Raw genomic sequence first — 72,089 nt, 5'->3', positions numbered from 1 at the left:
ACTCTCTCTACACACAGCCTCCTCCTATACTCACAGTACACACAGACGTACTCTCTCTACACACAGCCTCCTCCTATACTTACAGTACACACAGACCTACTCTCTCTACACACAGCCTCCTCCTATACTTACAGTACACACAGACCTACTCTCTATACACACAGCCTCCTCCTATACTCACAGTACACGCAGACGTACTCTCTCTACACACCACCTCCTCCTATACTTACAGTACACACAGACCTACTCTCTCTACACACAGCCTCCTCCTATACTTACAGTACACACAGACCTACTCTCTCTACACACAGCCTCCTCCTATACTTACAGTACACACAGACGTGCTCTCTCTACACACAGCCTCCTCCTATACTCACAGTACACACAGACCTACTCTCTCTACACACAGCCTCCTCCTATACTTACAGTACACACAGACGTACTCTCTCCACACACAGCCTCCTCCTATACTTACAGTACACGCAGACGTACTCTCTTTACACACCGCCTCCTCCTATACTTACAGTACACACAGACCTACTCTCTCTACACACAGCCTCCTCCTATACTCACAGTACACACAGACGTACTCTCTCTACACACAGCCTCCTCCTATACTCACAGTACACACAGACCTACTCTCGTTACACACAGCCTCCTCCTATACTTACAGTACACACAGACCTACTCTCTCTACACACAGCCTCCTCCTATACTCACAGTACACACAGACCTACTCTCTCTACACACAGCCTCCTCCTATACTCACAGTACACACAGACCTACTCTCGTTACACACAGCCTCCTCCTATACTCACAGTACACACAGACGTACTCTCTCTACACACAGCCTCCTCCTATACTTACAGTACACACAGACCTACTCTCTCTACACACAGCCTCCTCCTATACTCACAGTACACACAGACGTACTCTCTCTACACACAGCCTCCTCCTATACTTACAGTACACACAGACCTACTCTCTCTACACACAGCCTCCTCCTATACTCACAGTACACACAGACGTACTCTCTCTACACACAGCCTCCTCCTATACTCACAGTACACACAGACCTACTCTCGTTACACACAGCCTCCTCCTATACTCACAGTACACACAGACCTACTCTCTCTACACACAGCCTCCTCCTATACTCACAGTACACACAGACCTACTCTCTCTACACACCACCTCCTCCTATACTTACAGTACACACAGACCTACTCTCTCTACACACAGCCTCCTCCTATACTCACAGTACACACAGACGTACTCTCTCTACACACAGCCTCCTCCTATACTTACAGTACACACAGACCTACTCTCTCTACACACAGCCTCCTCCTATACTTACAGTACACACAGACCTACTCTCTATACACACAGCCTCCTCCTATACTCACAGTACACGCAGACGTACTCTCTCTACACACCACCTCCTCCTATACTTACAGTACACACAGACCTACTCTCTCTACACACAGCCTCCTCCTATACTTACAGTACACACAGACCTACTCTCTCTACACACAGCCTCCTCCTATAATTACAGTACACACAGACGTGCTCTCTCTACACACAGCCTCCTCCTATACTCACAGTACACACAGACCTACTCTCTCTACACACAGCCTCCTCCTATACTCACAGTACACACAGACGTACTCTCTCCACACACAGCCTCCTCCTATACTTACAGTACACGCAGACGTACTCTCTTTACACACCGCCTCCTCCTATACTTACAGTACACACAGACCTACTCTCTCTACACACAGCCTCCTCCTATACTCACAGTACACACAGACGTACTCTCTCTACACACCGCCTCCTCCTATACTTACAGTACACACAGGCCTACTCTCTTTACACACCACCTCCTCCTATACTTACAGTACACACAGACCTACTCTCTTTACACACCGCCTCCTCCTATACTTACAGTACACACAGACCTACTCTCTTTACACACAGCCTCCTCCTATACTTACAGTACACACAGACCTACTCTCTTTACACACAGCCTCCTCCTATACTCACAGTACACACAGACCTACTCTCGTTACACACAGCCTCCTCCTATACTTACAGTACACACAGACCTACTCTCGTTACACACAGCCTCCTCCTATACTTACAGTACACACAGCCGTGCTCTCTCTACACACAGCCTCCTCCTATACTCACAGTACACACAGACCTACTCTCGTTACACACAGCCTCCTCCTATACTTACAGTACACACAGACCTACTCTCTTTACACACAGCCTCCTCCTATACTCACAGTACACACAGACCTACTCTCGTTACACACAGCCTCCTCCTATACTTACAGTACACACAGACCTACTCTCGTTACACACAGCCTCCTCCTATACTTACAGTACACACAGACCTACTCTCGTTACACACAGCCTCCTCCTATACTTACAGTACACACAGACCTACTCTCTTTACACACAGCCTCCTCCTATACTCACAGTACACACAGACCTACTCTCTCTACACACAGCCTCCTCCTATACTCACAGTACACACAGACCTACTCTCTTTACACACAGCCTCCTCCTATACTTACAGTACACACAGACCTACTCTCTTTACACACAGCCTCCTCCTATACTCACAGTACACACAGACCTACTCTCTCTACACACAGCCTCCTCCTATACTCACAGTACACACAGACGTGCTCTCTCTACACACAGCCTCCTCCTATACTCACAGTAAACACAGGCCTACTCTCTTTACACACAGCCTCCTTTTATACTTACAGTACACACAGACGTACTCTCTCCACACACAGCCTCCTCCTATACTCACAGTACACACAGACGTGCTCTCTCTACACACAGCCTCCTCCTATACTCACAGTACACACAGACCTACTCTCTTTACACACAGCCTCCTCCTATACTTACAGTACACACAGACCTACTCTCTTTACACACAGCCTCCTCCTATACTCACAGTACACACAGACCTACTCTCGTTACACACAGCCTCCTCCTATACTTACAGTACACACAGACCTACTCTCTTTACACACAGCCTCCTCCTATACTCACAGTACACACAGACCTACTCTCTCTACACACAGCCTCCTCCTATACTCACAGTACACACAGACCTACTCTCTTTACACACAGCCTCCTCCTATACTTACAGTACACACAGACCTACTCTCTTTACACACAGCCTCCTCCTATACTCACAGTACACACAGACCTACTCTCTCTACACACAGCCTCCTCCTATACTCACAGTACACACAGACGTGCTCTCTCTACACACAGCCTCCTCCTATACTCACAGTAAACACAGGCCTACTCTCTTTACACACAGCCTCCTTTTATACTTACAGTACACACAGACGTACTCTCTCCACACACAGCCTCCTCCTATACTCACAGTACACACAGACGTGCTCTCTCTACACACAGCCTCCTCCTATACTCACAGTACACACAGACCTACTCTCTCTACACACAGCCTCCTCCTATACTTACAGTACACACAGACGTACTCTCTCTACACACAGCCTCCTCCTATACTTACAGTACACACAGACGTACTCTCTCTACACACAGCCTCCTCCTATACTTACAGTACACACAGACGTACTCTCTCCACACACAGCCTCCTCCTATACTCACAGTACACACAGACGTGCTCTCTCTACACACAGCCTCCTCCTATACTCACAGTACACACAGACCTACTCTTTCTACACACAGCCTCCTCCTATACTTACAGTACACACAGACGTACTCTCTCTACACACAGCCTCCTCCTATACTTACAGTACACACAGACGTACTCTCTCTACACACAGCCTCCTCCTATACTTACAGTACACGCAGGCCTACTCTCTCTACACACAGCCTCCTCCTATACTTACAGTACACGCAGGCCTACTCTCTTTACACACAGCCTCCTCCTATACTCACAGTACACACAGACCTACTCTTTCTACACACAGCCTCCTCCTATACTTACAGTACACACAGACGTACTCTCTCTACACACAGCCTCCTCCTATACTTACAGTACACACAGACGTACTCTCTCTACACACAGCCTCCTCCTATACTTACAGTACACACAGACGTACTCTCTCTACACACAGCCTCCTCCTATACTTACAGTACACGCAGGCCTACTCTCTCTACACACAGCCTCCTCCTATACTTACAGTACACGCAGGCCTACTCTCTTTACACACAGCCTCCTCCTATACTCACAGTACACACAGGCCTACTCTCTCTACACACAGCCTCCTCCTATACTTACAGTACACGCAGACGTGCTCTCTCTACACACAGCCTCCTCCTATACTCACAGTACACACAGACGTACTCTCTCTACACACAGCCTCCTCCTATACTCACACTACACAAATACCTTCCACTCTGTTTACTTTCATCTGTTACAGAGAATGTACAAAGGGTGATGGCCTGCCCGTGCTAATGCAAGCTTCAGCCTAAAGAGGTGTAGACATGTTCGTGGTAAAGTAAAAGGAGAGGCCAAAGCTGTTCACACTGTCAGAAGAGAGAGCAAGAATAGAGTGGGGCCCCGGGGAGAAGCAGGCACAGGTTATAGAGACAGAGACATGTAATTCGTAAACACAGCACAAGTGGAAAGTCCCAGGGTGCACCACGGGCAGCGGCGGAAGGACACGTCTCTGAGAAAACATGTAGATAAAAGTCGACACAGGAACAAGATAAGCAGGTGCTTCTGCAGAACAGTGGACGCGAAGGGAAGAGAGCATTGCCAGGCGTAAAGCAGGACACAGTCAAGGACACCGGAAGTGCAGGGAGTGTGAAAATGTATCAGTAACATGTGCACTTGAGGCGCATTCTGTAGCATATGAGAAGATTTTTTACAGAAACTATTGCTTCTTGCTGAAATCAGAAGAGATAACCATGTGCTTTAAAATTTAATATGCTAACGGCATGTGTGACACATTGGGGTTTGAGACTTTATAAGACACTGCCTGGTATGTTGTAGTTCGAGGTCAGTTTCCAGTTCAAGGGAGTTGGCTGACCTCCCAGCTGTGTTGCGTTGTCTCTTTCTTTCTCTGACAACACATGCCCCACTCCAGCTACACATACATGACACACAGACCTATTGGGTCTCATTTATGAGGCCGTGCGTCACTTTTGCGCCGCCGGTGCGTCACTTTTTGTGACGCACCAGCAGCGTAAAAAATGTGCCTCGTTGCACCATATTTACAAAGTGACGCATCTAGGTAGATGCGTCACTTTGTAAACCCCTGCGCTACATTATACCTGCGCCAGGTGTAATGTATGCAGGGGGGCGTTCTGACGCAAGAAAGGGTCATAGAAGTGACGCAGTGAAATCTATAAGATTTCACTGCGCCACTCCTAGGACACAAATGCGTCAATTTCTTATGCCTGCGTCACAGCAGGCGTAAGACTGACGCAGGCCCTTTCACATAGGGCTTGCCCCATGTGAAAGGACACATTGCTGGAATTGTGTCACTTTTGTGACACACTCCAGCAATGCGTCACTTTTGCGCCATACAGATACGTCAGAAATACTGACGTACCTGTAACTCCTTGCGCCATGATGCGTCATACTGTAAATATGACGCATCATTAGTATCGCAAGGAGGGCGCAGTGAAAAGTGACGCATCGCTGTTTTCACGCAGCGATGCGTCACTTTTCATAAATGAGGCCCATTGTCTTTACACACAGCCTCCTCTCATACTTACACTGCACACAGAGTTTCTGTATCCCTGCACTCAGCTTCCTCCTATATGTAAACTACACAAAGAGCTTCCACTCTCTTTACACACACCCTTCACTCCACCTATACATACACGACACACAGACCTATTGTCTCTACACACAGCCTCCTCTTATACTTACACTGCACACAGAGTTCCTGTATCTCTACACTCAGCTTCCTCCTACATGTAAACTACACAAAGGGCTTCCACTCTCTTTACACACCTCCTTCACTCCACCTATACATACACGACACACAGACCTACTGTCTCTACACACAGCCTCCTCTCATACTTACACTGCACACAGAGTTTCTGTATCTCTGCACTCAGCTTCCTCCTATATGTAAACTACACAAAGGGCTTCCACTCTCTTTACACACATCCTTCACTCCACCTATACATACACGACACACAGACCTATTGTCTCTACACACAGCCTCCTCTTATACTTACACTGCACACAGAGTTTCTGTATCTCTGCACTCAGCTTCCTCCTATATGTAAACTACACAAAGGGCTTCCACTCTCTTTACACACATCCTTCACTCCACCTATACATACACGACACACAGACCTATTGTCTTTACACACAGCCTTCTCTTATACTTACACTGCACACAGAGTTTCTGTATCTCTGCACTCAGCTTCCTCCTATATGTAACCTACACAAAGGGCTTCCACTCTCTGTACACCCATCCTTCACTCCACCTATACATACACGACACACAGACCTACTGTCTCTACACACAGCCTCCTCTTATATTTACACTGCACACAGAGTTTCTGTATCTCTACCCTCATCTTCCTCCTATATGTAAACTACACAAAGAGCTTCCACTCTCTTTACACACACCCTTCACTCCACCTATACATACATGACACACAGACCTATTGTCTCTACACACAGCCTCCTCTTATACTTACACTGCACACAGAGTTCCTGTATCTCTACACTCAGCTTCCTCCTACATGTAAACTACACAAAGGGCTTCCACTCTCTTTACACACCTCCTTCACTCCACCTATACATACACGACACACAGACCTACTGTCTCTACACACAGCCTCCTCTCATACTTACACTGCACACAGAGTTTCTGTATCTCTGCACTCAGCTTCCTCCTATATGTAAACTACACAAAGGGCTTCCACTCTCTTTACACACATCCTTCACTCCACCTATACATACACGACACACAGACCTATTGTCTCTACACACAGCCTCCTCTTATACTTACACTGCACACAGAGTTTCTGTATCTCTGCACTCAGCTTCCTCCTATATGTAAACTACACAAAGGGCTTCCACTCTCTTTACACACATCCTTCACTCCACCTATACATACACGACACACAGACCTATTGTCTTTACACACAGCCTTCTCTTATACTTACACTGCACACAGAGTTTCTGTATCTCTGCACTCAGCTTCCTCCTATATGTAACCTACACAAAGGGCTTCCACTCTCTGTACACCCATCCTTCACTCCACCTATACATACACGACACACAGACCTACTGTCTCTACACACAGCCTCCTCTTATATTTACACTGCACACAGAGTTTCTGTATCTCTACCCTCATCTTCCTCCTATATGTAAACTACACAAAGAGCTTCCACTCTCTTTACACACACCCTTCACTCCACCTATACATACACGACACACAGACCTTCTCTACACACAGCCTCCTCTTATACTTACACTGCACACAGAGTTTCTGTATCTCTGCACTCAGCTTCCTCCTATATGTAAACTACACAAAGGGCTTCCACTCTCTTTACACACATCCTTCACTCCACCTATACATACACGACACACAGACCTATTGTCTTTACACACAGCCTTCTCTTATACTTACACTGCACACAGAGTTTCTGTATCTCTGCACTCAGCTTCCTCCTATATGTAACCTACACAAAGGGCTTCCACTCTCTGTACACCCATCCTTCACTCCACCTATACATACATGACACACAGACCTATTGTCTCTACACACAGCCTCCTCTTATACTTACACTGCACACAGAGTTTCTGTATCCCTGCACCCAGCTTCCTCCTATATGTAAACTACACAAAGAGCTTCCACTCTCTGTACACACATCCTCCACTCCACCTATACATAAACGACACACAGACCTATTGTCTCTACACACAGCCTCCTCTTATACTTACACTGCACACAGAGTTTCTGTATCTCTACACTCAGCTTCCTCCTACATGTAAACTACACAAAGGGCTTCCACTCTCTTTACACACATCCTTCACTCCACCTATACATACATGACACACAGACCTATTGTCTCTACACACAGCCTCCTCTTATACTTACACTGCACACAGAGTTTCTGTATCTCTACACTCAGCTTCCTCCTATATGTAAACTACACAAAGAGCTTCCACTCTCTGTACACACATCCTCCACTCCACCTATACATAAACGACACACAGACCTACTGTCTCTACACACAGCCTCCTCTTATACTTACACAGCACACAGAGTTTCTGTATCTCTACACTCAGCTTCCTCCTACATGTAAACTACACAAAGGGCTTCCACTCTCTTTACACACATCCTTCACTCCACCTATACATACACGACACACAGACCTATTGTCTTTACACACAGCCTCCTCTTATACTTACACTGCACACAGAGTTCCTGTATCTCTACACTCAGCTTCCTCCTATATGTAAACTACACAAAGGGCTTCCACTCTCTTTACACACCTCCTTCACTCCACCTATACATACATGACACACAGACCTACTGTCTCTACACACAGCCTCCTCTTATACTTACACTGCACACAGAGTGTCTGTATCCCTGCACTCAGCTTCCTCCTATATGTAAACTACACAAAGGGCTTCCACTCTCTTTACACACCTCCTTCACTCCACCTATACATACACGACACACAGACCTATTGTCTCTACACACAGCCTCCTCTTATACTTACACTGCACACAGAGTGTCTGTATCCCTGCACTCAGCTTCCTCCTATATGTAAACTACACAAAGGGCTTCCACTCTCTTTACACACCTCCTTCACTCCACCTATACATACATGACACACAGACCTACTGTCTCTACACACAGCCTCCTCTTATACTTACACTGCACACAGAGTGTCTGTATCCCTGCACTCAGCTTCCTCCTATATGTAAACTACACAAAGGGCTTCCACTTTCTTTACACCCATCCTTCACTCCACCTATACATAAACGACACACAGACCTACTGTCTTTACACACAGCCTCCTCTTATACTTACACAGCACACAGAGTTTCTGTATCTCTGCACTCAGCTTCCTCCTATATGTAAACTACACAACGGGCTTCCACTCTCTGTACACCCATCCTTCACTCCACCTATACATACATGACACACAGACCTACTGTCTCTACACACAGCCTCCTCTTATACTTACACTGCACACAGAGTTTCTGTATCTCTACCCTCATCTTCCTCCTATATGTAAACTACACAAAGAGCTTCCACTCTCTTTACACACACCCTTCACTCCACCTATACATACATGACACACAGACCTATTGTCTCTACACACAGCCTCCTCTTATACTTACACTGCACACAGAGTTTCTGTATCCCTGCACTCAGCTTCCTCCTATATGTAAACTACACAAAGGGCTTCCACTCTCTTTACACACATCCTTCACTCCACCTATACATACATGACACACAGACCTACTGTCTCTACACACAGCCTCCTCTTAAACTTACACTGCACACAGAGTTTCTGTATCTCTGCACTCAGCTTCCTCCTATATGTAACCTACACAAAGGGCTTCCACTCTCTGTACACCCATCCTTCACTCCACCTATACATACACGACACACAGACCTACTGTCTCTACACACAGCCTCCTCTTATATTTACACTGCACACAGAGTTTCTGTATCTCTACCCTCATCTTCCTCCTATATGTAAACTACACAAAGAGCTTCCACTCTCTTTACACACACCCTTCACTCCACCTATACATACATGACACACAGACCTATTGTCTCTACACACAGCCTCCTCTTATACTTACACTGCACACAGAGTTTCTGTATCTCTACACTCAGCTTCCTCCTACATGTAAACTACACAAAGGGCTTCCACTCTCTTTACACACATCCTTCACTCCACCTATACATACACGACACACAGACCTATTGTCTTTACACACAGCCTCCTCTTATACTTACACTGCACACAGAGTTCCTGTATCTCTACACTCAGCTTCCTCCTATATGTAAACTACACAAAGGGCTTCCACTCTCTTTACACACCTCCTTCACTCCACCTATACATACATGACACACAGACCTACTGTCTCTACACACAGCCTCCTCTTATACTTACACTGCACACAGAGTTTCTGTATCTCTGCACTCAGCTTCCTCCTATATGTAAACTACACAAAGGGCTTCCACTCTCTGTACACACATCCTCCACTCCACCTATAGATACATGACACACAGACCTACTGTCTCTACACACAGCCTCCTCTTATACTTATACTGCACACAGAGTGTCTGTATCCCTACACTCAGCTTCCTCCTATATGTAAACTACACAAAGGGCTTCCACTCTCTTTACACACATCCTTCACTCCACCTATACATACATGACACACTGACCTACTGTCTCTACACACAGCCTCCTCTTATACTTACACTGCACACAGAGTTTCTGTATCTCTGCACTCAGCTTCCTCCTATATGTAAACTACACAAAGGGCTTCCACTCTCTTTACACACCTCCTTCACTCCACCTATACATACATGACACACAGACCTACTGTCTCTACACACAGCCTCCTCTTATACTTACACTGCACACAGAGTTTCTGTATCTCTACCCTCATCTTCCTCCTATATGTAAACTACACAAAGAGCTTCCACTCTCTTTACACACACCCTTCACTCCACCTATACATACATGACACACAGACCTATTGTCTCTACACACAGCCTCCTCTTATACTTACACTGCACACAGAGTTTCTGTATCCCTGCACTCAGCTTCCTCCTATATGTAAACTACACAAAGGGCTTCCACTCTCTTTACACACATCCTTCACTCCACCTATACATACATGACACACAGACCTACTGTCTCTACACACAGCCTCCTCTTAAACTTACACTGCACACAGAGTTTCTGTATCTCTGCACTCAGCTTCCTCCTATATGTAAACTACACAAAGGGCTTCCACTCTCTTTACACACATCCTTCACTCCACCTATGCATAAACAACACTCAGACCTATTGTTATTACACACAGCCTCATATTATACTTACACTGCACACAGAGTTTCTGTATCTCTACACTCAGCTTCCTCCTATATGTAAACTACACAAAGGGCTTCCACTCTCTTTACACACACCCTTCACTCCACCTATACATACATGACACACAGACCTATTGTCTCTACACACAGCCTCCTCTTATACTTACACTGCACACATAGTGTCTGTATCTCTGCACTCAGCTTCCTCCTATATGTAAACTACACAAAGGGGTCCCACTCTCTTTACACACACCCTTCACTCCACCTATACATACATGACACACAGACCTATTGTCTCTACACACAGCCTCCTCTTATACTTACACTGCACACAGAGTTTCTGTATCCCTGCACCCAGCTTCCTCCTATATGTAAACTACACAAAGGGCTTCCACTCTCTGTACACACATCCTTCACTCCACCTATACATACATGACACACAGACCTATTGTCTCTACACACAGCCTCCTATTATACTTACACTGCACACAGAGTTTCTGTATCTCTGCACTCAGTTTCCTCCTATATGTAAACTACACAAAGGGCTTCCACTCTCTTTACACACACCCTTCACTCCACCTATACATACATGACACACAGACCTATTGTCTTTACACACAGCCTCCTCTTATACTTACACTGCACACAGAGTTTCTGTATCTCTGCACTCAGCTTCCTCCTATATGTAACCTACACAAAGGGCTTCCACTCTCTTTACACACACCCTTGACTCCACCTATACATAAACGACACTAAGACCTACTGTCTCTACACACAGCCTCCTCTTATACTTACACTGCACACAGAGTTTCTGTATCTCTACCCTCATCTTCCTCCTATATGCAAACTACACAAAGGGCTTCCACTCTCTTTACACACACCCTTCACTCCACCTATACACACATGACACACAGACCTATTGTCTCTACACACAGCCTCCTCTTATACTTACACTGCACACAGAGTTTCTGTATCCCTGCACCCAGCTTCCTCCTATATGTAAACTACACAAAGGGCTTCCACTCTCTTTACACACATCCTTCACTCCACCTATACATACATGACACACAGACCTACTGTCTCTACACACAGCCTCCTCTTATACTTATACTGCACACAGAGTTTCTGTATCTTTACCCTCATCTTCCTCCTATATGTAAACTACACAAAGGGCTTCCACTCTCTGTACACCCATCCTTCACTCCACCTATACATACATGACACACGGACCTATTGTCTCTACACACAGCCTCCTCTTATACTTACACTGCACACAGAGTTTCTGTATCTCTACCCTCATCTTCCTCCTATATGTAAACTACACAAAGAGCTTCCACTCTCTTTACACACACCCTTCACTCCACCTATACATACATGACACACAGACCTATTGTCTCTACACACAGCCTCCTCTTATACTTACACTGCACACAGAGTTTCTGTATCTCTGCACTCAGCTTCCTCCTATATGTAAAGTACACAAAGGGCTTCCACTCTCTTTACACACATCCTTCACTCCACCTATCCATACATGACACACAGACCTACTGTCTTTACACACAGCCTCCTCTTATACTTACACTGCACACAGAGTTTCTGTATCTCTGCACTCAGCTTCCTCCTATATGTAAACTACACAAAGGGCTTCCACTCTCTTTACACACACCCTTCACTCCACCTATACATACATGACACACAGACCTATTGTCTCTACACACAGCCTCCTCTTATACTTACACTGCACACAGAGTTTCTGTATCTCTGCACTCAGCTTCCTCCTATATGTAAACTACACAACGGGCTTCCACTCTCTGTACACCCATCCTTCACTCCACCTATACATACATGACACACAGACCTTCTCTACACACAGCCTCCTCTTATACCTACACTGCACACAGAGTTTCTGTATCCCTGCACTCAGCTTCCTCCTATATGTAAACTACACAACGGGCTTCCACTCTCTGTACACACATCCTTCACTCCACCTATACATACATGACACACAGACCTATTGTCTCTACACACAGCCTCCTCTTATACTTACACTGCACACAGAGTTTCTGTATCTCTGCACTCAGCTTCCTCCTATATGTAAACTACACAAAGAGCTTCCACTCTCTTTACACACATCCTTCACTCCACCTATACATACATGACACACAGACCTATTGTCTCTACACACAGCCTCCTCTTATACTTACACTGCACACAGAGTTTCTGTATCTCTGCACTCAGCTTCCCCCTATATGTAAACTACACAAAGGGCTTCCACTCTCTTTACACCCATCCTTCACTCCACCTATACATACATGACACACAGACCTATTGTCTTTACACACAGCCTCCTCTTATACTTACACAGCACACAGAGTTTCTGTATCCCTGCACTCAGCTTCCTCCTATATGTAAACTACACAAAGGGCTTCCACTCTCTTTACACACATCCTTCACTCCACCTATACATACATGACACACTGACCTACTGTCTCTACACACAGCCTCCTCTTATACTTACACTGCACACAGAGTTTCTGTATCTCTGCACTCAGCTTCCTCCTATATGTAACCTACACAAAGGGCTTCCACTCTCTTTACACACATCCTTCACTCCACTGGTGCATAAACGACACACAGACCTATTGTCTTTACACACAGCCTCCTATTATACTTACACTGCACACAGAGTTTCTGTATCTCTGCACTCAGCTTCCTCCTATATGTAAACTACACAAAGGGCTTCCACTCTCTTTACACACATCCTTCACTCCACCTATACCTACATGACACACAGACCTACTGTCTCTACACACAGCCTCCTCTTATACTTACACTGCACACAGAGTCTCTGTATCTCTGCACTCAGCTTCCTCCTATATGTAAACTACACAAAGGGCTTCCACTCTCTTTACACACATCCTTCACTCCACCTATACATACATGACACACAGACCTATTGTCTTTACACACAGCCTCCTATTATACTTACACTGCACACAGAGTCTCTGTATCTCTGCACTCAGCTTCCTCCTATATGTAAACTACACAAAGGGCTTCCACTCTCTTTACACACATCCTTCACTCCACCTATACATACATGACACACAGACCTATTGTCTTTACACACAGCCTCCTATTATACTTACACTGCACACAGAGTTTCTGTATCCCTGCACTCAGCTTCCTCCTATATGTAAACTACACAAAGGGCTTCCACTCTCTTTACGCACATCCTTCACTCCACTGGTGCATAAACGACACACAGACCTATTGTCTTTACACACAGCCTCCTATTATGCTTACACTGCACACAGAGTGTCTGTATCTCTGCACTCAGCTTCCTCCTATATGTAAACTACACAAAGGGCTTCCACTCTCTTTACACACATCCTTCACTCCACCTATACATACATGACACACAGACCTATTGTCTTTACACACAGCCTCCTATTATACTTACACTGCACACAGAGTTTCTGTATCTCTGCACTCAGCTTCCTCCTATATGTAAACTACACAAAGGGCTTCCACTCTCTTTACACACATCCTTCACTCCACCTATACATACATGACACACAGACCTATTGTCTTTACACACAGCCTCCTATTATACTTACACTGCACACAGAGTTTCTGTATCTCTGCACTCAGCTTCCTCCTATATGTAAACTACACAAAGGGCTTCCACTCTCTTTACACACACCCTTCACTCCACCTATACATACATAACACACCGACCTACTGTCTTTACACACAGCCTCCTCTTATACTTACACAGCACACAGAGTTTCTGTATCTCTGCACTCAGCTTCCTCCTATATGTAAACTACACAAAGGGCTTCCACTCTCTTTACACACACCCTTCACTCCACCTATACATACATGACACACAGACCTATTGTCTCTATACACAGCCTCCTCTTATACTTACACTGCACACAGAGTTTCTGTATCTCTGCACTCAGCTTCCTCCTATATGTAAACTACACAAAGGGCTTCCACTCTCTTTACACACATCCTTCACTCCACCTATACCTACATGACACACAGACCTATTGTCTCTACACACAGCCTCCTCTTATACGTACACTGCACACAGAGTTTCTGTATCTCTGCACTCAGCTTCCTCCTATGTGTAAACTACACAAAGGGCTTCCACTCTCTGTACACCCATCCTTCACTCCACCTATACATACACGACACACAGACCTACTGTCTCTACACACAGCCTCCTCTTATACTTACACTGCACACAGAGTTTCTGTATCTCTACCCTCATCTTCCTCCTATATGTAAACTACACAAAGAGCTTCCACTCTCTTTACACACACCCTTCACTCCACCTATACATACATGACACACAGACCTATTGTCTCTACACACAGCCTCCTCTTAACCTTACACTGCACACAGAGTTTCTGTATCCCTGCACCCAGCTTCCTCCTATATGTAACCTACACAAAGGGCTTCCACTCTCTTTACACACATCCTTCACTCCACTGGTGCATAAACGACACACAGACCTATTGTCTTTACACACAGCCTCCTATTATACTTACACTGCACACAGAGTCTCTGTATCTCTGCACTCAGCTTCCTCCTATATGTAAACTACACAAAGGGCTTCCACTCTCTTTACACACATCCTTCACTCCACCTATACATACATGACACACAGACCTATTGTCTTTACACACAGCCTCCTATTATACTTACACTGCACACAGAGTCTCTGTATCTCTGCACTCAGCTTCCTCCTATATGTAAACTACACAAAGGGCTTCCACTCTCTTTACACACATCCTTCACTCCACCTATACATACATGACACACAGACCTATTGTCTTTACACACAGCCTCCTATTATACTTACACTGCACACAGAGTTTCTGTATCTCTGCACTCAGCTTCCTCCTATATGTAAACTACACAAAGGGCTTCCACTCTCTTTACACACATCCTTCACTCCACCTATCCATACATGACACACAGACCTACTGTCTCTACACACAGCCTCCTCTTATACTTATACTGCACACAGAGTTTCTGTATCTCTGCACTCAGCTTCCTCCTATATGTAAACTACACAAAGGGCTTCCACTCTCTTTACACACATCCTTCACTCCACCTATACATACATGACACACAGACCTACTGTCTTTACACACAGCCTCCTCTTATACTTACACTGCACACAGAGTTTCTGTATCTCTGCACTCAGCTTCCTCCTATATGTAAACTACACAAAGGGCTTCCACTCTCTTTACACACACCCTTCACTCCACCTATACATACATGACACACAGACCTATTGTCTCTACACACAGCCTCCTCTTATACTTACACTGCACACAGAGTTTCTGTATCTCTGCACTCAGCTTCCTCCTATATGTAAACTACACAACGGGCTTCCACTCTCTGTACACCCATCCTTCACTCCACCTATACATACATGACACACAGACCTTCTCTACACACAGCCTCCTCTTATACCTACACTGCACACAGAGTTTCTGTATCCCTGCACTCAGCTTCCTCCTATATGTAAACTACACAACGGGCTTCCACTCTCTGTACACACATCCTTCACTCCACCTATACATACATGACACACAGACCTATTGTCTCTACACACAGCCTCCTCTTATACTTACACTGCACACAGAGTTTCTGTATCTCTGCACTCAGCTTCCTCCTATATGTAAACTACACAAAGAGCTTCCACTCTCTTTACACACATCCTTCACTCCACCTATACATACATGACACACAGACCTATTGTCTCTACACACAGCCTCCTCTTATACTTACACTGCACACAGAGTTTCTGTATCTCTGCACTCAGCTTCCCCCTATATGTAAACTACACAAAGGGCTTCCACTCTCTTTACACCCATCCTTCACTCCACCTATACATACATGACACACAGACCTATTGTCTTTACACACAGCCTCCTCTTATACTTACACAGCACACAGAGTTTCTGTATCCCTGCACTCAGCTTCCTCCTATATGTAAACTACACAAAGGGCTTCCACTCTCTTTACACACATCCTTCACTCCACCTATACATACATGACACACTGACCTACTGTCTCTACACACAGCCTCCTCTTATACTTACACTGCACACAGAGTTTCTGTATCTCTGCACTCAGCTTCCTCCTATATGTAACCTACACAAAGGGCTTCCACTCTCTTTACACACATCCTTCACTCCACTGGTGCATAAACGACACACAGACCTATTGTCTTTACACACAGCCTCCTATTATACTTACACTGCACACAGAGTTTCTGTATCTCTGCACTCAGCTTCCTCCTATATGTAAACTACACAAAGGGCTTCCACTCTCTTTACACACATCCTTCACTCCACCTATACCTACATGACACACAGACCTACTGTCTCTACACACAGCCTCCTCTTATACTTACACTGCACACAGAGTCTCTGTATCTCTGCACTCAGCTTCCTCCTATATGTAAACTACACAAAGGGCTTCCACTCTCTTTACACACATCCTTCACTCCACCTATACATACATGACACACAGACCTATTGTCTTTACACACAGCCTCCTATTATACTTACACTGCACACAGAGTCTCTGTATCTCTGCACTCAGCTTCCTCCTATATGTAAACTACACAAAGGGCTTCCACTCTCTTTACACACATCCTTCACTCCACCTATACATACATGACACACAGACCTATTGTCTTTACACACAGCCTCCTATTATACTTACACTGCACACAGAGTTTCTGTATCCCTGCACTCAGCTTCCTCCTATATGTAAACTACACAAAGGGCTTCCACTCTCTTTACGCACATCCTTCACTCCACTGGTGCATAAACGACACACAGACCTATTGTCTTTACACACAGCCTCCTATTATGCTTACACTGCACACAGAGTGTCTGTATCTCTGCACTCAGCTTCCTCCTATATGTAAACTACACAAAGGGCTTCCACTCTCTTTACACACATCCTTCACTCCACCTATACATACATGACACACAGACCTATTGTCTTTACACACAGCCTCCTATTATACTTACACTGCACACAGAGTTTCTGTATCTCTGCACTCAGCTTCCTCCTATATGTAAACTACACAAAGGGCTTCCACTCTCTTTACACACATCCTTCACTCCACCTATACATACATGACACACAGACCTATTGTCTTTACACACAGCCTCCTATTATACTTACACTGCACACAGAGTTTCTGTATCTCTGCACTCAGCTTCCTCCTATATGTAAACTACACAAAGGGCTTCCACTCTCTTTACACACACCCTTCACTCCACCTATACATACATAACACACCGACCTACTGTCTTTACACACAGCCTCCTCTTATACTTACACAGCACACAGAGTTTCTGTATCTCTGCACTCAGCTTCCTCCTATATGTAAACTACACAAAGGGCTTCCACTCTCTTTACACACACCCTTCACTCCACCTATACATACATGACACACAGACCTATTGTCTCTATACACAGCCTCCTCTTATACTTACACTGCACACAGAGTTTCTGTATCTCTGCACTCAGCTTCCTCCTATATGTAAACTACACAAAGGGCTTCCACTCTCTTTACACACATCCTTCACTCCACCTATACCTACATGACACACAGACCTATTGTCTCTACACACAGCCTCCTCTTATACGTACACTGCACACAGAGTTTCTGTATCTCTGCACTCAGCTTCCTCCTATGTGTAAACTACACAAAGGGCTTCCACTCTCTGTACACCCATCCTTCACTCCACCTATACATACACGACACACAGACCTACTGTCTCTACACACAGCCTCCTCTTATACTTACACTGCACACAGAGTTTCTGTATCTCTACCCTCATCTTCCTCCTATATGTAAACTACACAAAGAGCTTCCACTCTCTTTACACACACCCTTCACTCCACCTATACATACATGACACACAGACCTATTGTCTCTACACACAGCCTCCTCTTAACCTTACACTGCACACAGAGTTTCTGTATCCCTGCACCCAGCTTCCTCCTATATGTAACCTACACAAAGGGCTTCCACTCTCTTTACACACATCCTTCACTCCACTGGTGCATAAACGACACACAGACCTATTGTCTTTACACACAGCCTCCTATTATACTTACACTGCACACAGAGTCTCTGTATCTCTGCACTCAGCTTCCTCCTATATGTAAACTACACAAAGGGCTTCCACTCTCTTTACACACATCCTTCACTCCACCTATACATACATGACACACAGACCTATTGTCTTTACACACAGCCTCCTATTATACTTACACTGCACACAGAGTCTCTGTATCTCTGCACTCAGCTTCCTCCTATATGTAAACTACACAAAGGGCTTCCACTCTCTTTACACACATCCTTCACTCCACCTATACATACATGACACACAGACCTATTGTCTTTACACACAGCCTCCTATTATACTTACACTGCACACAGAGTTTCTGTATCTCTGCACTCAGCTTCCTCCTATATGTAAACTACACAAAGGGCTTCCACTCTCTTTACACACATCCTTCACTCCACCTATCCATACATGACACACAGACCTACTGTCTCTACACACAGCCTCCTCTTATACTTATACTGCACACAGAGTTTCTGTATCTCTGCACTCAGCTTCCTCCTATATGTAAACTACACAAAGGGCTTCCACTCTCTTTACACACATCCTTCACTCCACCTATACATACATGACACACAGACCTACTGTCTCTACACACAGCCTCCTCTTATACTTATACTGCACACAGAGTTTCTGTATCTTTACCCTCATCTTCCTCCTATATGTAAACTACACAAAGGGCTTCCACTCTCTGTACACCCATCCTTCACTCCACCTATACATACATGACACACGGACCTATTGTCTCTACACACAGCCTCCTCTTATACTTACACTGCACACAGAGTTTCTGTATCTCTGCACTCAGCTTCCTCCTATATGTAAACTACACAAAGGGCTTCCACTCTCTTTACACACATCCTTCACTCCACCTATCCATACATGACACACAGACCTACTGTCTTTACACACAGCCTCCTCTTATACTTACACTGCACACAGAGTGTCTGTATCCCTGCACTCAGCTTCCTCCTATATGTAAACTACACAACGGGCTTCCACTCTCTGTACACACATCCTTCACTCCACCTATACATACATGACACACAGACCTATTGTCTCTACACACAGCCTCCTCTTATACTTACACTGCACACAGAGTTTCTGTATCTCTGCACTCAGCTTCCTCCTATATGTAAATTACACAAAGGGCTTCCACTCTCTTTACACACATCCTTCACTCCACCTATACATACATGACACACAGACCTATTGTCTTTACACACAGCCTCCTCTCATACTTACACTGCACACAGAGTTTCTGTATCCCTACACTCAGCCTCCTCCTATATGTAACCTACACAAAGGGCTTCCACTCTCTTTACACACATCCTTCACTCCACCTATACATACACGACACACAGACCTATTGTCTTTACACACAGCCTCCTCTCATACTTACACTGCACACAGAGTTTCTGTATCTCTGCACTCAGCTTCCTCCTATATGTAACCTACACAAAGGGCTTCCACTCTCTTTACACACATCCTTCACTCCACTGGTGCATAAACGACACACAGACCTATTGTCTTTACACACAGCCTCCTATTATACTTACACTGCACACAGAGTTTCTGTATCTCTGCACTCAGCTTCCTCCTATATGTAAACTACACAAAGGGCTTCCACTCTCTTTACACACATCCTTCACTCCACCTATACCTACATGACACACAGACCTATTGTCTCTACACACAGCCTCCTCTTATACTTACACTGCACACAGAGTCTCTGTATCTCTGCACTCAGCTTCCTCCTATATGTAAACTACACAAAGGGCTTCCACTCTCTTTACACACATCCTTCACTCCACCTATACATACATGACACACAGACCTATTGTCTTTACACACAGCCTCCTATTATACTTACACTGCACACAGAGTCTCTGTATCTCTGCACTCAGCTTCCTCCTATATGTAAACTACACAAAGGGCTTCCACTCTCTTTACACACATCCTTCACTCCACCTATACATACATGACACACAGACCTATTGTCTTTACACACAGCCTCCTATTATACTTACACTGCACACAGAGTTTCTGTATCTCTGCACTCAGCTTCCTCCTATATGTAAACTACACAAAGGGCTTCCACTCTCTTTACGCACATCCTTCACTCCACTGGTGCATAAACGACACACAGACCTATTGTCTTTACAAACAGCCTCCTATTATGCTTACACTGCACACAGAGTGTCTGTATCTCTGCACTCAGCTTCCTCCTATATGTAAACTACACAAAGGGCTTCCACTCTCTTTACACACATCCTTCACTCCACCTATACATACATGACACACAGACCTATTGTCTTTACACACAGCCTCCTATTATACTTACACTGCACACAGAGTTTCTGTATCTCTGCACTCAGCTTCCTCCTATATGTAAACTACACAAAGGGCTTCCACTCTCTTTACACACATCCTTCACTCCACTGGTGCATAAACGACACACAGACCTATTGTCTTTACACACAGCCTCCTATTATGCTTACACTGCACACAGAGTGTCTGTATCTCTGCACTCAGCTTCCTCCTATATGTAAACTACACAAAGGGCTTCCACTCTCTTTACACCCATCCTTCCCTCCACCTATACATACATGACACACAGACCTATTGTCTCTACACACAGCCTCCTCTTAACCTTACACTGCACACAGAGTTTCTGTATCCCTGCACCCAGCTTCCTCCTATATGTAACCTACACAAAGGGCTTCCACTCTCTTTACACACCTCCTTCACTCCACCTATACATACACGACACACAGACCTTCTCTACACACAGCCTCCTCTTATACTTACACTGCACACAGAGTTTCTGTATCCCTGCACTCAGCTTCCTCCTATATGTAAACTACACAAAGGGCTTCCACTCTCTTTACACACACCCTTCACTCCACCTATACATACACGACACACAGACCTACTGTCTCTACACACAGCCTCCTCTTATACTTATACTGCACACAGAGTTTCTGTATCTTTACCCTCATCTTCCTCCTATATGTAAACTACACAAAGGGCTTCCACTCTCTGTACACCCATCCTTCACTCCACCTATACATACATGACACACGGACCTATTGTCTCTACACACAGCCTCCTCTTATACTTACACTGCACACAGAGTTTCTGTATCTCTACCCTCATCTTCCTCCTATATGTAAACTACACAAAGAGCTTCCACTCTCTTTACACACACCCTTCACTCCACCTATACATACATGACACACAGACCTATTGTCTCTACACACAGCCTCCTCTTATACTTACACTGCACACAGAGTTTCTGTATCTCTGCACTCAGCTTCCTCCTATATGTAAACTACACAAAGGGCTTCCACTCTCTTTACACACATCCTTCACTCCACCTATCCATACATGACACACAGACCTACTGTCTTTACACACAGCCTCCTCTTATACTTACACTGCACACAGAGTTTCTGTATCTCTGCACTCAGCTTCCTCCTATATGTAAACTACACAAAGGGCTTCCACTCTCTTTACACACATCCTTCACTCCACCTATCCATACATGACACACAGACCTACTGTCTTTACACACAGCCTCCTCTTATACTTACACTGCACACAGAGTGTCTGTATCCCTGCACTCAGCTTCCTCCTATATGTAAACTACACAAAGGGCTTCCACTCTCTGTACACCCATCCTTCACTCCACCTATACATACACGACACACAGACCTATTGTCTCTACACACAGCCTCCTCTTATACTTACACTGCACACAGAGTTTCTGTATCTCTGCACTCAGCTTCCTCCTATATGTAAACTACACAAAGGGCTTCCACTCTCTTTACACACACCCTTCACTCCACCTATACATACATGACACACAGACCTATTGTCTCTACACACAGCCTCCTCTTATACTTACACTGCACACAGAGTTTCTGTATCTCTGCACTCAGCTTCCTCCTATATGTAAACTACACAACGGGCTTCCACTCTCTGTACACACATCCTTCACTCCACCTATACATACATGACACACAGACCTACTGTCTTTACACACAGCCTCCTCTTATACTTACACTGCACACAGAGTGTCTGTATCCCTGCACTCAGCTTCCTCCTATATGTAAACTACACAAAGGGCTTCCACTCTCTGTACACCCATCCTTCACTCCACCTATACATACACGACACACAGACCTATTGTCTCTACACACAGCCTCCTCTTATACTTACACTGCACACAGAGTTTCTGTATCTCTGCACTCAGCTTCCTCCTATATGTAAACTACACAACGGGCTTCCACTCTCTGTACACACATCCTTCACTCCACCTATACATACATGACACACGGACCTATTGTCTCTACACACAGCCTCCTCTTATACTTACACTGCACACAGAGTTTCTGTATCTCTACCCTCATCTTCCTCCTATATGTAAACTACACAAAGAGCTTCCACTCTCTTTACACACACCCTTCACTCCACCTATACATACATGACACACAGACCTATTGTCTCTACACACAGCCTCCTCTTATACTTACACTGCACACAGAGTTTCTGTATCTCTGCACTCAGCTTCCTCCTATATGTAAACTACACAAAGGGCTTCCACTCTCTTTACACACATCCTTCACTCCACCTATCCATACATGACACACAGACCTACTGTCTTTACACACAGCCTCCTCTTATACTTACACTGCACACAGAGTTTCTGTATCTCTGCACTCAGCTTCCTCCTATATGTAAACTACACAAAGGGCTTCCACTCTCTTTACACACATCCTTCACTCCACCTATCCATACATGACACACAGACCTATTGTCTCTACACACAGCCTCCTCTTATACTTACACTGCACACAGAGTTTCTGTATCTCTATACTCAGCTTCCTCCTATATGTAAACTACACAAAGGGCTTCCACTCTCTTTACACACATCCTTCACTCCACCTATACATACATGACACACAGACCTATTGTCTCTACACACAGCCTCCTCTTATACTTACACTGCACACAGAGAATCTGTATCTCTGCACTCAGCTTCCTCCTATATGTAAACTACACAAAGGGCTTCCACTCTCTTTACACACATCCTTCACTCCACCTATACATACACGACACACAGACCTATTGTCTCTACACACAGCCCCCTCTTATACTTACACTGCACACAGAGTTTCTGTATCTCTGCACTCAGCTTCCTCCTATATGTAACCTACACAAAGGGCTTCCACTCTCTTTACACACATCCTTCACTCCACTGGTGCATAAACGACACACAGACCTATTGTCTTTACACACAGCCTCCTATTATACTTACACTGCACACAGAGTTTCTGTATCTCTGCACTCAGCTTCCTCCTATATGTAAACTACACAAAGGGCTTCCACTCTCTGTACACACATCCTTCACTCCACCTATACATACATGACACACAGACCTATTGTCTTTACACACAGCCTCCTCTCATACTTACACTGCACACAGAGTGTCTGTATCTCTGCACTCAGCTTCCTCCTATATGTAAACTACACAAAGGGCTTCCACTCTCTTTACACACATCCTTCACTCCACCTATACATACATGACACACAGACCTATTGTCTTTACACACAGCCTCCTATTATACTTACACTGCACACAGAGTTTCTGTATCTCTGCACTCAGCTTCCTCCTATATGTAAACTACACAAAGGGCTTCCACTCTCTTTACACACATCCTTCACTCCACCTATACATACATGACACACAGACCTATTGTCTTTACACACAGCCTCCTATTATACTTACACTGCACACAGAGTTTCTGTATCTCTGCACTCAGCTTCCTCCTATATGTAAACTACACAAAGGGCTTCCACTCTCTTTACACACACCCTTCACTCCACCTATACATACATGACACACCGACCTACTGTCTTTACACACAGCCTCCTCTTATACTTACACAGCACACAGAGTTTCTGTATCTCTGCACTCAGCTTCCTCCTATATGTAAACTACACAAAGGGCTTCCACTCTCTTTACACACACCCTTCACTCCACCTATACATACATGACACACAGACCTATTGTCTCTATACACAGCCTCCTCTTATACTTACACTGCACACAGAGTTTCTGTATCTCTGCACTCAGCTTCCTCCTATATGTAAACTACACAAAGGGCTTCCACTCTCTGTACACACATCCTCCACTCCACCTATACATACACGACACACAGACCTACTGTCTCTACACACAGCCTCCTCTTATACTTACACAGCACACAGAGTTTCTGTATCCCTACACTCAGCCTCCTCCTATATGTAAACTACACAAAGGGCTTCCACTCTCTTTACACACACCCTCCACTCCACCTATACATACATGACACACTGACCTACTGTCTCTACACACAGCCTCCTCTTATACTTACACTGCACACAGAGTTTCTGTATCTCTGCACTCAGCTTCCTCCTCTATGTAAACTACACAAAGGGCTTCCACTCTCTTTACACACATCCTTCACTCCACCTATACATACATGACACACAGACCTTCTCTACACACAGCCTCCTCTTATACTTACACTGCACACAGAGTGTCTGTATCCCTGCACTCAGCTTCCTCCTATGTGTAAACTACACAAAGGGCTTCCACTCTCTGTACACCCATCCTTCACTCCACCTATACATACACGACACACAGACCTACTGTCTCTACACACAGCCTCCTCTTATACTTACACTGCACACAGAGTTTCTGTATCTCTACCCTCATCTTCCTCCTATATGTAAACTACACAAAGGGCTTCCACTCTCTTTACACACATCCTTCACTCCACCTATACATAAACGACACACAGACCTACTGTCTCTACACACAGCCTCCTCTTATACTTACACTGCACACAGAGTTTCTGTATCTCTACCCTCATCTTCCTCCTATATGTAAACTACACAAAGAGCTTCCACTCTCTTTACACACACCCTTCACTCCACCTATACATACATGACACACAGACCTATTGTCTCTACACACAGCCTCCTCTTAACCTTACACTGCACACAGAGTTTCTGTATCCCTGCACCCAGCTTCCTCCTATATGTAACCTACACAAAGGGCTTCCACTCTCTTTACACACATCCTTCACTCCACTGGTGCATAAACGACACACAGACCTATTGTCTTTACACACAGCCTCCTATTATACTTACACTGCACACAGAGTCTCTGTATCTCTGCACTCAGCTTCCTCCTATATGTAAACTACACAAAGGGCTTCCACTCTCTTTACACACATCCTTCACTCCACCTATACATACATGACACACAGACCTATTGTCTTTACACACAGCCTCCTATTATACTTACACTGCACACAGAGTCTCTGTATCTCTGCACTCAGCTTCCTCCTATATGTAAACTACACAAAGGGCTTCCACTCTCTTTACACACATCCTTCACTCCACCTATACATACATGACACACAGACCTATTGTCTTTACACACAGCCTCCTATTATACTTACACTGCACACAGAGTTTCTGTATCTCTGCACTCAGCTTCCTCCTATATGTAAACTACACAAAGGGCTTCCACTCTCTTTACACACATCCTTCACTCCACTGGTGCATAAACGACACACAGACCTATTGTCTTTACACACAGCCTCCTATTATGCTTACACTGCACACAGAGTGTCTGTATCTCTGCACTCAGCTTCCTCCTATATGTAAACTACACAAAGGGCTTCCACTCTCTTTACACACATCCTTCACTCCACCTATACATACATGACACACAGACCTATTGTCTTTACACACAGCCTCCTATTATACTTACACTGCACACAGAGTTTCTGTATCTCTGCACTCAGCTTCCTCCTATATGTAAACTACACAAAGGGCTTCCACTCTCTTTACACACATCCTTCACTCCACCTATACATACATGACACACAGACCTATTGTCTTTACACACAGCCTCCTATTATACTTACACTGCACACAGAGTTTCTGTATCTCTGCACTCAGCTTCCTCCTATATGTAAACTACACAAAGGGCTTCCACTCTCTTTACACACACCCTTCACTCCACCTATACATACATGACACACCGACCTACTGTCTTTACACACAGCCTCCTCTTATACTTACACAGCACACAGAGTGTCTGTATCTCTGCACTCAGCTTCCTCCTATATGTAAACTACACAAAGGGCTTCCACTCTCTTTACACACACCCTTCACTCCACCTATACATACATGACACACAGACCTATTGTCTCTATACACAGCCTCCTCTTATACTTACACTGCACACAGAGTTTCTGTGTCTCTGCACTCAGCTTCCTCCTATATGTAAACTACACAAAGGGCTTCCACTCTCTGTACACACATCCTCCACTCCACCTATACATACATGACACACAGACCTACTGTCTCTACACACAGCCTCCTCTTATACTTATACTGCACACAGAGTTTCTGTATCCCTACACTCAGCCTCCTCCTATATGTAAACTACACAAAGGGCTTCCACTCTCTTTACACACACCCTGCACTCCACCTATACATACATGACACACAGACCTACTGTCTCTACACACAGCCTCCTCTTATACTTACACAGCACACAGAGTTTCTGTATCCCTACACTCAGCCTCCTCCTATATGTAAACTACACAAAGGGCTTCCACTCTCTTTACACACACCCTCCACTCCACCTATACATACATGACACACTGACCTACTGTCTCTACACACAGCCTCCTCTTATACTTACACTGCACACAGAGTGTCTGTATCTCTACACTCAACTTCCTCCTATATGTAAACTACACAAAGGGCTTCCACTCTCTTTACACGCCTCCTTCACTCCACCTATACATACATGACACACAGACCTATTGTCTCTACACACAGCCTCCTCTTATACTTACACTGCACACAGAGTTTCTGTATCTCTGCACTCAGCTTCCTCCTATATGTAAACTACACAAAGGGCTTCCACTCTCTGTACACACATCCTCCACTCCACCTATACATACATGACACACAGACCTACTGTCTCTACACACAGCCTCCTCTTATACTTATACTGAACACAGAGTTTCTGTATCCCTACACTCAGCATCCTCCTATATGTAAACTACACAAAGGGCTTCCACTCTCTTTACACACATCCTCCACTCCACCTATACATACATGACACACTGACCTACTGTCTCTACACACAGCCTCCTCTTATACTTACACTGCACACAGAGTTTCTGTATCTCTGCACTCAGCTTCCTCCTATATGTAAACTACACAAAGAGCTTCCACTCTCTTTACACACACCCTTCACTCCACCTATACATACATGACACACAGACCTATTGTCTCTACACACAGCCTCCTCTTATACTTACACTGCACACAGAGTTTCTGTATCCCTGCACTCAGCTTCCTCCTATATGTAAACTACACAAAGGGCTTCCACTCTCTTTACACACATCCTTCACTCCACCTATATATACACGACACACAGACCTATTGTCTCTACACACAGCCTCCTCTTATACTTACACTGCACACAGAGTTTCTGTATCCCTGCACTCAGCTTCCTCCTATATGTAAACTACACAAAGGGCTGCCACTCTCTTTACACACATCCTTCACTCCACCTATACATACATGACACACAGACCTATTGTCTCTACACACAGCCTCCTCTTATACTTACACTGCACACAGAGTTTCTGTATCTCTGCACTCAGCTTCCTCCTATATGTAAACTACACAGAGCTTCCACTCTCTTTACACACACCCTTCACTCCACCTATACATACATGACACACAGACCTATTGCCTCTACACACAGCCTCCTCTTATACTTACACTGCACACAGAGTTTCTGTATCTCTACCCTCATCTTCCTCCTATATGTAAACTACACAAAGAGCTTCCACTCTCTTTACACACACCCTTCACTCCACCTATACATACATGACACACAGACCTATTGTCTCTACACACAGCCTCCTCTTATACTTACACTGCACACATAGTTTCTGTATCCCTGCACCCAGCTTCCTCCTATATGTAAACTACACAAAGGGCTTCCACTCTCTGTACACCCATCCTTCACTCCACCTATACATACATGACACACAGACCTATTGTCTCTACACACAGCCTCCTCTTATACTTACACTGCACACAGAGTTTCTGTATCTTTACCCTCATCTTCCTCCTATATGTAAACTACACAAAGAGCTTCCACTCTCTTTACACCCATCCTTCACTCCACCTGTACATACATGACACACAGACCTATTGTCTCTACACACAGCCTCCTCTTATACTTACACTGCACACAGAGTTTCTGTATCTCTGCACTCAGCTTCTTCCTACATGTAAACTACACAAAGGGCTTCCACTCTCTTTACACACATCCTTCACTCCACCTATACCTACACGACACACAGAAATATTGTCTTTACACACAGCCTTCTCTTATACTTAGACTGCACACAGAGTTTCTGTATCTCTGCACTCAGCTTCCTCCTATATGTAACCTACACAACGGTCTTCCACTCTCTGTACACACACCCTTCACTCCACCTATACATAAACGACACACAGACCTACTGTCTCTACACACAGCCTCCTCTTATACTTACACTGCACACAGAGTTTCTGTATCTCTACCCTCATCTTCCTCCTATATGTAAACTACACAAAGAGCTTCCACTCTCTTTACACACACCCTTCACTCCACCTATACATACATGACACACAGACCTATTGTCTCTACACACAGCCTCCTCTTATACTTACACTGCACACAGAGTTTCTGTATCCCTGCACTCAGCTTCCTCCTATATGTAAACTACACAAAGGGCTTCCACTCTCTTTACACACATCCTTCACTCCACCTATATATACACGACACACAGACCTATTGTCTCTACACACAGCCTCCTCTTATACTTACACTGCACACAGAGTTTCTGTATCTCTGCACTCAGCTTCCTCCTATATGTAAACTACACAAAGGGCTTCCACTCTCTTTACACACATCCTTCACTCCACCTATACATACATGACACACAGACCTATTGTCTCTACACACAGCCTCCTCTTATACTTACACTGCACACAGAGTTTCTGTATCTCTGCACTCAGCTTCCTCCTATATGTAAACTACACAAAGAGCTTCCACTCTCTTTACACACACCCTTCACTCCACCTATACATACATGACACACAGACCTATTGTCTCTACCCACAGCCTCCTCTTATACTTACACTGCACACAGAGTTTCTGTATCTCTACCCTCATCTTCCTCCTATATGTAAACTACACAAAGAGCTTCCACTCTCTTTACACACACCCTTCACTCCACCTATACATACATGACACACAGACCTATTGTCTTTACACACAGCCTTCTCTTATACTTACACTGCACACAGAGTTTCTGTATCCCTGCACCCAGCTTCCTCCTATATGTAAACTACACAAAGGGCTTCCACTCTCTTTACACACACCCTTCACTCCACCTATACATACATGACACACAGACCTATTGTCTTTACACACAGCCTTCTCTTATACTTACACTGCACACAGAGTTTCTGTATCCCTGCACCCAGCTTCCTCCTATATGTAAACTACACAAAGGGCTTCCACTCTCTTTACACACATCCTTCACTCCACCTATGCATAAACGACACACAGACCTATTGTCTCTACACACAGCCTCCTCTTATACTTACACTGCACACAGAGTTTCTGTATCTTTACCCTCATCTTCCTCCTATATGTAAACTACACAAAGAGCTTCCACTCTCTTTACACCCATCCTTCACTCCACCTGTACATACATGACACACAGACCTTTTGTCTCTACACACAGCCTCCTCTTATACTTACACTGCACACAGAGTTTCTGTATCTCTGCACTCAGCTTCCTCCTATATGTAACCTACACAACGGGCTTCCACTCTCTGTACACACATCCTTCACTCCACCTATACATAAACGACACACAGACCTACTGTCTCTACACACAGCCTCCTCTTATACTTACACTGCACACAGAGTTTCTGTATCTCTGCACTCAGCTTCCTCCTATATGTAACCTACACAACGGGCTTCCACTCTCTGTACACACATCCTTCACTCCACCTATACATAAACGACACACAGACCTACTGTCTCTACACACAGCCTCCTCTTATACTTACACTGCACACAGAGTTTCTGTATCTCTACCCTCATCTTCCTCCTATATGTAAACTACACAAAGAGCTTCCACTCTCTTTACACACACCCTTGACTCCACCTATACATACATGACACACAGACCTTCTCTACACACAGCCTCCTCTTATACTTACACTACACACAGAGTTTCTGTATCTCTGCACTCAGCTTCCTCCTATATGTAAACTACACAAAGGGCTTCCACTCTCTTTACACACATCCTCCACTCCACCTATACATACATGACACACAGACCTATTGTCTTTACACACAGCCTCCTATTATGCTTACACTGCACACAGAGTGTCTGTATCTCTGCACTCAGCTTCCTCCTATATGTAAACTACACAAAGGGCTTCCACTCTCTTTACACACATCCTTCACTCCACCTATACATACATGACACACAGACCTATTGTCTCTACACACAGCCTCCTCTTATACTTACACTGCACACAGAGTTTCTGTATCCCTGCACCCAGCTTCCTCCTATATGTAAACTACACAAAGGGCTTCCACTCTCTTTACACACATCCTTCACTCCACCTATACCTACATGACACACAGACCTATTGTCTCTACACACAGCCTCCTCTTATACTTACACTGCACACAGAGTTTCTGTATCTCTGCACTCAGCTTCCTCCTCTATGTAAACTACACAAAGGGCTTCCACTCTCTTTACACCCATCCTTCCCTCCACCTATACATACATGACACACAGACCTATTGTCTCTACACACAGCCTCCTCTTATACTTACACTGCACACAGAGTTCCTGTATCTCTGCCCTCATCTTCCTCCTATATGTAAACTACACAAAGGGCTTCCACTCTCTTTACACACATCCTTCACTCCACCTATACATAAACGACACACAGACCTACTGTCTCTACACACAGCCTCCTCTTATACTTACACTGCACACAGAGTTTCTGTATCTCTGCACTCAGCTTCCTCCTCTATGTAAACTACACAAAGGGCTTCCACTTTCTTTACACCCATCCTTCACTCCACCTATACATAAACGACACACAGACCTACTGTCTTTACACACAGCCTCCTCTTATACTTACACAGCACACAGAGTTTCTGTATCTCTGCACTCAGCTTCCTCCTATATGTAAACTACACAACGGGCTTCCACTCTCTGTACACACATCCTTCACTCCACCTATACATACATGACACACAGACCTATTGTCTCTACACACAGCCTCCTCTTATACTTACACTGCACACAGAGTTTCTGTATTTCTGCACTCAGCTTCCTCCTATATGTAAACTACACAAAGGGCTTCCACTCTCTGTACACACATCCTCCACTCCACCTATACATACATGACACACAGACCTACTGTCTCTACACACAGCCTCCTCTTATACTTATACTGCACACAGAGTTTCTGTATCCCTACACTCATCTTCCTCCTATATGTAAACTACACAAAGGGCTTCCACTCTCTTTACACACATCCTTCACTCCACCTATACATACATGACACACAGACCTACTGTCTCTACACACAGCCTCCTCTTATACTTACACTGCACACAGAGTTTCTGTATCTCTGCACTCAGCTTCCTCCTCTATGTAAACTACACAAAGGGCTTCCACTCTCTTTACACACACCCTTCACTCCACCTATACATAAACGACACACAGACCTACTGTCTTTACACACAGCCTCCTCTTATACTTACACAGCACACAGATTTTCTGTATCTCTGCACTCAGCTTCCTCCTATATGTAAACTACACAACGGGCTTCCACTCTCTGTACACACACCCTTCACTCCACCTATACATACATGACACACAGACCTATTGTCTCTACACACAGCCTCCTCTTATACTTACACTGCACACAGAGTTTCTGTATCCCTGCACTCAGCTTCCTCCTATATGTAAACTACACAAAGAGCTTCCACTCTCTTTACACACACCCTTCACTCCACCTATACATACACGACACACATACCTATTGTCTTTACACACAGCCTCCTCTTATACTTACACTGCACACAGAGTTCCTGTATCTCTACACTCAGCTTCCTCCTACATGTAAACTACACAAAGGGCTTCCACTCTCTTTACACACACCCTTCACTCCACCTATACATACATGACACACAGACCTATTGTCTTTACACACAGCCTCCTCTTATACTTACACTGCACATAGAGTTTCTGTATCTCTGCACTCAGCTTCCTTCTATATGTAACCTACACAAAGGGCTTCCACTCTCTTTACACACACCCTTGACTCCACCTATACATAAACGACACACAGACCTACTGTCTCTACACACAGCCTCCTCTTATACTTACACTGCACACAGAGTTTCTGTATCTCTACCCTCATCTTCCTCCTATATGCAAACTACACAAAGGGCTTCCACTCTCTTTACACACACCCTTCACTCCACCTATACACACATGACACACAGACCTATTGTCTCTACACACAGCCTCCTCTTATACTTACACTGCACACAGAGTTTCTGTATCTCTGCACCCAGCTTCCTCCTATATGTAAACTACACAAAGGGCTTCCACTCTCTGTACACCCATCCTTCACTCCACCTATACATACATGACACACGGACCTATTGTCTCTACACACAGCCTCCTATTATACTTACACTGCACACAGAGTTTCTGTATCTCTACCCTCATCTTCCTCCTATATGTAAACTACACAAAGAGCTTCCACTCTCTTTACACACACCCTTCACTCCACCTATACATACATGACACACAGACCTATTGTCTCTACACACAGCCTCCTCTTATACTTACACTGCACACAGAGTTTCTGTATCTCTGCACTCAGCTTCCTCCTATATGTAAACTACACAAAGGGCTTCCACTCTCTTTACACACATCCTTCACTCCACCTATCCATACATGACACACAGACCTACTGTCTTTACACACAGCCTCCTCTTATACTTACACTGCACACAGAGTTTCTGTATCTCTGCACTCAGCTTCCTCCTATATGTAAACTACACAAAGGGCTTCCACTCTCTTTACACACACCCTTCACTCCACCTATACATACATGACACACAGACCTATTGTCTCTACACACAGCCTCCTCTTATACTTACACTGCACACAGAGTTTCTGTATCTCTGCACTCAGCTTCCTCCTATATGTAAACTACACAACGGGCTTCCACTCTCTGTACACCCATCCTTCACTCCACCTATACATACATGACACACAGACCGTCTCTACACACAGCCTCCTCTTATACCTACACTGCACACAGAGTGTCTGTATCCCTGCACTCAGCTTCCTCCTATATGTAAACTACACAACGGGCTTCCACTCTCTGTACACACATCCTTCACTCCACCTATACATACATGACACACAGACCTATTGTCTCTACACACAGCCTCCTCTTATACTTACACTGCACACAGAGTTTCTGTATCTCTGCACTCAGCTTCCTCCTATATGTAAACTACACAAAGGGCTTCCACTCTCTTTACACACACCCTTCACTCCACCTATACATACATGACACACAGACCTATTGTCTCTACACACAGCCTCCTCTTATACTTACACTGCACACAGAGTTTCTGTATCCCTGCACTCAGCTTCCTCCTATATGTAAACTACACAAAGGGCTTCCACTCTCTGTACACCCATCCTTCACTCCACCTATACATACATGACACACAGACCTACTGTCTCTACACACAGCCTCCTCTTATACTTACACTGCACACAGAGTTTCTGTATCTCTGCACTCAGCTTCCTCCTCTATGTAAACTACACAAAGGGCTTCCTCTCTCTTTACACACACCCTTGACTCCACCTATACATACATGACACACAGACCTTCTCTACACACAGGCTCCTCTTATACTTACACTGCACACAGAGTGTCTGTATCCCTGCACTCAGCTTCCTCCTATGTGTAAACTACACAAAGGGCTTCCACTCTCTGTACACCCATCCTTCACTCCACCTATACATAAACCACACACAGACCTACTGTCTCTACACACAGCCTCCTCTTATACTTACACTGCACACAGAGTTTCTGTATCTCTACCCTCATCTTCCTCCTATATGTAAACTACACAAAGGGCTTCCACTCTCTTTACACACACCCTTCACTCCACCTATACATACATGACACACAGACCTATTGTCTCTACACACAGCCTCCTCTTATACTTACACTGCACACAGAGTTTCTGTATCCCTGCACTCAGCTTCCTCCTATATGTAAACTACACAAAGGGCTTCCACTCTCTTTACACCCATCCTTCCCTCCACCTATACATACATGACACACAGACCTACTGTCTCTACACACAGCCTCCTCTTATACTTACACTGCACACAGAGTTTCTGTATCTCTACCCTCATCTTCCTCCTATATGTAAACTACACAAAGGGCTTCCACTCTCTTTACACACATCCTTCACTCCACCTATACATAAACGACACACAGACCTACTGTCTCTACACACAGCCTCCTCTTATACTTACACTGCACACAGAGTTTCTGTATCTCTACCCTCATCTTCCTCCTATATGTAAACTACACAAAGAGCTTCCACTCTCTTTACACACACCCTTCACTCCACCTATACATACATGACACACAGACCTATTGTCTCTACACACAGCCTCCTCTTAACCTTACACTGCACACAGAGTTTCTGTATCCCTGCACTCAGCTTCCTCCTATATGTAAACTACACAAAGGGCTTCCACTCTCTGTACACACATCCTTCACTCCACCTATACATACATGACACACAGACCTATTGTCTTTACACACTGCCTCCTATTATACTTACACTGCACACAGAGTTTCTGTATCCCTGCACTCAGCTTCCTCCTATATGTAACCTACACAAAGGGCTTCCACTCTCTTTACACACATCCTTCACTCCACTGGTGCATAAACGACACACAGACCTATTGTCTTTACACACAGCCTCCTATTATACTTACACTGCACACAGAGTTTCTGTATCTCTGCACTCAGCTTCCTCCTATATGTAAACTACACAAAGGGCTTCCACTCTCTTTACACACATCCTTCACTCCACCTATACATACATGACACACAGACCTATTGTCTTTACACACTGCCTCCTATTATACTTACACTGCACACAGAGTCTCTGTATCTCTGCACTCAGCTTCCTCCTATATGTAAACTACACAAAGGGCTTCCACTCTCTTTACACACATCCTTCACTCCACCTATACATACATGACACACAGACCTATTGTCTTTACACACAGCCTCCTATTATACTTACACTGCACACAGAGTTTCTGTATCTCTGCACTCAGCTTCCTCCTATATGTAAACTACACAAAGGGCTTCCACTCTCTTTACACACATCCTTCACTCCACTGGTGCATAAACGACACACAGACCTATTGTCTTTACACACAGCCTCCTATTATGCTTACACTGCACACAGAGTGTCTGTATCTCTGCACTCAGCTTCCTCCTATATGTAAACTACACAAAGGGCTTCCACTCTCTTTACACACATCCTTCACTCCACCTATACATACATGACACACAGACCTATTGTCTTTACACACAGCCTCCTATTATACTTACACTGCACACAGAGTTTCTGTATCTCTGCACTCAGCTTCCTCCTATATGTAAACTACACAAAGGGCTTCCACTCTCTGTACACACATCCTTCACTCCACCTATACATACATGGCACACAGACCTATTGTCTCTATACACAGCCTCCTCTTATACTTACACTGCACACAGAGTTTCTGTATCTCTGCACTCAGCTTCCTCCTATATGTAAACTACACAAAGGGCTTCCACTCTCTTTACACACACCCTTCACTCCACCTATACATACATGACACACAGACCTATTGTCTCTATACACAGCCTCCTCTTATACTTACACTGCACACAGAGTTTCTGTATCCCTGCACTCAGCTTCCTCCTATATGTAAACTACACAAAGGGCTTCCACTCTCTTTACACACATCCTTCACTCCACCTATACATACATGACACACAGACCTATTGTCTCTACACACAGCCTCCTCTTATACTTACACTGCACACAGAGTTTCTGTATCTCTGCACTCAGCTTCCTCCTATATGTAAACTACACAAAGGGCTTCCACTCTCTGTACACACATCCTCCACTCCACCTATACATACACGACACACAGACCTACTGTCTCTACACACAGCCTCCTCTTATACTTATACTGCACACAGAGTTTCTGTATCCCTACACTCAGCCTCCTCCTATATGTAAACTACACAAAGGGCTTCCACTCTCTTTACACACACCCTTCACTCCACCTATACATACATGACACACAGACCTACTGTCTCTACACACAGCCTCCTCTTATACTTATACTGCACACAGAGTTTCTGTATCCCTACACTCAGCCTCCTCCTATATGTAAACTACACAAAGGGCTTCCACTCTCTTTACACACACCCTCCACTCCACCTATACATACATGACACACAGACCTATTGTCTCTACACACAGCCTCCTCTTATACTTATACTGCACACAGAGTTTCTGTATCCCTACACTCAGCCTCCTCCTATATGTAAACTACACAAAGGGCTTCCACTCTCTTTACACACACCCTCCACTCCACCTATACATACATGACACACTGACCTACTGTCTCTACACACAGCCTCCTCTTATACTTACACTGCACACAGAGTTTCTGTATCTCTGCACTCAGCTTCCTCCTCTATGTAAACTACACAAAGGGCTTCCACTCTCTTTACACACACCCTTGACTCCACCTATACATACATGACACACAGACCTTCTCTACACACAGCCTCCTCTTATACTTACACTGCACACAGAGTGTCTGTATCCCTGCACTCAGCTTCCTCCTATGTGTAAACTACACAAAGGGCTTCCACTCTCTGTACACCCATCCTTCACTCCACCTATACATACACGACACACAGACCTACTGTCTCTACACACAGCCTCCTCTTATACTTACACTGCACACAGAGTTTCTGTATCTCTACCCTCATCTTCCTCCTATATGTAAACTACACAAAGGGCTTCCACTCTCTTTACACACATCCTTCACTCCACCTATACATAAACGACACACAGACCTACTGTCTCTACACACAGCCTCCTCTTATACTTATACTGCACACAGAGTTTCTGTATCTCTACCCTCATCTTCCTCCTATATGTAAACTACACAAAGAGCTTCCACTCTCTTTACACACACCCTTCACTCCACCTATACATACATGACACACAGACCTATTGTCTCTACACACAGCCTCCTCTTAACCTTACACTGCACACAGAGTTTCTGTATCCCTGCACCCAGCTTCCTCCTATATGTAACCTACACAAAGGGCTTCCACTCTCTTTACACACATCCTTCACTCCACTGGTGCATAAACGACACACAGACCTATTGTCTTTACACACAGCCTCCTATTATGCTTACACTGCACACAGAGTGTCTGTATCTCTGCACTCAGCTTCCTCCTATATGTAAACTACACAAAGGGCTTCCACTCTCTTTACACACATCCTTCACTCCACCTATACATACATGACACACAGACCTATTGTCTTTACACACAGCCTCCTATTATACTTACACTGCACACAGAGTTTCTGTATCTCTGCACTCAGCTTCCTCCTATATGTAAACTACACAAAGGGCTTCCACTCTCTTTACACACACCCTTCACTCCACCTATACATACATGACACACCGACCTACTGTCTTTACACACAGCCTCCTCTTATACTTACACAGCACACAGAGTGTCTATATCTCTGCACTCAGCTTCCTCCTATATGTAAACTACACAAAGGGCTTCCACTCTCTTTACACACACCCTTCACTCCACCTATACATACATGACACACAGACCTATTGTCTCTATACACAGCCTCCTCTTATACTTACACTGCACACAGAGTTTCTGTATCTCTGCACTCAGCTTCCTCCTATATGTAAACTACACAAAGGGCTTCCACTCTCTTTACACACATCCTTCACTCCACCTATACCTACATGACACACAGACCTATTGTCTCTACACACAGCCTCCTCTTATACTTACACTGCACACAGAGTTTCTGTATCTCTGCACTCAGCTTCCTCCTATATGTAAACTACACAAAGGGCTTCCACTCTCTGTACACACATCCTCCACTCCACCTATACATACATGACACACAGACCTACTGTCTCTACACACAGCCTCCTCTTATACTTACACTGCACACAGAGTTTCTGTATCCCTACACTCAGCCTCCTCCTATATGTAAACTACACAAAGGGCTTCCACTCTCTTTACACACACCCTCCACTCCACCTATACATACACGACACACAGACCTATTGTCTCTACACACAGCCTCCTCTTATACTTACACTGCACACAGAGTGTCTGTATCTCTACACTCAACTTCCTCCTATATGTAAACTACACAAAGGGCTTCCACTCTCTTTACACACCTCCTTCACTCCACCTATACATACATGACACACAGACCTATTGTCTCTACACACAGCCTCCTCTTATACTTATACTGAACACAGAGTTTCTGTATCCCTACACTCAGCATCCTCCTATATGTAAACTACACAAAGGGCTTCCACTCTCTTTACACACATCCTCCACTCCACCTATACATACATGACACACTGACCTACTGTCTCTACACACAGCCTCCTCTTATACTTACACTGCACACAGAGTTTCTGTATCTCTGCACTCAGCTTCCTCCTACATGTAAACTACACAAAGGGCTTCCACTCTCTTTACACACATCCTTCACTCCACCTGTACATACATGACACACAGACCTACTGTCTTTACACACAGCCTCCTCTTATACTTACACTGCACACAGAGTTTCTGTATCTCTGCACTCAGCTTCCTCCTATATGTAACCTACACAAAGGGCTTCCACTCTCTGTACACACCTCCTTCACTCCACCTATACATACACGACACACAGACCTTCTCTACACACAGCCTCCTCTTATACTTACACTGCACACAGAGTTTCTGTATCCCTGCACTCAGCTTCCTCCTATATGTAAACTACACAAAGGGCTTCCACTCTCTTTACACACACCCTCCACTCCACCTATACATAAACGACACACAGACCTACTGTCTCTACACACAGCCTCCTCTTATACTTACACTGCACACAGAGTTTCTGTATCTCTGCACTCAGCTTCCTCCTATATGTAAACTACACAAAGGGCTTCCACTCTCTTTACACACACCCTTCACTCCACCTATACATACATGACACACCGACCTACTGTCTTTACACACAGCCTCCTCTTATACTTACACAGCACACAGAGTGTCTATATCTCTGCACTCAGCTTCCTCCTATATGTAAACTACACAAAGGGCTTCCACTCTCTTTACACACACCCTTCACTCCACCTATACATACATGACACACAGACCTATTGTCTCTATACACAGCCTCCTCTTATACTTACACTGCACACAGAGTTTCTGTATCTCTGCACTCAGCTTCCTCCTATATGTAAACTACACAAAGGGCTTCCACTCTCTTTACACACATCCTTCACTCCACCTATACCTACATGACACACAGACCTATTGTCTCTACACACAGCCTCCTCTTATACTTACACTGCACACAGAGTTTCTGTATCTATGCACTCAGCTTCCTCCTATATGTAAACTACACAAAGGGCTTCCACTCTCTGTACACACATCCTCCACTCCACCTATACATACATGACACACAGACCTACTGTCTCTACACACAGCCTCCTCTTATACTTACACTGCACACAGAGTTTCTGTATCCCTACACTCAGCCTCCTCCTATATGTAAACTACACAAAGGGCTTCCACTCTCTTTACACACACCCTCCACTCCACCTATACATACACGACACACAGACCTATTGTCTCTACACACAGCCTCCTCTTATACTTACACTGCACACAGAGTGTCTGTATCTCTACACTCAACTTCCTCCTATATGTAAACTACACAAAGGGCTTCCACTCTCTTTACACACCTCCTTCACTCCACCTATACATACATGACACACAGACCTATTGTCTCTACACACAGCCTCCTCTTATACTTATACTGAACACAGAGTTTCTGTATCCCTACACTCAGCATCCTCCTATATGTAAACTACACAAAGGGCTTCCACTCTCTTTACACACATCCTCCACTCCACCTATACATACATGACACACTGACCTACTGTCTCTACACACAGCCTCCTCTTATACTTACACTGCACACAGAGTTTCTGTATCTCTGCACTCAGCTTCCTCCTACATGTAAACTACACAAAGGGCTTCCACTCTCTTTACACACATCCTTCACTCCACCTATATATACACGACACACAGACCTATTGTCTCTACACACAGCCTCCTCTTATACTTACACTGCACACAGAGTTTCTGTATCTCTGCACTCAGCTTCCTCCTACATGTAAACTACACAAAGGGCTTCCACTCTCTTTACACACATCCTTCACTCCACCTATACCTACACGACACACAGAAATATTGTCTTTACACACAGCCTTCTCTTATACTTACACTGCACACAGAGTTTCTGTATCTCTGCACTCAGCTTCCTCCTATATGTAACCTACACAACGGTCTTCCACTCTCTGTACACACATCCTTCACTCCACCTATACATAAACGACACACAGACCTACTGTCTCTACACACAGCCTCCTCTTATACTTACACTGCACACAGAGTTTCTGTATCTCTACCCTCATCTTCCTCCTATATGTAAACTACACAAAGAGCTTCCACTCTCTGTACACACACCCTTCACTCCACCTATACATACATGACACACAGACCTATTGTCTCTACACACAGCCTCCTCTTATACTTACACTGCACACAGAGTTTCTGTATCCCTGCACTCAGCTTCCTCCTATATGTAAACTACACAAAGGGCTTCCACTCTCTTTACACACATCCTTCACTCCACCTATATATACACGACACACAGACCTATTGTCTCTACACACAGCCTCCTCTTATACTTACACTGCACACAGAGTTTCTGTATCCCTGCACTCAGCTTCCTCCTATATGTAAACTACACAAAGGGCTTCCACTCTCTTTACACACATCCTTCACTCCACCTATACATACATGACACACAGACCTATTGTCTCTACACACAGCCTCCTCTTATACTTACACTGCACACAGAGTTTCTGTATCTCTGCACTCAGCTTCCTCCTATATGTAAACTACACAAAGAGCTTCCACTCTCTTTACACACACCCTTCACTCCACCTATACATACATGACACACAGACCTATTGTCTCTACACACAGCCTCCTCTTATACTTACACTGCACACAGAGTTTCTGTATCTCTACCCTCATCTTCCTCCTATATGTAAACTACACAAAGAGCTTCCACTCTCTTTACACACACCCTTCACTCCACCTATACATACATGACACACAGACCTATTGTCTCTACACACAGCCCCCTCTTATACTTACACTGCACACAGAGTTTCTGTATCCCTGCACCCAGCTTCCTCCTATATGTAAACTACACAAAGGGCTTCCACTCTCTGTACACCCATCCTTCACTCCACCTATACATACATGACACACAGACCTATTGTCTCTACACACAGCCTCCTCTTATACTTACACTGCACACAGAGTTTCTGTATCTTTACCCTCATCTTCCTCCTATATGTAAACTACACAAAGAGCTTCCACTCTCTTTACACCCATCCTTCACTCCACCTGTACATACATGACACACAGACCTTTTGTCTCTACACACAGCCTCCTCTTATACTTACACTGCACACAGAGTTTCTGTATCTCTGCACTCAGCTTCCTCCTATATGTAACCTACACAACGGGCTTCCACTCTCTGTACACACATCCTTCACTCCACCTATACATAAACGACACACAGACCTACTGTCTCTACACACAGCCTCCTCTTATACTTACACTGCACACAGAGTTTCTGTATCTCTGCACTCAGCTTCCTCCTATATGTAACCTACACAACGGGCTTCCACTCTCTGTACACACATCCTTCACTCCACCTATACATAAACGACACACAGACCTACTGTCTCTACACACAGCCTCCTATTATGCTTACACTGCACACAGAGTGTCTGTATCTCTGCACTCAGCTTCCTCCTAAATGTAAACTACACAAAGAGCTTCCACTCTCTTTACACACATCCTTCACTCCACCTATACATAAACGACACACAGACCTACTGTCTCTACACACAGCCTCCTCTTATACTTACACTGCACACAGAGTTTCTGTATCTCTACCCTCATCTTCCTCCTATATGTAAACTACACAAAGAGCTTCCACTCTCTTTACACACACCCTTGACTCCACCTATACATACATGACACACAGACCTTCTCTACACACAGCCTCCTCTTATACTTACACTGCACACAGAGTGTCTGTATCCCTGCACTCAGCTTCCTCCTAAATGTAAACTACACAAAGGGCTTCCACTTTCTGTACACCCATCCTTCACTCCACCTATACATACATGACACACAGACCTATTGTCTCTACACACAGCCTCCTCTTATACTTACACTGCACACAGAGTTTCTGTATCTCTGCACTCAGCTTCCTCCTATATGTAAACTACACAAAGGGCTTCCACTCTCTTTACACACATCCTCCACTCCACCTATACATACATGACACACAGACCTATTGTCTTTACACACAGCCTCCTATTATGCTTACACTGCACACAGAGTGTCTGTATCTCTGCACTCAGCTTCCTCCTATATGTAAACTACACAAAGGGCTTCCACTCTCTTTACACACATCCTTCACTCCACCTATACATACATGACACACAGACCTATTGTCTCTACACACAGCCTCCTCTTATACTTACACTGCACACAGAGTGTCTGTATCCCTACACTCAGCTTCCTCATATATGTAAACTACACAAAGGGCTTCCACTCTCTGTACACACACCGTTCACTCCACCTATACATACATGACACACAGACCTATTGTCTCTACACACAGCCTCCTCTTATACTTACACTGCACACAGAGTTTCTGTATCTCTGCACCCAGCTTCCTCCTATATGTAAACTACACAAAGGGCTTCCACTCTCTTTACACACACCCTTCACTCCACCTATACATACATGACACACAGACCTATTGTCTCTACACACAGCCTCCTCTTATACTTACACTGCACACAGAGTTCCTGTATCTCTGCCCTCATCTTCCTCCTATATGTAAACTACACAAAGGGCTTCCACTCTCTTTACACACATCCTTCACTCCACCTATACATAAACGACACACAGACCTACTGTCTCTACACACAGCCTCCTCTTATACTTACACTGCACACAGAGTTTCTGTATCTCTGCACTCAGCTTCCTCCTCTATGTAAACTACACAAAGGGCTTCCACTCTCTTTACACCCATCCTTCACTCCACCTATACATAAACGACACACAGACCTACTGTCTTTACACACAGCCTCCTCTTATACTTACACAGCACACAGAGTTTCTGTATCTCTGCACTCAGCTTCCTCCTATATGTAAACTACACAACGGGCTTCCACTCTCTGTACACACATCCTTCACTCCACCTATACATACATGACACACAGACCTATTGTCTCTACACACAGCCTCCTATTATACTTACACTGCACACAGAGTTTCTGTATTTCTGCACTCAGCTTCCTCCTATATGTAAACTACACAAAGGGCTTCCACTCTCTGTACACACATCCTCCACTCCACCTATACATACATGACACACAGACCTACTGTCTCTACACACAGCCTCCTCTTATACTTATACTGCACACAGAGTTTCTGTATCCCTACACTCATCTTCCTCCTATATGTAAACTACACAAAGGGCTTCCACTCTCTTTACACACATCCTTCACTCCACCTATACATACATGACACACAGACCTATTGTCTCTACACACAGCCTCCTCTTATACTTACACAGCACACAGAGTTTCTGTATCTCTGCACTCAGCTTCCTCCTATATGTAAACTACACAACGGGCTTCCACTCTCTGTACACACATCCTTCACTCCACCTATACATACATGACACACAGACCTATTGTCTCTACACACAGCCTCCTATTATACTTACACTGCACACAGAGTTTCTGTATTTCTGCACTCAGCTTCCTCCTATATGTAAACTACACAAAGGGCTTCCACTCTCTGTACACACATCCTCCACTCCACCTATAGATACATGACACACAGACCTACTGTCTCTACACACAGCCTCCTCTTATACTTACACTGCACACAGAGTTTCTGTATCTCTGCCCTCATCTTCCTCCTATATGTAAACTACACAAAGAGCTTCCACTCTCTTTACACACACCCTTCACTCCACCTATACATACATGACACACAGACCTATTGTCTCTACACACAGCCTCCTATTATACTTACACTGCACACAGAGTTTCTGTATTTCTGCACTCAGCTTCCTCCTATATGTAAACTACACAAAGGGCTTCCACTCTCTGTACACACATCCTCCACTCCACCTATACATACATGACACACAGACCTACTGTCTCTACACACAGCCTCCTCTTATACTTATACTGCACACAGAGTTTCTGTATCCCTACACTCATCTTCCTCCTATATGTAAACTACACAAAGGGCTTCCACTCTCTTTACACACACCCTTCACTCCACCTATACATACATGACACACAGACCTTCTCTACACACAGCCTCCTCTTATACTTACACTGCACACAGAGTGTCTGTATCCCTGCACTCAGCTTCCTCCTATATGTAAACTACACAAAGGGCTTCCACTCTCTGTACACCCATCCTTCACTCCACCTATACATACACGACACACAGACCTACTGTCTCTACACACAGCCTCCTCTTATACTTACACTGCACACAGAGTTTCTGTATCTCTACCCTCATCTTCCTCCTATATGTAAACTACACAAAGGGCTTCCACTCTTTTTACACACATCCTTCACTCCACCTATACATAAACCACACACAGACCTACTGTCTCTACACACAGCCTCCTCTTATACTTACACTGCACACAGAGTTTCTGTATCCCTGCACCCAGCTTCCTCCTATATGTAAACTACACAAAGGGCTTCCACTCTCTTTACACACCTCCTTCACTCCACCTATACATACATGGCACACAGACCTATTGTCTCTACACACAGCCTCCTCTTATACTTACACTGCACACAGAGTTTCTGTATCTCTGCACTCAGCTTCCTCCTATATGTAAACTACACAAAGAGCTTCCACTCTCTTTACACACACCCTTCACTCCACCTATACATACATGACACACAGACCTATTGTCTCTACACACAGCCTCCTCTTAACCTTACACTGCACACAGAGTTTCTGTATCCCTGCACCCAGCTTCCTCCTATATGTAACCTACACAAAGGGCTTCCACTCTCTGTACACACATCCTCCACTCCACCTATACATACATGACACACAGACCTACTGTCTCTACACACAGCCTCCTCTTATACTTACACTGCACACAGAGTTTCTGTATCCCTACACTCAGCCTCCTCCTATATGTAAACTACACAAAGGGCTTCCACTCTCTTTACACACACCCTCCACTCCACCTATACATAAACGACACACTGACCTACTGTCTCTACACACAGCCTCCTCTTATACTTACACTGCACACAGAGTGTCTGTATCTCTACACTCAACTTCCTCCTATATGTAAACTACACAAAGGGCTTCCACTCTCTTTACACACCTCCTTCACTCCACCTATACATACATGACACACAGACCTATTGTCTCTACACACAGCCTCCTCTTATACTTACACTGCACACAGAGTTTCTGTATCTCTGCACTCAGCTTCCTCCTATATGTAAACTACACAAAGGGCTTCCACTCTCTTTACACACATCCTTCACTCCACCTATATATACACGACACACAGACCTATTGTCTCTACACACAGCCTCCTCTTATACTTACACTGCACACAGAGTTTCTGTATCTCTGCACTCAGCTTCCTCCTACATGTAAACTACACAAAGGGCTTCCACTCTCTTTACACACATCCTTCACTCCACCTATACCTACACGACACACAGAAATATTGTCTTTACACACAGCCTTCTCTTATACTTACACTGCACACAGAGTTTCTGTATCTCTGCACTCAGCTTCCTCCTATATGTAACCTACACAACGGTCTTCCACTCTCTGTACACACATCCTTCACTCCACCTATACATAAACGACACACAGACCTACTGTCTCTACACACAGCCTCCTCTTATACTTACACTGCACACAGAGTTTCTGTATCTCTACCCTCATCTTCCTCCTATATGTAAACTACACAAAGAGCTTCCACTCTCTTTACACACACCCTTCACTCCACCTATACATACATGACACACAGACCTATTGTCTCTACACACAGCCTCCTCTTATACTTACACTGCACACAGAGTTTCTGTATCCCTGCACTCAGCTTCCTCCTATATGTAAACTACACAAAGGGCTTCCACTCTCTTTACACACATCCTTCACTCCACCTATATATACACGACACACAGACCTATTGTCTCTACACACAGCCTCCTCTTATACTTACACTGCACACAGAGTTTCTGTATCCCTGCACTCAGCTTCCTCCTATATGTAAACTACACAAAGGGCTTCCACTCTCTTTACACACATCCTTCACTCCACCTATACATACATGACACACAGACCTATTGTCTCTACACACAGCCTCCTCTTATACTTACACTGCACACAGAGTTTCTGTATCTCTGCACTCAGCTTCCTCCTATATGTAAACTACACAAAGAGCTTCCACTCTCTTTACACACACCCTTCACTCCACCTATACATACATGACACACAGACCTATTGTCTCTACACACAGCCTCCTCTTATACTTACACTGCACACAGAGTTTATGTATCTCTACCCTCATCTTCCTCCTATATGTAAACTACACAAAGAGCTTCCACTCTCTTTACACACACCCTTCACTCCACCTATACATACATGACACACAGACCTATTGTCTCTACACACAGCCCCCTCTTATACTTACACTGCACACAGAGTTTCTGTATCCCTGCACCCAGCTTCCTCCTATATGTAAACTACACAAAGGGCTTCCACTCTCTGTACACACATCCTTCACTCCACCTATACATACATGACACACAGACCTATTGTCTCTACACACAGCCTCCTCTTATACTTACACTGCACACAGAGTTTCTGTATCTTTACCCTCATCTTCCTCCTATATGTAAACTACACAAAGAGCTTCCACTCTCTTTACACCCATCCTTCACTCCACCTGTACATACATGACACACAGACCTTTTGTCTCTACACACAGCCTCCTCTTATACTTACACTGCACACAGAGTTTCTGTATCTCTACCCTCATCTTCCTCCTATATGTAAACTACACAAAGAGCTTCCACTCTCTTTACACACACCCTTCACTCCACCTATACATACATGACACACAGACCTATTGTCTCTACACACAGCCCCCTCTTATACTTACACTGCACACAGAGTTTCTGTATCCCTGCACCCAGCTTCCTCCTATATGTAAACTACACAAAGGGCTTCCACTCTCTGTACACACATCCTTCACTCCACCTATACATACATGACACACAGACCTATTGTCTCTACACACAGCCTCCTCTTATACTTACACTGCACACAGAGTTTCTGTATCTTTACCCTCATCTTCCTCCTATATGTAAACTACACAAAGAGCTTCCACTCTCTTTACACACATCCTTCACTCCACCTATACATAAACGACACACAGACCTACTGTCTCTACACACAGCCTCCTCTTATACTTACACTGCACACAGAGTGTCTGTATCCCTGCACTCAGCTTCCTCCTAAATGTAAACTACACAAAGAGCTTCCACTCTCTTTACACACACCCTTCACTCCACCTATACATACATGACACACAGACCTATTGTCTCTACACACAGCCTCCTCTTATACTTACACTGCACACAGAGTTCCTGTATCTCTACACTCAGCTTCCTCCTACATGTAAACTACACAAAGGGCTTCCACTCTCTTTACACACCTCCTTCACTCCACCTATACATACATGACACACCGACCTACTGTCTCTACACACAGCCTCCTCTTATACTTACACTGCACACAGAGTTTCTGTATCTCTACCCTCATCTTCCTCCTATATGTAAACTACACAAAGAGCTTCCACTCTCTTTACACACACCCTTCACTCCACCTATACATACATGACACACAGACCTATTGTCTCTACACACAGCCTCCTCTTATACTTACACTGCACACAGAGTTCCTGTATCTCTACACTCAGCTTCCTCCTACATGTAAACTACACAAAGGGCTTCCACTCTCTTTACACACCTCCTTCACTCCACCTATACATACATGACACACCGACCTACTGTCTCTACACACAGCCTCCTCTTATACTTACACTGCACACAGAGTTTCTGTATCTCTACCCTCATCTTCCTCCTATATGTAAACTACACAAAGAGCTTCCACTCTCTTTACACACACCCTTGACTCCACCTATACATACATGACACACAGACCTTCTCTACACACAGCCTCCTCTTATACTTACACTGCACACAGAGTGTCTGTATCCCTGCACTCAGCTTCCTCCTAAATGTAAACTACACAAAGAGCTTCCACTCTCTTTACACCCATCCTTCACTCCACCTATACATACATGACACACAGACCTATTGTCTCTACACACAGCCTCCTCTTATACTTACACTGCACACAGAGTTTCTGTATCTTTACCCTCATCTTCCTCCTATATGTAAACTACACAAAGAGCTTCCACTCTTTTTACACACCTCCTTCACTCCACCTATACATACATGACACACAGACCTACTGTCTCTACACACAGCCTCCTCTTATACTTACACTGCACACAGAGTGTCTGTATCCCTGCACTCAGCTTCCTCCTAAATGTAAACTACACAAAGAGCTTCCACTCTCTTTACACCCACCCTTCACTCCACCTATACATACACGTCACACAGACCTACTGTCTCTACACACAGCCTCCTCTTATACTTACACTGCACACAGAGTTTCTGTATCTCTGCACTCAGCTTCCTCCTATATGTAAACTACACAAAGGGCTTCCACTCTCTGTACACACACCGTTCACTCCACCTATACCTACATGACACACAGACCTATTGTCTCTACACACAGCCTCCTCTTATACTTACACTGCACACAGAGTTTCTGTATCCCTGCACCCAGCTTCCTCCTATATGTAAACTACACAAAGGGCTTCCACTCTCTTTACACACATGCTTCACTCCACCTATACCTACATGACACACAGACCTATTGTCTCTACACACAGCCTCCTCTTATACTTACACTGCACACAGAGTTTCTGTATCTCTGCACTCAGCTTCCTCCTCTATGTAAACTACACAAAGGGCTTCCACTCTCTTTACACACATCCTTCACTCCACCTATACATACATGACACACAGACCTATTGTCTCTACACACAGCCTCCTCTTATACTTACACTGCACACAGAGTGTCTGTATCTCTACACTCAACTTCCTCCTATATGTAAACTACACAAAGGGCTTCCACTCTCTTTACACACATCCTTCACTCCACCTATACATACATGACACACTGACCTACTGTCTCTACACACAGCCTCCTCTTATACTTACACTGCACACAGAGTTTCTGTATCTCTGCACTCAGCTTCCTCCTATATGTAAACTACACAAAGGGCTTCCACTCTCTTTACACACCTCCTTCACTCCACCTATACATACATGACACACAGACCTACTGTCTCTACACACAGCCTCCTCTTATACTTACACTGCACACAGAGTTTCTGTATCTCTGCACTCAGCTTCCTCCTATATGTAAACTACACAAAGGGCTTCCACTCTCTTTACACACCTCCTTCACTCCACCTATACATACATGACACACAGACCTATTGTCTTTACACACAGCCTCCTATTATACTTACACTGCACACAGAGTTTCTGTATCTTTGCACTCAGCTTCCTCCTATATGTAAACTACACAAAGGGCTTCCACTCTCTTTACACACATCCTTCACTCCACCTATACATACATGACACACTGACCTACTGTCTCTACACACAGCCTCCTCTTATACTTACACTGCACACAGAGTTTCTGTATCTCTGCACTCAGCTTCCTCCTCTATGTAAACTACACAAAGGGCTTCCACTCTCTTTACACACATCCTTCACTCCACCTATACCTACATGACACACAGACCTATTGTCTCTACACACAGCCTCCTCTTATACTTACACTGCACACAGAGTTTCTGTATCTCTGCACTCAGCTTCCTCCTCTATGTAAACTACACAAAGGGCTTCCACTCTCTTTACACCCATCCTTCCCTCCACCTATACATACATGACACACAGACCTATTGTCTCTACACACAGCCTCCTCTTATACTTACACTGCACACAGAGTTCCTGTATCTCTGCCCTCATCTTCCTCCTATATGTAAACTACACAAAGGGCTTCCACTCTCTTTACACACATCCTTCACTCCACCTATACATAAACGACACACAGACCTACTGTCTCTACACACAGCCTCCTCTTATACTTACACTGCACACAGAGTTTCTGTATCTCTGCACTCAGCTTCCTCCTCTATGTAAACTACACAAAGGGCTTCCACTCTCTTTACACCCATCCTTCACTCCACCTATACATAAACGACACACAGACCTACTGTCTTTACACACAGCCTCCTCTTATACTTACACAGCACACAGAGTTTCTGTATCTCTGCACTCAGCTTCCTCCTATATGTAAACTACACAACGGGCTTCCACTCTCTGTACACACATCCTTCACTCCACCTATACATACATGAAACACAGACCTATTGTCTCTACACACAGCCTCCTATTATACTTACACTGCACACAGAGTTTCTGTATTTCTGCACTCAGCTTCCTCCTATATGTAAACTACACAAAGGGCTTCCACTCTCTGTACACACATCCTCCACTCCACCTATACATACATGACACACAGACCTACTGTCTCTACACACAGCCTCCTCTTATACTTATACTGCACACAGAGTTTCTGTATCCCTACACTCATCTTCCTCCTATATGTAAACTACACAAAGGGCTTCCACTCTCTTTACACACATCCTTCACTCCACCTATACATACATGACACACAGACCTACTGTCTCTACACACAGCCTCCTCTTATACTTACACTGCACACAGAGTTTCTGTATCTCTGCACTCAGCTTCCTCCTCTATGTAAACTACACAAAGGGCTTCCACTCTCTTTACACCCATCCTTCACTCCACCTATACATAAACGACACACAGACCTACTGTCTTTACACACAGCCTCCTCTTATACTTACACAGCACACAGAGTTTCTGTATCTCTGCACTCAGCTTCCTCCTATATGTAAACTACACAACGGGCTTCCACTCTCTGTACACACATCCTTCACTCCACCTATACATACATGACACACAGACCTATTGTCTCTACACACAGCCTCCTATTATACTTACACTGCACACAGAGTTTCTGTATTTCTGCACTCAGCTTCCTCCTATATGTAAACTACACAAAGGGCTTCCACTCTCTGTACACACATCCTCCACTCCACCTATACATACATGACACACAGACCTACTGTCTCTACACACAGCCTCCTCTTATACTTATACAGCACACAGAGTTTCTGTATCCCTACACTCATCTTCCTCCTATATGTAAACTACACAAAGGGCTTCCACTCTCTTTACACACATCCTTCACTCCACCTATACATACATGACACACAGACCTATTGTCTCTACACACAGCCTCCTCTTATACTTACACAGCACACAGAGTTTCTGTATCTCTGCACTCAGCTTCCTCCTATATGTAAACTACACAACGGGCTTCCACTCTCTGTACACACATCCTTCACTCCACCTATACATACATGACACACAGACCTATTGTCTCTACACACAGCCTCCTATTATACTTACACTGCACACAGAGTTTCTGTATTTCTGCACTCAGCTTCCTCCTATATGTAAACTACACAAAGGGCTTCCACTCTCTGTACAAACATCCTCCACTCCACCTATACATACATGACACACTGACCTACTGTCTCTACACACAGCCTCCTCTTATACTTACACTGCACACAGAGTTTCTGTATCTCTGCCCTCATCTTCCTCCTATATGTAAACTACACAAAGAGCTTCCACTCTCTTTACACACACCCTTCACTCCACCTATACATACATGACACACAGACCTATTGTCTCTACACACAGCCTCCTCTTATACTTACACTGCACACAGAGTTTCTGTATCTCTGCACTCAGCTTCCTCCTAAATGTAAACTACACAAAGGGCTTCCACTCTCTTTACACACACCCTTCACTCCACCTATACATACATGACACACCGACCTACTGTCTTTACACACAGCCTCCTCTTATACTTACACAGCACACAGAGTGTCTGTATCTCTGCACTCAGCTTCCTCCTATATGTAAACTACACAAAGGGCTTCCACTCTCTTTACACACACCCTTCACTCCACCTATACATACATGACACACAGACCTATTGTCTCTATACACAGCCTCCTCTTATACTTACACTGCACACAGAGTTTCTGTATCCCTGCACTCAGCTTCCTCCTATATGTAAACTACACAAAGGGCTTCCACTCTCTTTACACACATCCTTCACTCCACCTATACCTACATGACACACAGACCTATTGTCTCTACACACAGCCTCCTCTTATACTTACACTGCACACAGAGTTTCTGTATCTCTGCACTCAGCTTCCTCCTATATGTAAACTACACAAAGGGCTTCCACTCTCTGTACACACATCCTCCACTCCACCTATACATACATGACACACAGACCTACTGTCTCTACACACAGCCTCCTCTTATACTTACACTGCACACAGAGTTTCTGTATCTCTGCACTCAGCTTCCTCATATATGTAAACTACACAAAGGGCTTCCACTCTCTGTACACACACCGTTCACTCCACCTATACATACATGACACACAGACCTATTGTCTCTACACACAGCCTCCTCTTATACTTACACTGCACACAGAGTTTCTGTATCCCTGCACCCAGCTTCCTCCTATATGTAAACTACACAAAGGGCTTCCACTCTCTTTACACACATGCTTCACTCCACCTATACCTACATGACACACAGACCTATTGTCTCTACACACAGCCTCCTCTTATACTTACACTGCACACAGAGTTTCTGTATCTCTGCACTCAGCTTCCTCCTCTATGTAAACTACACAAAGGGCTTCCACTCTCTTTACACCCATCCTTCCCTCCACCTATACATACATGACACACAGACCTATTGTCTCTACACACAGCCTCCTCTTATACTTACACTGCACACAGAGTTCCTGTATCTCTGCCCTCATCTTCCTCCTATATGTAAACTACACAAAGGGCTTCCACTCTCTTTACACACATCCTTCACTCCACCTATACATAAACGACACACAGACCTACTGTCTCTACACACAGCCTCCTCTTATACTTACACTGCACACAGAGTTTCTGTATCTCTGCACTCAGCTTCCTCCTCTATGTAAACTACACAAAGGGCTTCCACTCTCTTTACACCCATCCTTCACTCCACCTATACATAAACGACACACAGACCTACTGTCTTTACACACAGCCTCCTCTTATACTTACACAGCACACAGAGTTTCTGTATCTCTGCACTCAGCTTCCTCCTATATGTAAACTACACAACGGGCTTCCACTCTCTGTACACACATCCTTCACTCCACCTATACATACATGACACACAGACCAATTGTCTCTACACACAGCCTCCTATTATACTTACACTGCACACAGAGTTTCTGTATTTCTGCACTCAGCTTCCTCCTATATGTAAACTACACAAAGGGCTTCCACTCTCTGTACACACATCCTCCACTCCACCTATACATACATGACACACAGACCTACTGTCTCTACACACAGCCTCCTCTTATACTTATACTGCACACAGAGTTTCTGTATCCCTACACTCATCTTCCTCCTATATGTAAACTACACAAAGGGCTTCCACTCTCTTTACACACATCCTTCACTCCACCTATACATACATGACACACAGACCTACTGTCTCTACACACAGCCTCCTCTTATACTTATACTGCACACAGAGTTTCTGTATCTCTGCACTCAGCTTCCTCCTCTATGTAAACTACACAAAGGGCTTCCACTCTCTTTACACCCATCCTTCACTCCACCTATACATAAACGACACACAGACCTACTGTCTTTACACACAGCCTCCTCTTATACTTACACAGCACACAGAGTTTCTGTATCTCTGCACTCAGCTTCCTCCTATATGTAAACTACACAACGGGCTTCCACTCTCTGTACACACATCCTTCACTCCACCTATACATACATGACACACAGACCAATTGTCTCTACACACAGCCTCTTATTATACTTACACTGCACACAGAGTTTCTGTATTTCTGCACTCAGCTTCCTCCTATATGTAAACTACACAAAGGGCTTCCACTCTCTGTACACACATCCTCCACTCCACCTATACATACATGACACACAGACCTACTGTCTCTACACACAGCCTCCTCTTATACTTATACTGCACACAGAGTTTCTGTATCCCTGCACTCATCTTCCTCCTATATGTAAACTACACAAAGGGCTTCCACTCTCTTTACACACATCCTTCACTCCACCTATACATACATGACACACAGACCTACTGTCTCTACACACAGCCTCCTCTTATACTTATACTGCACACAGAGTTTCTGTATCTCTGCACTCAGCTTCCTCCTCTATGTAAACTACACAAAGGGCTTCCACTCTCTTTACACCCATCCTTCACTCCACCTATACATAAACGACACACAGACCTACTGTCTTTACACACAGCCTCCTCTTATACTTACACAGCACACAGAGTTTCTGTATCTCTGCACTCAGCTTCCTCCTATATGTAAACTACACAACGGGCTTCCACTCTCTGTACACACATCCTTCACTCCACCTATACATACATGACACACAGACCTATTGTCTCTACACACAGCCTCCTATTATACTTACACTGCACACAGAGTTTCTGTATTTCTGCACTCAGCTTCCTCCTATATGTAAACTACACAAAGGGCTTCCACTCTCTGTACACACATCCTCCACTCCACCTATACATACATGACACACAGACCTACTGTCTCTACACACAGCCTCCTCTTATACTTATACTGCACACAGAGTTTCTGTATCCCTACACTCATCTTCCTCCTATATGTAAACTACACAAAGGGCTTCCACTCTCTTTACACACATCCTTCACTCCACCTATACATACATGACACACAGACCTATTGTCTCTACACACAGCCTCCTCTTATACTTACACAGCACACAGAGTTTCTGTATCTCTGCACTCAGCTTCCTCCTATATGTAAACTACACAACGGGCTTCCACTCTCTGTACACACATCCTTCACTCCACCTATACATACATGACACACAGACCTATTGTCTCTACACACAGCCTCCTATTATACTTACACTGCACACAGAGTTTCTGTATTTCTGCACTCAGCTTCCTCCTATATGTAAACTACACAAAGGGCTTCCACTCTCTGTACACACATCCTCCACTCCACCTATAGATACATGACACACAGACCTACTGTCTCTACACACAGCCTCCTCTTATACTTATACTGCACACAGAGTTTCTGTATCCCTACACTCAGCCTCCTCCTATATGTAAACTACACAAAGGGCTTCCACTCTCTGTACACACATCCTTCACTCCACCTATACATACATGACACACAGACCTACTGTCTCTACACACAGCCTCCTCTTATACTTATACTGAACACAGAGTTTCTGTATCTCTGCACTCAGCCTCCTCCTCTATGTAAACTACACAAAGGGCTTCCACTCTCTTTACACACATCCTCCACTCCACCTATACATACATGACACACTGACCTACTGTCTCTACACACAGCCTCCTCTTATACGTACACTGCACACAGAGTTTCTGTATCTCTGCACTCAGCTTCCTCCTATATGTAACCTACACAAAGGGCTTCCACTCTCTTTACACCCATCCTTCACTCCACCTATACATAAACGACACACAGACCTACTGTCTCTACACACAGCCTCCTCTTATACTTACACTGCACACAGAGTTTCTGTATCTCTACCCTCATCTTCCTCCTATATGTAAACTACACAAAGAGCTTCCACTCTCTTTACACACACCCTTCACTCCACCTGTACATACATGACACACAGACCTATTGTCTCTACACACAGCCTCCTCTTATACTTACACTGCACACAGAGTTTCTGTATCCCTGCACTCAGCTTCCTCCTATATGTAAACTACACAAAGGGCTTCCACTCTCTTTACACACATCCTTCACTCCACCTATATATACACGACACACAGACCTATTGTCTCTACACACAGCCTCCTCTTATACTTACACTGCACACAGAGTTTCTGTATCTCTGCACTCAGCTTCCTCCTACATGTAAACTACACAAAGGGCTTCCACTCTCTTTACACACATCCTTCACTCCACCTATACCTACACGACACACAGAAATATTGTCTTTACACACAGCCTTCTCTTATACTTACACTGCACACAGAGTTTCTGTATCTCTGCACTCAGCTTCCTCCTATATGTAACCTACACAACGGTCTTCCACTCTCTGTACACACATCCTTCACTCCACCTATACATAAACGACACACAGACCTACTGTCTCTACACACAGCCTCCTCTTATACTTACACTGCACACAGAGTTTCTGTATCTCTACCCTCATCTTCCTCCTATATGTAAACTACACAAAGAGCTTCCACTCTCTTTACACACACCCTTCACTCCACCTATACATACATGACACACAGACCTATTGTCTCTACACACAGCCTCCTCTTATACTTACACTGCACACAGAGTTTCTGTATCCCTGCACTCAGCTTCCTCCTATATGTAAACTACACAAAGGGCTTCCACTCTCTTTACACACATCCTTCACTCCACCTATATATACACGACACACAGACCTATTGTCTCTACACACAGCCTCCTCTTATACTTACACTGCACACAGAGTTTCTGTATCTCTGCACTCAGCTTCCTCCTATATGTAAACTACACAAAGGGCTTCCACTCTCTTTACACACATCCTTCACTCCACCTATACATACATGACACACAGACCTATTGTCTCTACACACAGCCTCCTCTTATACTTACACTGCACACAGAGTTTCTGTATCTCTGCACTCAGCTTCCTCCTATATGTAAACTACACAAAGAGCTTCCACTCTCTTTACACACACCCTTCACTCCACCTATACATACATGACACACAGACCTATTGTCTCTACACACAGCCTCCTCTTATACTTACACTGCACACAGAGTTTCTGTATCTCTACCCTCATCTTCCTCCTATATGTAAACTACACAAAGAGCTTCCACTCTCTTTACACACACCCTTCACTCCACCTATACATACATGACACACAGACCTATTGTCTCTACACACAGCCCCCTCTTATACTTACACTGCACACAGAGTTTCTGTATCCCTGCACCCAGCTTCCTCCTATATGTAAACTACACAAAGGGCTTCCACTCTCTGTACACCCATCCTTCACTCCACCTATACATACATGACACACAGACCTATTGTCTCTACACACAGCCTCCTCTTATACTTACACTGCACACAGAGTTTCTGTATCTTTACCCTCATCTTCCTCCTATATGTAAACTACACAAAGAGCTTCCACTCTCTTTACACCCATCCTTCACTCCACCTGTACATACATGACACACAGACCTTTTGTCTCTACACACAGCCTCCTCTTATACTTACACTGCACACAGAGTTTCTGTATCTCTGCACTCAGCTTCCTCCTATATGTAACCTACACAACGGGCTTCCACTCTCTGTACACACATCCTTCACTCCACCTATACATAAACGACACACAGACCTACTGTCTCTACACACAGCCTCCTCTTATACTTACACTGCACACAGAGTTTCTGTATCTCTGCACTCAGCTTCCTCCTATATGTAACCTACACAACGGGCTTCCACTCTCTGTACACCCATCCTTCACTCCACCTATACATACATGACACACAGACCTATTGTCTCTACACACAGCCTCCTCTTATACTTACACTGCACACAGAGTTTCTGTATCTTTACCCTCATCTTCCTCCTATATGTAAACTACACAAAGAGCTTCCACTCTCTTTACACCCATCCTTCACTCCACCTGTACATACATGACACACAGACCTTTTGTCTCTACACACAGCCTCCTCTTATACTTACACTGCACACAGAGTTTCTGTATCTCTGCACTCAGCTTCCTCCTATATGTAACCTACACAACGGGCTTCCACTCTCTGTACACACATCCTTCACTCCACCTATACATAAACGACACACAGACCTACTGTCTCTACACACAGCCTCCTCTTATACTTACACTGCACACAGAGTTTCTGTATCTCTGCACCCAGCTTCCTCCTATATGTAAACTACACAAAGGGCTTCCACTCTCTTTACACACCTCCTTCACTCCACCTATACATACATGGCACACAGACCTATTGTCTCTACACACAGCCTCCTCTTATACTTACACTGCACACAGAGTTTCTGTATCTCTGCACTCAGCTTCCTCCTATATGTAAACTACACAAAGAGCTTCCACTCTCTTTACACACACCCTTCACTCCACCTATACATACATGACACACAGACCTATTGTCTCTACACACAGCCTCCTCTTAACCTTACACTGCACACAGAGTTTCTGTATCCCTGCACCCAGCTTCCTCCTATATGTAACCTACACAAAGGGCTTCCACTCTCTGTACACACATCCTCCACTCCACCTATACATACATGACACACAGACCTACTGTCTCTACACACAGCCTCCTCTTATACTTACACTGCACACAGAGTTTCTGTATCCCTACACTCAGCCTCCTCCTATATGTAAACTACACAAAGGGCTTCCACTCTCTTTACACACACCCTCCACTCCACCTATACATACATGACACACTGACCTACTGTCTCTACACACAGCCTCCTCTTATACTTACACTGCACACAGAGTGTCTGTATCTCTACACTCAACTTCCTCCTATATGTAAACTACACAAAGGGCTTCCACTCTCTTTACACACCTCCTTCACTCCACCTATACATACATGACACACAGACCTATTGTCTCTACACACAGCCTCCTCTTATACTTACACTGCACACAGAGTTTCTGTATCTCTGCACTCAGCTTCCTCCTATATGTAAACTACACAAAGGGCTTCCACTCTCTGTACACACATCCTCCACTCCACCTATACATACATGACACACAGACCTACTGTCTCTACACACAGCCTCCTCTTATACTTATACTGAACACAGAGTTTCTGTATCCCTACACTCAGCATCCTCCTATATGTAAACCACACAAAGGGCTTCCACTCTCTTTACACACATCCTCCACTCCACCTATACATACATGACACACTGACCTACTGTCTCTACACACAGCCTCCTCTTATACTTACACTGCACACAGAGTTTCTGTATCTCTGCACTCAGCTTCCTCCTACATGTAAACTACACAAAGGGCTTCCACTCTCTTTACACACATCCTTCACTCCACCTATACATAAACGACACACAGACCTACTGTCTCTACACACAGCCTCCTCTTATACTTACACTGCACACAGAGTTTCTGTATCTCTGCACTCAGCTTCCTCCTACATGTAAACTACACAAAGGGCTTCCACTCTCTTTACACACATCCTTCACTCCACCTATACATAAACGACACACAGACCTACTGTCTCTACACACAGCCTCCTCTTATACTTACACTGCACACAGAGTTTCTGTATCTCTACCCTCATCTTCCTCCTCTATGTAAACTACACAAAGAGCTTCCACTCTCTTTACACACACCCTTCACTCCACCTATACATACATGACACACAGACCTATTGTCTCTACACACAGCCTCCTCTTATACTTACACTGCACACAGAGTTTCTGTATCCCTGCACTCAGCTTCCTCCTATATGTAAACTACACAAAGGGCTTCCACTCTCTTTACACACATCCTTCACTCCACCTATATATACACGACACACAGACCTATTGTCTCTACACACAGCCTCCTCTTATACTTACACTGCACACAGAGTTTCTGTATCTCTGCACTCAGCTTCCTCCTACATGTAAACTACACAAAGAGCTTCCACTCTCTTTACACACATCCTTCACTCCACCTATACCTACACGACACACAGAAATATTGTCTTTACACACAGCCTTCTCTTATACTTACACTGCACACAGAGTTTCTGTATCTCTGCACTCAGCTTCCTCCTATATGTAACCTACACAACGGTCTTCCACTCTCTGTACACACATCCTTCACTCCACCTATACATAAACGACACACAGACCTACTGTCTCTACACACAGCCTCCTCTTATACTTACACTGCACACAGAGTTTCTGTATCTCTACCCTCATCTTCCTCCTATATGTAAACTACACAAAGAGCTTCCACTCTCTTTACACACACCCTTCACTCCACCTATACATACATGACACACAGACCTATTGTCTCTACACACAGCCTCCTCTTATACTTACACTGCACACAGAGTTTCTGTATCCCTGCACTCAGCTTCCTCCTATATGTAAACTACACAAAGGGCTTCCACTCTCTTTACACACATCCTTCACTCCACCTATATATACACGACACACAGACCTATTGTCTCTACACACAGCCTCCTCTTATACTTACACTGCACACAGAGTTTCTGTATCCCTGCACTCAGCTTCCTCCTATATGTAAACTACACAAAGGGCTTCCACTCTCTTTACACACATCCTTCACTCCACCTATACATACATGACACACAGACCTATTGTCTCTACACACAGCCTCCTCTTATACTTACACTGCACACAGAGTTTCTGTATCTCTGCACTCAGCTTCCTCCTATATGTAAACTACACAAAGAGCTTCCACTCTCTTTACACACACCCTTCACTCCACCTATACATACATGACACACAGACCTATTGTCTCTACACACAGCCTCCTCTTATACTTACACTGCACACAGAGTTTCTGTATCTCTACCCTCATCTTCCTCCTATATGTAAACTACACAAAGAGCTTCCACTCTCTTTACACACACCCTTCACTCCACCTATACATACATGACACACAGACCTATTGTCTCTACACACAGCCCCCTCTTATACTTACACTGCACACAGAGTTTCTGTATCCCTGCACCCAGCTTCCTCCTATATGTAAACTACACAAAGGGCTTCCACTCTCTTTACACACATCCTTCACTCCACCTATACCTACATGACACACAGACCTATTGTCTCTACACACAGCCTCCTCTTATACTTACACTGCACACAGAGTTTCTGTATCTCTGCACTCAGCTTCCTCCTCTATGTAAACTACACAAAGGGCTTCCACTCTCTTTACACCCATCCTTCCCTCCACCTATACATACATGACACACAGACCTATTGTCTCTACACACAGCCTCCTCTTATACTTACACTGCACACAGAGTTCCTGTATCTCTGCCCTCATCTTCCTCCTATATGTAAACTACACAAAGGGCTTCCACTCTCTTTACACACATCCTTCACTCCACCTATACATAAACGACACACAGACCTACTGTCTCTACACACAGCCTCCTCTTATACTTACACTGCACACAGAGTTTCTGTATCTCTGCACTCAGCTTCCTCCTCTATGTAAACTACACAAAGGGCTTCCACTCTCTTTACACCCATCCTTCACTCCACCTATACATAAACGACACACAGACCTACTGTCTTTACACACAGCCTCCTCTTATACTTACACAGCACACAGAGTTTCTGTGTCTCTGCACTCAGCTTCCTCCTATATGTAAACTACACAACGGGCTTCCACTCTCTGTACACACATCCTTCACTCCACCTATACATACATGACACACAGACCTATTGTCTCTACACACAGCCTCCTATTATACTTACACTGCACACAGAGTTTCTGTATTTCTGCACTCAGCTTCCTCCTATATGTAAACTACACAAAGGGCTTCCACTCTCTGTACACACATCCTCCACTCCACCTATACATACATGACACACAGACCTACTGTCTCTACACACAGCCTCCTCTTATACTTATACTGCACACAGAGTTTCTGTATCCCTACACTCATCTTCCTCCTATATGTAAACTACACAAAGAGCTTCCACTCTCTTTACACCCATCCTTCACTCCACCTGTACATACATGACACACAGACCTTTTGTCTCTACACACAGCCTCCTCTTATACTTACACTGCACACAGAGTTTCTGTATCTCTGCACTCAGCTTCCTCCTATATGTAACCTACACAACGGGCTTCCACTCTCTGTACACACATCCTTCACTCCACCTATACATAAACGACACACAGACCTACTGTCTCTACACACAGCCTCCTCTTATACTTACACTGCACACAGAGTGTCTGTATCCCTGCACTCAGCTTCCTCCTATATGTAAACTACACAAAGAGCTTCCACTCTCTTTACACACACCCTTGACTCCACCTATACATACATGACACACAGACCTTCTCTACACACAGCCTCCTCTTATACTTACACTGCACACAGAGTGTCTGTATCCCTGCACTCAGCTTCCTCCTAAATGTAAACTACACAAAGAGCTTCCACTCTCTTTACACCCATCCTTCACTCCACCTATACATACATGACACACAGACCTATTGTCTCTACACACAGCCTCCTCTTATACTTACACTGCACACAGAGTTCCTGTATCTCTACACTCAGCTTCCTCCTATATGTAAACTACACAAAGGGCTTCCACTCTCTTTACACACACCCTTCACTCCACCTATACATACATGACACACAGACCTATTGTCTCTACACACAGCCTCCTCTTATACTTACACTGCACACAGAGTGTCTGTATCCCTACACTCAGCTTCCTCCTACATGTAAACTACACAAAGGGCTTCCACTCTCTTTACACACCTCCTTCACTCCACCTATACATACATGACACACAGACCTTCTCTACACACAGCCTCCTCTTATACTTACACTGCACACAGAGTTTCTGTATCTCTGCACTCAGCTTCCTCCTATATGTAAACTACACAAAGGGCTTCCACTCTCTTTACACACATCCTCCACTCCACCTATACATACATGACACACAGACCTATTGTCTTTACACACAGCCTCCTATTATGCTTACACTGCACACAGAGTGTCTGTATCTCTGCACTCAGCTTCCTCCTATATGTAAACTACACAAAGGGCTTCCACTCTCTTTACACACATCCTTCACTCCACCTATACATACATGACACACAGACCTATTGTCTCTACACACAGCCTCCTCTTATACTTACACTGCACACAGAGTGTCTGTATCCCTACACTCAGCTTCCTCCTACATGTAAACTACACAAAGGGCTTCCACTCTCTTTACACCCACCCTTCACTCCACCTATACATACACGTCACACAGACCTATTGTCTTTACACACAGCCTCCTCTCATACTTACACTGCACACAGAGTTTCTGTATCTCTGCACTCAGCTTCCTCATATATGTAAACTACACAAAGGGCTTCCACTCTCTGTACACACACCGTTCACTCCACCTATACATACATGACACACAGACCTATTGTCTCTACACACAGCCTCCTCTTATACTTACACTGCACACAGAGTTTCTGTATCCCCGCACCCAGCTTCCTCCTATATGTAAACTACACAAAGGGCTTCCACTCTCTTTACACACATCCTTCACTCCACCTATACCTACATGACACACAGACCTATTGTCTCTACACACAGCCTCCTCTTATACTTACACTGCACACAGAGTTTCTGTATCTCTGCACTCAGCTTCCTCCTCTATGTAAACTACACAAAGGGCTTCCACTCTCTTTACACCCATCCTTCCCTCCACCTATACATACATGACACACAGACCTATTGTCTCTACACACAGCCTCCTCTTATACTTACACTGCACACAGAGTTCCTGTATCTCTGCCCTCATCTTCCTCCTATATGTAACCTACACAAAGGGCTTCCACTCTCTTTACACACATCCTTCACTCCACCTATACATAAACGCCACACAGACCTACTGTCTCTACACACAGCCTCCTCTTATACTTACACTGCACACAGAGTTTCTGTATCTCTGCACTCAGCTTCCTCCTATATGTAAACTACACAACGGGCTTCCACTCTCTGTACACACATCCTTCACTCCACCTATACATACATGACACACAGACCTATTGTCTCTACACACAGCCTCCTATTATACTTACACTGCACACAGAGTTTCTGTATTTCTGCACTCAGCTTCCTCCTATATGTAAACTACACAAAGGGCTTCCACTCTCTGTACACACATCCTCCACTCCACCTATACATACATGACACACAGACCTACTGTCTCTACACACAGCCTCCTCTTATACTTATACTGCACACAGAGTTTCTGTATCCCTACACTCATCTTCCTCCTATATGTAAACTACACAAAGGGCTTCCACTCTCTTTACACACATCCTTCACTCCACCTATACATAAACGCCACACAGACCTACTGTCTCTACACACAGCCTCCTCTTATACTTACACTGCACACAGAGTTTCTGTATCTCTGCACTCAGCTTCCTCCTATATGTAAACTACACAACGGGCTTCCACTCTCTGTACACACATCCTTCACTCCACCTATACATACATGACACACAGACCTATTGTCTCTACACACAGCCTCCTATTATACTTACACTGCACACAGAGTTTCTGTATTTCTGCACTCAGCTTCCTCCTGTATGTAAACTACACAAAGGGCTTCCACTCTCTGTACACACATCCTTCACTCCACCTATACATACATGACACACAGACCTACTGTCTCTACACACAGCCTCCTCTTATACTTACACTGCACACAGAGTTTCTGTATCCCTACACTCATCTTCCTCCTATATGTAAACTACACAAAGGGCTTCCACTCTCTTTACACACATCCTTCACTCCACCTATACATACATGACACACAGACCTACTGTCTCTACACACAGCCTCCTCTTATACTTACACTGCACACAGAGTTTCTGTATCTCTGCACTCAGCTTCCTCCTCTATGTAAACTACACAAAGGGCTTCCACTCTCTTTACACCCATCCTTCACTCCACCTATACATAAACGACACACAGACCTACTGTCTTTACACACAGCCTCCTCTTATACTTACACAGCACACAGAGTTTCTGTATCTCTGCACTCAGCTTCCTCCTATATGTAAACTACACAACGGGCTTCCACTCTCTGTACACACATCCTTCACTCCACCTATACATACATGACACACAGACCTATTGTCTCTACACACAGCCTCCTATTATACTTACACTGCACACAGAGTTTCTGTATTTCTGCACTCAGCTTCCTCCTATATGTAAACTACACAAAGGGCTTCCACTCTCTGTACACACATCCTCCACTCCACCTATACATACATGACACACAGACCTACTGTCTCTACACACAGCCTCCTCTTATACTTATACTGCACACAGAGTTTCTGTATCCCTACACTCATCTTCCTCCTATATGTAAACTACACAAAGGGCTTCCACTCTCTTTACACACATCCTTCACTCCACCTATACATACATGACACACAGACCTATTGTCTCTACACACAGCCTCCTCTTATACTTACACAGCACACAGAGTTTCTGTATCTCTGCACTCAGCTTCCTCCTATATGTAAACTACACAACGGGCTTCCACTCTCTGTACACACATCCTTCACTCCACCTATACATACATGACACACAGACCTATTGTCTCTACACACAGCCTCCTATTATACTTACACTGCACACAGAGTTTCTGTATTTCTGCACTCAGCTTCCTCCTATATGTAAACTACACAAAGGGCTTCCACTCTCTGTACACACATCCTCCACTCCACCTATACATACATGACACACAGACCTACTGTCTCTACACACAGCCTCCTCTTATACTTATACTGCACACCGAGTTTCTGTATCCCTACACTCATCTTCCTCCTATATGTAAACTACACAAAGGGCTTCCACTCTCTTTACACACACCCTTCACTCCACCTATACATACATGACACACAGACCTATTGTCTCTACACACAGCCTCCTCTTATACTTACACTGCACACAGAGTTTCTGTATCTCTGCACTCAGCTTCCTCCTATATGTAAACTACACAAAGGGCTTCCACTCTCTTTACACACACCCTTCACTCCACCTATACATACATGACACACAGACCTTCTCTACACACAGCCTCCTCTTATACTTACACTGCACACAGAGTTTCTGTATCTCTGCACTCAGCTTCCTCCTATATGTAAACTACACAAAGGGCTTCCACTCTCTTTACACACACCCTTCACTCCACCTATACATACATGACACACAGACCTTCTCTACACACAGCCTCCTCTTATACTTACACTGCACACAGAGTGTCTGTATCCCTGCACTCAGCTTCCTCCTATATGTAAACTACACAAAGGGCTTCCACTCTCTGTACACCCATCCTTCACTCCACCTATACATACACGACACACAGACCTACTGTCTCTACACACAGCCTCCTCTTATACTTACACTGCACACAGAGTTTCTGTATCTCTGCACTCAGCTTCCTCCTATATGTAAACTACACAAAGGGCTTCCACTCTCTTTACACACATCCTTCACTCCACCTATACATACATGACACACAGACCTACTGTCTTTACACACAGCCTCCTCTTATACTTACACTGCACACAGAGTTTCTGTATCTCTGCACTCAGCTTCCTCCTATATGTAAACTACACAAAGGGCTTCCACTCTCTTTACACACACCCTTCACTCCACCTATACATACATGACACACAGACCTTCTCTACACACAGCCTCCTCTTATACTTACACTGCACACAGAGTGTCTGTATCCCTGCACTCAGCTTCCTCCTATATGTAAACTACGCAAAGGGCTTCCACTCTCTGTACACCCATCCTTCACTCCACCTATACATACACGACACACAGACCTACTGTCTCTACACACAGCCTCCTCTTATACTTACACTGCACACAGAGTTTCTGTATCTCTACCCTCATCTTCCTCCTATATGTAAACTACACAAAGGGCTTCCACTCTTTTTACACACATCCTTCACTCCACCTATACATAAACCACACACAGACCTACTGTCTCTACACACAGCCTCCTCTTATACTTACACTGCACACAGAGTTTCTGTATCCCTGCACCCAGCTTCCTCCTATATGTAAACTACACAAAGGGCTTCCACTCTCTTTACACACATCCTTCACTCCACCTATACATACATGACACACAGACCTATTGTCTCTACACACAGCCTCCTCTTATACTTACACTGCACACAGAGTTTCTGTATCTCTGCACTCAGCTTCCTCCTATATGTAAACTACACAAAGAGCTTCCACTCTCTTTACACACACCCTTCACTCCACCTATACATACATGACACACAGACCTATTGTCTCTACACACAGCCTCCTCTTAACCTTACACTGCACACAGAGTTTCTGTATCCCTGCACCCAGCTTCCTCCTATATGTAACCTACACAAAGGGCTTCCACTATCTTTACACACATCCTTCACTCCACCTATACATACATGGCACACAGACCTATTGTCTCTACACACAGCCTCCTCTTATACTTACACTGCACACAGAGTTTCTGTATCTCTGCACTCAGCTTCCTCCTATATGTAAACTACACAAAGGGCTTCCACTCTCTTTACACACACCCTTCACTCCACCTATACATACATGACACACTGACCTACTGTCTCTACACACAGCCTCCTCTTATACTTACACTGCACACAGAGTGTCTGTATCTCTACACTCAACTTCCTCCTATATGTAAACCTCACAAAGGGCTTCCACTCTCTTTACACACCTCCTTCACTCCACCTATACATACATGACACACAGACCTACTGTCTCTACACACAGCCTCCTCTTATACTTACACTGCACACAGAGTTTCTGTATCCCTGCACCCAGCTTCCTCCTATATGTAAACTACACAAAGGGCTTCCACTCTCTTTACACACATCCTTCACTCCACCTATACATACATGACACACAGACCTATTGTCTTTACACACAGCCTCCTATTATACTTACACTGCACACAGAGTCTCTGTATCTCTGCACTCAGCTTCCTCCTATATGTAAACTATACAAAGGGCTTCCACTCTCTTTACACACATCCTTCACTCCACCTATACATACATGACACACAGACCTATTGTCTTTCCACACAGCCTCCTATTATACTTACACTGCACACAGAGTCTCTGTATCTCTGCACTCAGCTTCCTCCTATATGTAAACTACACAAAGGGCTTCCACTCTCTTTACACACATCCTTCACTCCACCTATACATACATGACACACAGACCTATTGTCTTTACACACAGCCTCCTATTATACTTACACTGCACACAGAGTTTCTGTATCTCTGCACTCAGCTTCCTCCTATATGTAAACTACACAAAGGGCTTCCACTCTCTTTACACACATCCTTCACTCCACTGGTGCATAAACGACACACAGACCTATTGTCTTTACACACAGCCTCCTATTATGCTTACACTGCACACAGAGTGTCTGTATCTCTGCACTCAGCTTCCTCCTATATGTAAACTACACAAAGGGCTTCCACTCTCTTTACACACATCCTTCACTCCACCTATACATACATGACACACAGACCTATTGTCTTTACACACAGCCTCCTATTATACTTACACTGCACACAGAGTTTCTGTATCTTTGCACTCAGCTTCCTCCTATATGTAAACTACACAAAGGGCTTCCACTCTCTTTACACACATCCTTCACTCCACCTATACATACATGACACACAGACCTATTGTCTTTACACACAGCCTCCTATTATACTTACACTGCACACAGAGTTTCTGTATCTCTGCACTCAGCTTCCTCCTATATGTAAACTACACAAAGGGCTTCCACTCTCTTTACACACACCCTTCACTCCACCTATACATACATGACACACCGACCTACTGTCTTTACACACAGCCTCCTCTTATACTTACACAGCACACAGAGTTTCTGTATCTCTGCACTCAGCTTCCTCCTATATGTAAACTACACAAAGGGCTTCCACTCTCTTTACACACACCCTTCACTCCACCTATACATACATGACACACAGACCTATTGTCTCTACACACAGCCTCCTCTTATACTTACACTGCACACAGAGTTTCTGTATCCCTGCACTCAGCTTCCTCCTATATGTAAACTACACAAAGGGCTTCCTTTCTCTTTACACACATCCTTCACTCCACCTATACCTACATGACACACAGACCTATTGTCTCTACACACAGCCTCCTCTTATACGTACACTGCACACAGAGTTTCTGTATCTCTGCACTCAGCTTCCTCCTATATGTAAACTACACAAAGGGCTTCCACTCTCTTTACACACACCCTTCACTCCACCTATACATACATGACACACAGACCTATTGTCTCTACACACAGCCTCCTCTTATACTTACACTGCACACAGAGTTTCTGTATCTCTGCACTCAGCTTCCTCCTATATGTAAACTACACAAAGGGCTTCCACTCTCTTTACACACACCCTTCACTCCACCTATACATACATGACACACAGACCTATTGTCTCTACACACAGCCTCCTCTTATACTTACACTGCACACAGAGTTTCTGTATCTCTGCACTCAGCTTCCTCCTATATGTAAACTACACAAAGGGCTTCCACTCTCTTTACACACATCCTTCACTCCACCTATACATACATGACACACAGACCTTCTCTACACACAGCCTCCTCTTATACTTACACTGCACACAGAGTGTCTGTATCCCTGCACTCAGCTTCCTCCTATATGTAAACTACACAAAGGGCTTCCACTCTCTGTACACCCATCCTTCACTCCACCTATACATACACGACACACAGACCTACTGTCTCTACACACAGCCTCCTCTTATACTTACACTGCACACAGAGT

The sequence above is a fragment of the Lissotriton helveticus genome, chromosome 11 (assembly GCF_964261635.1).
Source record: "Lissotriton helveticus chromosome 11, aLisHel1.1, whole genome shotgun sequence".
Taxonomy (NCBI): domain Eukaryota; kingdom Metazoa; phylum Chordata; class Amphibia; order Caudata; family Salamandridae; genus Lissotriton; species Lissotriton helveticus.
The sequence above is the reverse complement of the archived record's forward strand: the minus strand, read 5'-3'. Positions refer to the sequence as shown.